The 66,560-nt window shown below is 40.8% G+C and overlaps 1 protein-coding gene and 1 long non-coding RNA gene across 3 annotated transcripts; one reads left to right on the top strand and one right to left on the bottom strand.

Annotated features, from left to right (window-relative positions):
* Positions 1-9,592: 9,592 nt before the first annotated feature.
* Positions 9,593-60,863, top strand: LOC106043140 (uncharacterized). Its single transcript, XR_010832692.1, has 4 exons — positions 9,593-9,748; positions 17,994-18,083; positions 34,042-34,176; positions 59,100-60,863. It is a non-coding gene; the product is annotated as an uncharacterized lncRNA (long non-coding RNA).
* Positions 38,766-43,135, bottom strand: PPP1R3C (protein phosphatase 1 regulatory subunit 3C). Of its 2 annotated transcripts, none has more exons than XM_048069163.2 (2): positions 42,979-43,135; positions 38,766-41,335 (listed from the first exon to the last, which is right to left on the bottom strand). In XM_048069163.2, the coding sequence occupies exons 1-2, from the start codon at positions 42,990-42,992 to the stop codon at positions 40,390-40,392; spliced, it is 960 nt and encodes a 319-aa protein (XP_047925120.1). In that variant the 5' UTR covers positions 42,993-43,135; the 3' UTR covers positions 38,766-40,389. The 2 variants fall into 2 exon arrangements, with proteins under 2 accessions (XP_047925120.1, XP_013047679.1); XM_013192225.3 differs by having other exon boundaries at positions 42,858-42,991.
* Positions 60,864-66,560: the final 5,697 nt, after the last annotated feature.

Genomic DNA, 66,560 nt, shown 5'->3' with positions numbered 1-66,560 from the left:
TTATGTAAAATATAACAAGGGAACAGGTATCGTAAGGGTTATCGTAGTTAGCTATTTCCTGGAGTAGGTGCGTTCCTAACTGTAGAATAGGTATTTGATGCAAAAGTAATTTGTTCTACAAATCTACATGTAGGAAAGAACTCTGAGGTCAAGGAAGAGGGAGAGATTGCATCTCTGAAGAGATGTTAGAGTAGTTGCTCATTAAATCTGGAAGGGTGGGAGAAGTTCATGTAAACTGAACAGTCCCTAACATAGGTTAGGTACTGGAATCTTCTATAATACTAACACAAAATAGTACCTGTAGGTGTTAGGTTATATGCCTTAATGGTTTTGTTGCATCTTTTAGGACCTAAGTTCTACCACAGCAATACTTCATTTACCATTTTTCTTGTTTGCATCATTATTTATGATTTGATATTTGTAGTGAGTGATGAACAAATTTTCTGATGCACTAGTTTCTTCCAGTGAAAGTTGTCCTAGATTATATAGATATAAGACTTTAGACAGGTTTAATTTAAGGGCTTCTTGCTTATATGGTGCTTTGACTCCAGAGCATGGTTTCTTACTAACCAGGAGAAGTGCACCTGTTCTCACCGAATCCTTTGTAGCTTTGCACTAGCATCTCTGACTGCTATCACACCATAATTAATAACAGTCCAGGCTCAGTTGGTATCCGTAGGTATTATTGGAAGAGAAGTATTTGTAACTGTGTGCAAGTTCTTCAAACCATCTTGTCAATTAACAAGCTTACCTAATGTTTGTTTAGAGTCTGCTCTAGTTAAGTAGTCCAGAATATTAATTCAATAGTGGTACAATGGAGAGCAGGCACTGAAAGTGTTCTGTCTTCTGGACAATTAATGCAGCTGGATATAAAGTAGTCAAAGCACAGTCGTTATGAAGACAGTGTGGCTTAAACATGTGGGTATTGGTTTTAGGTCGTCTTCTAGTGATTTTAGGTCACCTCACAGCTTATTTTCAAGGACTATGGTGGCAGCATGTAAACTGTTTGGAAGTTTAAATAGCTGGCCTTGATTATTAGCAGGAAGGATGGGTCGATAGGGTAGTCCCATATGCCAGTGTGAGCAGAGAACACAATATTGTCATTTCACTTACCTACTTAATAAGGGATCTTTTCCCAAGTCTTTCTGGATACCAAGGTGGGGGAGTATCCTGCTCAGGTTTTGAAATTAGCTTACAGGACATATTTGGTGATAATAAATGCACCATATTCATTTTCAAGCATTTCACTTCTTTAACAGGAAAAATTATTATGGAAGATGAATGTTACCTATGTATAATAGAGATTACTTTATTAATGCATGAGAAAGAAAGCACAGAATCTCAAATTCATCTCAGATTCTCACAAGAGGAAATAGAAATAGTTGGGACAACCCAGTTAGCTTTCCATTTTAAATAAGCAATTGCTATTTCTCCTCTTCCTAAATGATTTATATCAAGCCATCATAAAAATAAGAGTACATTCACCATTTTGTTTTATCACTTTTCAGTGTTCTGTTTAGCATATTAAATTTTTGGTCAGGTTAATTTTTGCAGCTCTGTGTTTTTCCTAGAAAAGTCATTTTACACCTCTTAAGACACATCATTTCTTTGTAGCCACCTACTGACTTTGAGGGAACTGTGGAGGACTTTTTTGATTTCTCTAGTAAGAACAGAGAGAAAGGTAGCTGGCAAGAAAAAGAGTGTTATTTTGAAATACATAACAAAGTAAAAGCAAGAAGGGGAGGGAGGGTGTTGCGTGATTTCTTGCTTTTTTTTTAATTTTTTTTTATTCCCCAGTTTGTTTTCATGTACCAGTTGATGACTTCACTCCCCCATTGAATGGGGGATGGTAAAGGTAAAAGTACAAAATGGAAGCAAAAATTACTATTATGGTATTTTTCTAGGAAGTAAAAAGACTAAATGTAAAGACAAAGAGAGAAATGGGGTGGATTAGAGCAATGCAGAAACAAGAAAAAATCTTGGGAGCCAAAGAAAAATGCGGCCACTAGTGGAAGAGAAAACCAACCTTCTCATATAATAGCTCTGTAGAAATACTTCTTAGTCACAGAAATCTACTTTTATTCCCTTCTTAATTAATGAGATTTAATTTTTCTAATGATTTAACTGTTTGATTACTCCCTTAGAGAGTATTAAGAATTGAAATTATTTTAATTCAATTACCGTATCAAGTAAGAAATCTAAAATTTGAGTAAACCAGTATATTTCTATGTGCACAACTGTATCGTGCCTTACAGAATTGTCTGGTTACAGTGAAATCAATAATATGTTCTGCCTCACAGCTCTTTCAAAATTCTAATTTTTGTGATAATTTTTTACATTGAAAGAAAAGCTTTCCCAAACACCAAAAGCACTTGATATTCATGCAGACTGAGGCTTTTCAAGTAATAACATTAATTTGTGTCTGTTGCTTATAAAGAACCTAATTGCATTTTGGTTTGGGTGGTGGTATTCTAGGGTTTAGAATTTATTCAACATCATATTTTTGTATATTGATTTAAAAGCATGAAGCTATTATCTGAGATTGCACATTCTGGAAGGTGAAAACTCTTTCCAGTAGTGCTACTGGAGATTACTGTAAGTCTGTGAAAATGATTCCAAGTTAATAATTACTTTGCTCTGTTAGTTGCCAGATAGGGGCTGCAATCCCCTGGGGTATTATGGCAAAGCTGTATTTGAATTTCTGAGGGGATGTTTGCTTTTGTTCTCTTGGTCATCTCATAACCCATGCTCACGAAGTTCATACTGGTATGGGTTCCACATGCCTACAGATTTTTAAAATGTATTTCTTACACTAAAATATCTAATACCCATTAATTCTTCCTTTCAAACAGTGAATTCATTTTCTTCAACAGTCTATTTTCTTGGCCAAGAACTCAGGCATAGGACTAAAATCTCAATGAAATGAGTTTAGAAGATAGTTTTATTTTCCTGTGCCTGCTTTTAAAACTAAACATCATCCTAACCAAAGCTCTTCAGGCTGTATCAACTCATCTATGCTGAGGGCTGTGTATTCAGTTCCTCATTCCCTGTTTTTTTTTTGTGTAATCTGCTGTTGGCACTGGTATGTAACCAAATATGAGAGATGCAATAGGAGCAAGTTTTTATATTAAACTAATATTTTTGGACTTTTTTTTAGCTTTATTTGATTTTTCCCTCCCTGTGTGCTAGCTGTATGTATGTGCTTATTTCCTTTGTAACTGCAACAGACACACTTCGTACACTGCAGTTATGAATCTGACAGTGACATTGCTTGTGTCACGTTTCATATCTTCTTCTTAAAAAGAAGAAATTAATGTGATTTTCACTTCCTCATCACTGGGGCACCAATTGATGAACCATTTTTTTATTTCTTACGGTGAAAAGGTACTCTCAGTTTCTTTTGCCCTTTTCTTAATTTATTTGTTGCTAACTTTATTAGCAGAGCTTATTAATTATATGACATAAGCACAGATGCTATGCTTAATCATGCATTCGATTGAAATTTTCATACTTGTAGGTGTACCATGAGGAAGAAATTACTACCTTCATGCAGCATAACCAATCCCTGGCTAATTTCTTCTGTCATTACTTACAGCAACGATCTGTGTTCTTTTCGCAGTAATGCTGCCTTTGACTATCTTCGAGATCTACTGTCATTCATAATACAACAGAGATGTAATTGTAACAAGATAAAGATATAGAAGCTTTCATTTTGAAATTCCCTAGATTACAGAATATTCCCTTTAGGTTATTTGTGACATATTTAAATTTTATCTCTCTTTTTTTTTTTTTTTCTAGAGCTCAGGTTTAGCTTTATACTTTCTTAAGACACAGGGTAATTTAAGAGCCATTTTAGAACTTATACGTGAGTTATGTGACTAGCTCTCGTCAGTCCTTATCCTAGCTACATGCAATGTCAATCCTCTGTTTGCAGTACATCTTCATAAATCAGAATGATTCTCATAGTAATGAAGAGCACGTAGCTAAAGCTGCCAGAAAAGGACAATGAGTTGTTGTGTGTCAGGGGTGCAGCTCAGTCTTGTAAATGTCTTTGCACCTTGTTTGTTTGTTTACAAAGAACAGTTCAGGGTAGTGGCAGGGTTAAGAATAGAAAGTCACTATTCTTCATCTCTCGTTTCTGAGACCTAAGAGAAAAAGTTATGTGGGATAACTCCACAAGTTCCGGATCAGTCATTAAGTCAAATAAAATCAAACTATAATTTGATCTCCCTTTTTCTTGTGATTAGTTTATTTGAGTTACCTTAGGGGTGTTTGCTTTTTTTTTCCTACTAATCTTGTTGTAGCCCATGTTTACCTATTTTCTGCTGGTGATTGGTTTCACATGCTTTTAGATTTTCAGGATTCAGGTATAAATGGAATGGTCAAGCCTTGTTTATGAGACGAGAAAGAAAGCTAGCCTTGTCTTGGGCCATATGAAAACCCACCCTATTGGATAACATTTAGAAGGCTAAAGAGTTAACAATATTTCTCAAGTCTGTCTAAATGGACCGATCTTTAACCAAGCCTGATTTCAGTGCTCTGGGAGACCTCTGTGTTTGCTCAGCCAGTGTCACAGCCTGTTGCTGTAACAGAGCCTGCCGTGTGGGAGCTGGCGGTGTGCTTCGCTTGGCAGCACCATGCCAGTGGTGCAGAGAGCTGGCTGCAGCCCTTCGCTTGAGATCTTTTCATGCTTCTCAGTTTTTCACTGTGGAATCATTAGCACTTGTTAATGTCAGCCACTCAGTGAAGGCTACACACCAGCTGAAGCACTCTGAATATGTTGCCTGTATTCTGTTTGATTTCCTGTCCTTGTTCAACTAAGTTTTGCTAGAAATTGGTAAGTGGAGGTGAGCAAAGAAGTTTAAAATGTAGGCTGTTACCAAATTGACAGGATTAGTAGGTCAAATGCAAGTCATTTCTTTTGAAGAAAGATATTTTTTCCCACCTATTATCTGCCTTTTTTAGGTTTTGCTTGTTCATGCTCTTTAGTGTGTTGACATGTGGCTGTCCTAAAAATGTCATAAATGCAAAGCCCTGATGTGCTAAATTTCTGCAATTAGCACTCTTTAATTAGGTGCATGTGGGTATCTCTGTGATGACCTCGCTCAATTTGCACCCTGGTGTCTTTTCAACTCAGGGATCAAAGGAGAAAAATGTGAAGCAGGAGATTCTTGAGTTTTGGACGAATCAGATACTACTGCCAAGTTGCTGATAACTTTTTAAGCTTCATAAATCAAGGCTGGTTTGGAAATGTGCAGTGTAGTTATCATGATTTCATTTGTCTTAATTATAGCAGATGATAAGAAAACAACATCTGTAGCAATTTCTTAGAGCTTTTTGTTAGTCAGTAATAAGTAGCAGAGATTTTTTCCCATAGTTTATCAAACCTAAAAGCAGTGGTATAAAAAGAATTGGAGAAGTATAGCTTAGATTACAGCTTCTTTACAGTTATTGAGTATTACTAGTGCAAAGCATCTAAATAAAGACGTCTTGTATTATCATATGCTGATATATGTTGGGCATTATATCTAGTACCCCTGAGTAACAGACTCTCCAGTTTCCCTCAGTTGCTTATCATAGAATCATAGAATCACAGAATATCCCAAGTTGGAAGGGACCCATAACAATCATCAAGTCCAACTCCTGGCACCACACAGGTCTACGCAAAAATTCAGACTGTGTGACTAAGTGCACAGTCCAAACACTTCTTAAACTCCAACAGGCGTGGTGCAGAGACTATGTCCCTGGGGAGCCTGTTCCAGTGCACAACAACCCTCTCAGTGAAGAACCTTTTCCTGATATCCAGCCTGAACCTCCCCTGCCACAGCTTGACACCATTCCTGCGGGTCCTATCACTGGTCACTAAAGAGAATAGATCGGCACTTGCCCCTCCACTCCCCCTCGTGAGGAAGCTGTAGGCCGCGATGAGGTCCCCCCTCAGCCTCCTCTTCTCCAGGCTGAACAGGCCCAGTGCCCTCAGCCGCTCCTCGTATGTCTTCCCCTCTAGGCCCTTCACTATCTTCGTAGCCCTCCCCTGGACACTCTCCAACAGTTTCGCATGTCCTTTTTGTGCTGTGGTGCCCAGAACTGCACACAGTGCTTGAGGTGAGGCCGCACCAGCGCAGAGTAGAGTGGGACGATCACGTCCCTCGACTGACTAGCTTATAGGTGGCTTGCAAAGAAAGAACCACAGAAAACAGAAACACACCTTGGTCACTTGCATATAACGAAGAAAAGTTAATTTATTTTTGTGCATTGAAGATTTTTTTGGGGGGGGGTTGTGTTTTTTTGGTGGTTTTGTGTGTGGATGTGCTTTCTGTGTGTGTCTGTGCATTGATTTTTTGTTTGTTCTTTTTTTTTTTGGTAGTGGTGCTGTTCCCAGACTGACCACAAGCAGAGCACGGGATTGCTTTGGCTGAAGGGATTTAAAAAACAAGAGGTAACTCCAGGGCAGTGTTCTAGTTTGTAACCAATCCTTACCTTTGGTATTAGATCTAGCCATGAGTGTAATGCCTATTTCACTAATGACTTAGTTTTATAGCATCTGTCCAAATTTGTTCAGCAAGATAAAGTATATCAGAAATTACATTTGATAAAGTAGCCATAAATTTTATCTCCAGGGTTTTGCATACTTATGACTATTCAAAATTATAGCAATTCTCCCCCATAGCTTCAGAATCTACCTGAGGTTTTGTGTGATCCAAAACTACTGATGAAATTGAATGGGTAACTTCAGCTCATAAATATTTTCCCTCCACGGCTTGATTTACAAAGCAAGGGTGGTGTTGTGCCTTTCTATCCTTTTTATTCAGCACTCAGGTTGTCATGACATTTGCTGGTGATGGGGAAATTGGCATTCAAGTCTCCCAAGGGCAGAACTTGAATTTGGGTCACCTGTAGCCCAGGGGCTCCTAAATCCATGGTTTACATCAGGCTGAGTAAGCCCGGGCCTCTCATGTTTGAAGGTGAGGGCACTGAAGCAGTCGTAGACAGGTCTGTTCTCTCACCACTGTGAATGGTGCATGAGGTCTAGCTCTTAACTTCAGCGGTTGCTCTTGTTAAGCATGCCCAGATGGAATACAGGCTTCCTTCCTGATTCAGAATGAAGCCAGGCAGTGTCCCTTCATCTTGGAGGAGTAAAACAATCTCTACTGCACTTTTACCTGTATTCGATCTCAATCTTTGTTTTATAAAGATGTTTTGGTTTGGTGGCTACACTAAAATATTAACCATACTCAAGGGTCCTGTTTGAAACCATCCTTCCTGCTTGCAAAGACAGGCATGACCTCAGCAGAGGACAGGAGAGGACTGGAAATGGGAAAACATTCTGCAACATGTGATAACTGTAATAACTAAAGTAACATCGTTGTTCATTTCTCTGTGTGAAATTCTCCTGGGCAATGTGCAAAAATAACAAAAACAACAAGCCAGAAAGGCCTTGCTGGATGATGATAATGAAAATATTGCAAAAGCCATCATGATAAATTGTTCCAGTAATTACATAGCTCCAACTTCTTTTTTTTATTATTATTATTATTTTATTATTGTACTCAGAAAATGACATATGTTTTATTGTAATATCAACACAATATTCTTCTGTCTGTGGTTAGCTACTTATATAGCATCATAAACCTCATGCAACAAGGCCTTGTCTGGCCTCTGACCCATTCAAGAGATGATTTTCTCCAAGGAAACTGTCTTCTCTCTAGGGAGGACTGGTATAGAGTCAAGAGCTGACCCCGCAATCTGGACAGCCCCTAAGTGGAGCAAGCAGGGAACCTTCAGCATCCTCAACACACTTTTCTTTCCCATCAGGTATGGGGTTTATTTCATGATGACGGTTTATATGCAAACAGGAGACTTTATCACCAGTACTTTACTGCTACTTTTCAATATTTCAGTCAGCCTTCCATCCATTGTATAGCAATTCTATATGAACAAATTCAATTTAAGGCATCCCAGAATTTCTGCTTCTATAGCATATGGAGAGATTTGTAAATGTAATTTTTAGTGGGTGTTTGCAGGAGCTGTACCAACCAGTGGATGCTTATGAATGTTTTCTGGGCCATTTCTTCCACAAAACTCTACTCTGGCTTGCAGCTAATTACAGAAATAATCTTAACTCTTCTGTTTGGTATATATTTATTGCATATTTTATTAGTAGAAAAACCTTTGTCCTTCAAGTGCTCAAGGAGGACATTCCTATGAAATTTTGGAATCATCTTCATCACAGAACAACTAAGAATTTTGCACAAAAGCATATAAAAGATGGAACCCAAGATGAGTTTCCAGACTCCTGATTCTCCGTTCTGATTATTAGCTGCTTTTTTTCATGCATATAAACGAAATAGAGACAGGCAGCTTTGAAGAATACTGTGTTGGAGGGAAAAAAGAAAAAAAAAAAAAAGATTTTTGGAGTCTTTGTGAAACTTTGCATTTTTAACAGGCTTTCTTAGCTGAAAATAGTCCGTTTTGGTTATAAAGCAGTTTTGCAGAGATAGGTGTTGAGAACGCCGTGCTGTTTGCATTATGAAGCAGAGAGTTCTTATTCAATGAGAAACTCCCACTGATTTCAGCAGCCTTTGGATGAGTCCCATATTTGCCAACTTGTAAAAATGCTGTCAATATAGAATTTAAGTTTTGACTGAAGAAATTTCAGTTTGACAACCCAATTGGCAAAGACTTTAATACAACTATTTATGCACTTGCTAATTTACAAAATATATTCCCCAAACTCAACAACTTGATCGTTCATTCTTTATTTATGAAGGTCATAACTTTCTGTATAGAATTGTAATCTGCATGATGACAAGGTGTTTTCAATGCTCTAATTTCTAGTACTTAATCTATCACTTAGTCTGTCCCTCTAGTTTTATTTTTTTCCTTTCTTTATAGGAGATTAGGTGTTTGCCAGTCATTCTCTAGACTATTCAATAACTTTGACCAAGCCAAGAAATGGTGTTCTTAGGTTGACATGGAGTTCATTTGGGAAGCTTGCTCAGGTCATGTATATTGTCAGCACCAATAAATGTGAGTCACAGCACTAGCTGAAAGCCAGCTATTTAAACAAGCAGAGCCATCCTCCATCCTAAAGGTGCCGGTTCACACTAGGTAAGAATCTGTCTCAGTCTTTTACCTCCACTTTAGCTCCTCACTCTGAAGTAAAGGTGTATTTTCTCAGAGCAAAGGGGGTGGGGGGGAATCTGTGCTTAAAAGCTCCTGAAAGAATTTAATCTGCAGCAATTTACCCACTGCGGCATTTATAATGCAAGACTTAAAATATTTTCTCTTCCATTATCTAAGACCAGATCACCGACTAATTACCTCACCTCTGAACTATAATTAATGTATTTTTGAAACACTGTAGAAATTCCACTTAACTCTGGGATTTGTGCACTGCAGGAACCAGACTGCTGACAAAATGTCCGAGAAGGTCACTGCAGGGCACGTTTGCATCTCTGACACCCGTATATAAAGATGGATTTATGCCCTCTGCCTGCTGTGCAGGTGGCCGGGTCCATCAGCAGGAGCCTTCTCCTGGCAGAGGGCTGTGCCTTCGGTCACCACCCCACGGGCGGCTCCTTTGGCAGTGCTGCTGCACCCTCAGCATCTTCCCGCGATGCTCTGCGCCGGGTGGAGCGGGGTGGCTCGCCCAGCCCTTCACTGGTCTGGGATGGAGCCAAAACTGGGTCTGAGCCGTGCCTGAAGGAAGAACCTCTTGTGCTGGGCATATCAACCTGTCCTCAGGGTAAGGATGACCCCAGAGCAGCGTGCCAGGGTGACTTGGCAGTAGCAGGGTGTGCTTCAGGCAAATAGAAATGCTATTTTAGGCCTCACTTGAACAAGTGTCCAGGGGTAATATTCTCCCTGTCACAGTTTACTGCAGAAGTTTCTCTTAAAGGGTTGTATGGCAGTTTAAAAAGAGGTGGAGAATGAAGTGAAACAAGCCGGTTTTTACCTAAAATGTCTTAATCAGTGAGTTTAGACTTGCATTAGGCCTTGCTGACAGCGACAACCCTGAGCCGACCATGAGCAAAGCATACTTCTCTGACAGCAGTCACAAGCAGTTTGTACTCTTGTACTTGGAAGCACTGGGCTTCCTGAGCAAGTACAAGTGAAAGAAGAAAATGGCCATGTGAAATAGATTTTTCTTTCTCTGTGCATTCACAAGTCCAAGTTTAAGTTGTATTTAGTGGGTAAACATCTAAAGATATAAAGGTAATATCCTTTGCCATCTTGCAATACTTCACTAACTAGTATCTTTCAAAGAACTGTTCAATTTTAATGAAAATAATGAATTTCGTTGGAGGTGAGCTCTCGCATTCAAACTGAAGTTCCTGATTTGCTGAAAGAAATCATTTCCCTTGCAGTCTTTATGTAATGTCCAAATTATAAGCTCATGTTTTATGAATGGACTACTTAGGCTCGCTGCAGAATTCTATAGAAGGAATATAGGTCTGGATGAAAATAACAAATATTAATTATTGATAAAAGTCTATAGACTTTTTGTTATAATTTCTTTGGTGTTCTAATTTCTATTAAGTTCTGGCTTGTCTGCATTTTGTGAGATTTTTCCATAAACACATAATTTGTTTTCACATTTATTTGATTTTTCCTTTTTTTGTTGTTGTTTGTTAGTTTTTTTTGGTTTTGTTTGTTCGTTTTTTGTTTGTTTGTTTGTTTCTGTTCATAGGCAAACACATTGGAGAGTAAATGTTAGCAATTTGACAGGAAATAAAGGTTTTTCTGTGATGACAGCACTTGTGTGAAGCTCAGGAGATCTGTATTCAGCCTCTGGCTCTGCACCAGGCGTTTTGTGCAATTCTGGGTTGCAGCAGCAGGCACCCAGGCACAGCCCTGCGGGCATGGGCAGCAGTGTGTGTTGTGAAATGTGGCTTTGGGTGGGGCTCGGTGGCTCCTTGCTGCTGCTTTTGGTTTTAGCATGACCAGCTTATTCCCCGAGCTACATAGCTTGTGTTTGACATTGCTTCTGTGAACATCAGTATAGTCCATTGCAGCTCTGATGTGAAAGCCAATAGCCTTTGCCTGGGAATTATGCTATGTTGTCATTTTCCTCAAATGTGGCCTGGCTGCAACAAGATTGGAAATTACTGATCCTACAGTAAATCAGATAATCTCTGTAGGCTTTGGTTTCTCCATATGAAAAAGTGGGAGCAATGCAGGGTTTTAATAAAAGCTCTGAATACTTGAGGACCCCAGCTATTGGAGAGCCGGAGAAGGTGCTGTGCTGCTTGCAGAGTAGGCAGGTAACCTCACTGGAATTAACCTTCCTTAAATCCTTTACCTCTAGATGTAAATTACAATTCATTTTACGAATTTGTATGTATCTGAAAGGAATGATAATATGCTGAGTAGGATGAAGATGATTCTGGACTGAGAGCAAATATAGCTGAGTTTTCAGCCAGGGTGAAAGTGCCTTGACGCCAGAATAAGCATACTCTGGTATTTCTTTGTCCTTTTGAAAAACTGGCTACACACACATAACTGCCAACTTCTGTTGGCTAAGTTAACATGTTTCTTACAAATACAGATTTAACGGAGTCCGTGATTACAATAGACTTTCTTTCTGTTTATATGGTAGTTTCATTTCTCTCTGCATCTAGCTCAACCTACTCGCAATTATATCTTCAGAGATTGTGAAACAAGCTTTGTGTCTCTGGGCATGCTTTGTGGTTTCTTAAAATAGTGTAGCAATTACCTCGTATTTTCTCCTCCTTTTCCTTTGGAGAGGGGGAATGAGAGAGAGGTTGTGGTGGAGTTTAGCTGCCCAGCAGGATGAAACCACCACACCAGCATATTCTGCTTGCAGTAATCAACACAGTCACTTTTTCCATCCTGATAATATCAGTGCCCAGTCCTTGCCCATTACCTATGAAAAAACTCTTACTAACTTCACTGTACTTAAAATGAATCCAAACCATGGTAACGTGGTAACAAGGAAGATGTATATCATTACCTGCTGTGAGTATTTTCCTGGCATTTGTTAGATTTTTCTTTTTATCAGTTATAAAGACTGCAGAGATTTCCAAAATTAGGATACAATTTAGCATAACATGTTTTAGTCTCCAAATCTCATTTATCTTTCTTAACTATTCCAGAAAGCTTTGTTTGTAGTTTTACTTTTTCAGGTATGTTTTAAATGATATTATCTGAACTGAATTCCCCTGAAAATCAGGATGCATTCTTGTAGCTTACACTCATCTTTTAAATTCAAGACAAATAAGTCAGGAAGTGAGAGTGAATTAATATACCGGCCAAAGAAAAGAATTAAAATCCTCTGGATTGAAAACACTTCCTTCCATGGTAAGCGCTGCCTTGCCCTGTTTTATTATAGAGGGTAGTACAAGCAAGCACTTTGTTTGAATAGTAGAAAAGTGCCAAAGTCTCTATATTTGATGAAGGTTTTCTGCTGTAAGCCAGTTTTATCTCAGGAGACCATTTTGTTTTTTTATGGGAAGCTTTTGTGGAGAGTAAATAAGATAATGTCTTGAATCTGCAGTAGTCAGCATAATAATGCTGAAAAATTTCTAGCCAGCATCAGCCTTCGTTAGTCTTGTGTCAAGGCAGGGAGCTGGGTTGCCAGGAGTGTCATTCCTTTTTACCAAGTTGCCGTTTGTCTGCCACTACTTTCGTCTTGCAGCAGCCTTTATTTCTCTTCAGCAACCTTAATAATAACCAACCTTACAGCTGGTAAGGTGTGGCCAAGTTGGCACAGTCTGGCATCCCACTTGCTGCAGCCCTGGTGCTTCGGCGAGGATCATTAGCAACACCAAAATTCCCTGCTTGTAGTTACAAGAGCAAAATTCCCCAAAGAGCATTTAGCAGAACAAGAAAACAATGCTGGCTGAGGCAGCAGAGGGCAGGTGGAGTTGGGGCGGGATGTTTGTGGAGGAAAATCCTGAAGCTGTTTCAACAGGGGAAGGCTGAGGCCGGGGAAGGGTCTGGCTCCTGGGAGCAGCTCCTGCTCAGGAGGAGCTCACGTGGACTTTCTCTTCCGGCCTTTTGCACCAAATTTCTGTGCCTCCCATAGCCTGGTTGGCTAGGGGAAGGAAAGAGGCACCGTGACTTTCAGAACCAGGAGTGATGTGCAAGCAGGTTGGCTTGGGTTTCTCCACCTGATGAAATCCTCCAGCTCCCGAAGCAGCTGGACACCAGGAGAACAGGCAAGGAGGAGCTGAAGTAATGACCAGGCTGCCCAGCATATGGGTCATCCAGCTGGGAGGAGAAAATTTCCTTCACAATTTGAAGTATTTTCCCTATGGGTGTTTCTGCAGCTTCTCAAACTGCCCAGAGCCATCGGCCCTTCTCTGCAGGTTATATATAAATAACCTGTATATATAAATAACCTGTATATATAAAGGAGCCAGTGAAAGAGTCCAGGTAGCAGAAACCAGCCATAGGAAGGACATTTTGACACCAATATTTTCCTGTGCCTGAAATGGCTGAATATTTGCCCCAGGTCTGTCTTTCCCTTTCCTTCCGCAATATCCATTTACCTCACATTAAAGCACACAAAATATCTAGTCCAGATAACATAAGCCTCATCAAAATGTTATCTTTTCAACATGGTAAATTAACCCCAGTCAGAGCGGCACTATGCAGGATCAGGATTTTGGCCTCTAAAACAAAAAAAACTCATACAGTTTTCTCATTCCTAACACTTCAGGCAGAATTGGGTAGGCATTGGCACTTGGGTGGCAAACAGCTGCTTATGTTCATTGAACCGGGAGGACCAAAAGCTCTGATCAAACTCAGTCAGCACTGGGATTCTGGCTGGCATCCTTCAGAATGGAGCCACACGGAGGTGGCTGCGTTTGGAACGGTCTCGGCATTCTCAGCTTCTGTTTTTTGTATTCGCAGTGCTGCAGATCCTCTCCGTGTATGAGTTTGCATCACAGCTGCCTACCTACAGCGTGGTCTAGAGATTCTGTGTACCTCTGCAATATAAATATTCACTGGCAAAGCATAAGTGAAAATTTATTATGTAGCGTAACTACTCGGGGCTGGCATCAGGTCCAGTGTGGGTGGGCGAGACCTGTGCGAGTGCAGCACGTGGAGTGGATGTACACAACTTGGGGCAGCACTGTGGCTGTTTGCAGGTGAGCCTGGGTTTTCTGTACCCAGTGTGTATTGACTCATGTTCCGGCCTTCTGGAAAATTTCGGCCTCCTGACCTCATGGCTCTTAGCAAAATGATTTTAATATATCATCTGTGAGGATTATGCATTTTTATACAGTTGCTATGAACGTTTTAAACAACATACATGTATTTTGCTATCCAAAATCTGTCTTTTTTGTTTCATTGCTCTTTGAGATTGGAAAAATTAAAAAAGTTCTCATGGAACTGGAAGGATTAGACAGCTTTCTGTCCGTTAATGAGTCCTAGGATATTTCCATAGTTAATAGCTAGTAGCTATGAAGACAAAATGAAAGCCACAATGTGATTTCATCTTTGGCAATATTGTTTTAAAGAAGTTTAAATACTTGTTTAGAGGCAAAATAAAATGCTTGCTCTGAGAGGCAGGAGAGGAAGGGAAGATATCTGGTTCGTGACACAGTTCTAGTTCATTAAACTGCAGAGTGTTTACATTGTTGTTTGTTAAATGTAGAAATAGCACATCTCTGTCAGCTGATAGCAACATCTGGGAAAATGTGTTGAAATACACAAAAAAGAACCCCAAAAAATGGCTTCTTATGGTGTAGTGGGGATGTCCTGTATATTTCTGAAAGACTTTAATGGCAGAATGTATTTTAAAATTAAAAATAATAATAATTAATAATAATAATTGCATAAGAGCTTTCATGTTGCTCATACGTGGCATGAAATTTCGGCTAGAGTAGTATAACCAGGAAAGTAATCTCTGCTTTCCTGCTGCAGTAATGTTGGTGCTGCAGAGGCCACAAACAAAGGCTTGTGGCTTTACTACTGTTTCCTCAGATGCCTACGTTAGTTGTTTAAGTGTCACATTACAAAATCACAGTTCACACATGCTACTGAGCAGGGCAGATGGAATTGAAACTGTGTATTTGCTGATGTGCTTTGGCAGTTTGGACCATTTTGCTGAAAGCAGAGGCTCCTCAGCACACTGGAAGTCTGCGTTGTGGCATCGCCAGACTTCCAGCAGAGGCTGAAATCTGCTTCAGGGAGCCCAGTAACGTTTTGTTGATGCACAGGGGCCCTGTACAAGTCCCCAAGCTAGAAGGGAGGGTTAGTCCTTTAAACCCTGGAAATGAAGTGAGCACTTATTTATCGTGAACAGAAACAGAGTTAAACCTCCAATCTTTATACTGCATAAGAAACAGAGAAGAGCTATCCACTGCTGGCTGTCCTCCGCAGTTAATGATAATTGGATTTAAATGTGGTAAAACTGCTAATAGGATAGCAGAAGAAATGTGTGTCATATATAAGGTATATAGATGAGCAGATGACTGATATTAGCACTGGCAGCAAGTAACCCCTTAAAATTTTGGTGTTGAAGAGAAACTGACAAGGGCTTTCATTTTTGAAAGGCCTACCTGAGGCAGTATTTTCCAAAAACGAAACACAAACCAGCAGCAGCATACCTCAGAGTTATCCAAGGTGGGCTGAGAGGGGGGAGGAAATGTGCAGGACTTCAGCAACACGCAGCAAAGTTGCTCATTTTCCTGAAGCAGAAGGAGCAGCCTTCACAAGTTTAGGAAACCCTCCTATAGCTGAAGGAAATGGTTGTCCTGGGCTTCCAAACAAACCCTTCTCAAATCCATGTCCTGGACCTAGCTAAACTGAGAAAAATGGACAGAAAAGAAAAGATTTACCTAGTGTTTGTGTTCACCCTGCTGGCCATAAACAAAGGTGTGTAAGGTACATATTCAGGCTCCCCCTTGACAAAGGTTGACTTAAGCAGGCATTTGAAGCTCAGTATGAACTAAAATCCTCTGTGGCAGAGCAATACCTGTCTACATTTGGGCGATGTATTACTGTCAGCATAAGCTGCATACCTAAGCAATTGCACTGTTGTATGGGGAAGGAACGAGAAACAGGGGAGATGAAAATACCACTGTTTTTCCATTCCAGCTCCAGTAAGCAAATCTAACCATTTTTGCAACCTTTATAGCTTTAAACTCATCATAAGAGAGCAGAAACAATGGTAATCAAAGCCTGATTTTAGTAACAAATGCAGACTAAATGAGAAAGTATTTGGCTTTTGATTGTTCAATCCCATCCTGAGGTCTCCAACTTGGTCCATCACACAGTTATTAATTAACATCACACTAGAGTAAATATCTTTATTTAGTAAAAAAAAAAAAAAAAAAAAAGAGAGAGATTAGGCAATCCCATTTTAGGTCAGCAATCTAGACTTATCATTAGGGTAAACTTCTGGCTAAAGTTCTGTGAATTTTTTTTAAACTTAAAAGGGACTCAAAGAGGACAGAAACGTGTGGTGAATCAGATCCAAGAACCATATTTCATCATGCTCAAGGCAGACGTTATCAAAAGGACCGTTTGTATTGGCTCTCCTTCAAAAGTAGCCTGCTACTGATGCTCAAATCAGGTTACTTCCACGGAGAACTCCTACTTTATTCTGGATGTGGCTTCAAAGTTTGTAATCACGCAAGTTAAAAGACAACTGTTAAATTTTAACTAACATTTAAGTTTCTTTCTGCTATATTAAACTCAGATAACCGGTGATTGGTAAATATATACTTTTACTCTGCCTTTTGTGTGCAGCTTTTTTAGTGTTTGTTTGTTTGTTTGTTTTTAAAAAAAATGAATTATTTCATCTTTGGATTATAAGAATTTTTCCTCCATTGCTAGCTAAGCATTATGCTGCTGCATTTTAGGGAATCAGCAAACTTTTGAAATTTGCAATTTTTTTTTAATACTTTCTTGTCATTTTCTAATTTCCCATAAATACGAGGAATGAAAAATGAAGAGAAATGTCCTTTTTCACAAGCTGTGAGCTACTCCTTCAGCACTGTGTCAGGCAGGCAGCCCACCATGGGGCAGCCTGCATGATCTCCATTGTGTGGCTGGTGCAGACTTCTGCCAGTCACCCAACCCAGATTTAAAAAAAGAAATGGCACTGGTTGTTTGCACTTTTACGAAATAAACCTTGCAAGTGAATTACATAAACAAAGCACCAGTCCCGGCAAATCATGCTGGTATTTAATTTATCTTTAGTGGTTACTTAGAAGTTTGCTTACGTGAGCGAGGGAACTGTGCCTTGTTTGCACTCTCATGCTAGGTTTTCTGCAGCCTCCCCAGCAACATTTCCTTGGGGGCTGGGAGTTTGGGGTGGGGGAGAGGAGGTCTGAGACTTTCATTGCAGTTGTAACAGTGAGAAATGTTCTTTATATTCATTTCCTTTTTGTTGTTGTTGTTGATATTTTTGGTTTACTGTTAAAGAAAGTTGAGTGAAAGGTTCAGGGGAGGCTGGTAAGACACACTGGCCATTTCTGGGCTGTGATTCTGGCAAATTGAAAGGTCTGTTCCAGGCTGCTCCAAAGAGTTAGCGATGCAGGGGTTGGTTTCTGTGGATATCCATCCCTGTGGGGAGATGGATCTGCCCTGGAGCCCCAGGGTCCACCTGGGTGCAGGTTTCTGGCCATGTCGATCAGGTGGAAGGGTGGCATTGGGTATGGTACAAACATCACCTCCTGTGTTTCTAACGGGGAGTAATGTGCCAGAGGGAACAAATTATGTTTTATTCCTTTCAGGAGAGACATCTCAGCTCAAGTCTAAAATTCTCCTGATGGGGGGGGGGGGAGGAAGCTCAAATGTACCCGGTGGGTTTAGCAAACATAATTTTCCTTCTATTCTTTTTGGAATAATTTAGCACATATTTGATGTGGCTCTCTAAAGCTGAGAATCCTATTTCCCTGATATCTCTAGTCTTCCTTCCTAAGCAGTAATTTTCTGAAACATGGCACTTTGTCTGATCTGTCACTGATTGAATATTAGTTATTCTAAAAATGTCCTCTTTGTGTCTAAAGGGATTTGGCCTGTCTGCCTGACTGTGAAAACCAGTCCCCTGCCTTCAGCCTGCTGCATGCCAGCATTGAGCCCAGACCATCACCACCCAGGTATGTCACAGAAGACGCTGACAAACTGCAGTGCCCTCACTTCTTAAAGCTGCTAGAGTCAAAGGGAGGAATGATGAGGATATTTGTCTATACAAAAAAGTAGGGCATGCAGCAGACTGTGCACTGCCACCTGCGTGGCAGCAGCATGATATAGCTGGAAAAAAGAGAGACCGCACAGACCTAAAAAAGCCTATCGATGTGCAATCTACAAAACAAATATTTGACCCAAAGCAGGCCTTTCAAGGCACTCTGTCCATGTGCAACCTGCTACATGCACCGACTGCTGTCCCAGTGACATAGTAAACTAGAAAATGTGCTGTTCAGATGCACACCGTCGTGTTTTGGGCTAGCTTAAAATTCAAAAGATCTTGGTAAACTGCAGTCCTGTGACCATGATAACTAGTCATCCTCTGTAGTCAGAACGGGTGGGGAAGCATGCATATTTTTGTGAACTTACAATTCTTACTGAAGTTTGGCATCATAGTTATAGTTGTACTTTATGAGATGAAAAAATTTCTACTTTCTTAAAACTTTTTAAAACCACAACCTAAAGGTTGTATAAGACTTTTTTTTTCCTGTGAGGAGCCGGCACCCCAAGGAGAAATATGGGTTTTACAGGGCTCTCCTGTGATAAAGTTTCATTTTCAAAAGTATTTTTGTATCTTCAAAGACAAATTTATGGAGTTAAAATACATCAGCTGGTCTTCTCACTCTAGATTTTCCTATGTGTTGACAATATTATGCAAATATATATATATTTGTATCTCTTCCAGTTTTCTGAGGTTAAAAGAATGTAATGAAAAGCATAACTAAAAGATGCACCAAGATACTTAAGTTCACCAGAACACAGGCCTCTTTCAGCAATGTGCATTTATAAAATGTAGACAAGAAGAGATCATTATTAAGAAAGAAATCTAAACACATTACAGCTTAGACCAGAGGCTTTCCTGAATTATTTCCTAGTTAAGTAACATGGTCTTGTTTAGAATGGCATCTAATTTCATTTCAAAATTGGCACTGGTGGAGAATCCACCCTAGCAAACTGTTCCAGCAATTCAGACTGTCAAAACTTTGCAGTTTATTTAAATAATTTTAGTACCAGCTGCTAGATCTTGTCACAAAGGTAAGTTTATGGTCCTTCTATTCTCATATTTATGATCTCCGTGTAGGTACTGGCAGACCACAGTCATCACAGGATCACAGGCAGGTGGAGGTGTTGGGGACCTCTAGTGATTGTCTCATCCAAGCCCTTGCTCAAAGCAGAGCCACCAAGAGCAGCTTGCCCAGGACTGTGTCCAGTCCAGTTTTGAACGTCTCAGAGGATGGAAACTCCAAAACTTCTCTGGGCCACCTGTTCCAGCATTTCATTACCCCATGGTGGAAAACTTCTGTGGTGTGTAGGGTGGGTTTTTGTTTGTTTTTATGTTTAAAAGGAATTTTATGTGTTTCAGGTTTTGCCCCTTACTTCTTACCCTGTTAGTGTCCTATCACCACAGAAAAGAGTCTGGCTCATTCTTCTCTACTCCTCCTGACCACCATCAGGTATTTATAAACACTGATACAATATTCAGTTAATTACCCCCCTGTGGTCCCAAATTCTTTTTGGAATCCATTTCTTCCCTATTAAGGGCTACAGTCTGGCTGCTTCCATTTTGGACAAATTTATTCCCATTTTCAAATGTACATTAATATTAATCATTCAGCTTGTCAGCTCATACAGATTAATTTGTAGTGGTAGGTAGGCCGATTTATAGTTTGCCAGTCTTGATTGTAAATTTTCATACGTGACTGTAAATTGGTTGTGTATTTGAGATTTGCTGAAGTACTTCCCATGGAGGTCCACAATGAATTCGCTTTTGCTTTTGCTCTGAAGTCAGCATTGCTATGCAGTGTAACAAGGGAGAAAAATAGGCATGGAAAAGAGGCAGACAGGAGGTGACACTGGTTGAATGACCCAATTTGGTCAGATTTGGAAGTTCATAGCAATTTGCAGTTGTTTATTGTTTTCATTTGTTACTTCTCTCTCTAAGACTGAAATAAGAGTAGATTTTACTTGCAAGATCTGGCAAAGGCATGGTTACTACTTATTAATAGAGCCTTGTTATTCAAAGGAGAGATTAAGATAGAAATTAATTGACAGTCTACCCACAGTTGCACTTTATAATTCATAATGTAGTGTGTGAACAGGAACAGCCTATTCTATAAACCCGCTCGGGTTCCGTAGATCTATAGATCTTGAATAGTCAGGCCAGTGACTCAAGGCAATCCTGCTAAAAGACGCTGTAGTCGTGGTTCTCAAAAGCCCACTAAAGTCACGACCAAAGAAGTATGACTCACTGAAGTGTGAGCACTGTGCCCTTCATCCATGCACTGGGCCTTCACCTGGCTGCTTTCCTGTTAGCGTGAAGGGCCTTGTATCCCGGGAAAACTTTGGGCATCTCATCCGCACTGTGAACTGCTAATAGGCAACCTAAGGTTGTTGAACTCTGCCTGAACCTTACTTATTTTTACTTCTGCAGAGAGGACATGAATTATCTTTCTGACACCGTATCTGAGTAAGTAGATGCACTCTGTGTGATCACATTACTTCTATTGCAGGAGGCAGCTGTAGATAGACTTCAGTGCTTCCTCTCAGTATGTATGTGTCTGTTCCTATATATATTGCTGCATGGCATGGATATGCTTTCAAAGGCCATCACGGTCATGTGGGAACAGGATCATGTCACTTGAGAATAAGTGTTTAGGAGTGAATTACTCTCAAGCAGAGAGCAGAGACCCCGCAGGAATTCACAGCTGAGCAAAGCTTGCAAGTCCTAAAAAAAATCCATGGTTTGCATATGGACTTTTATGCTACTTGCAGTAACAACAAAAAGTTTATGGGGTCCCAAAAATGTCCAATATTTTGATTCAGACATAAACAAAAGGCAGATTTTACAGATAAGAGACTCATTCAGACACAGGTAGTGGGTTGATAACTGTTTCCAGCCATTCTCCGCGCTTGAATGAGTTTCTGATCACAGTTCCCCAGGGTTAGGGGCTTTGCTTCCTCAGTGTTTCCGGCATGCCAAGGAGGATCCATTGCCAACTAGGAAGCCTGCTCACTGGGATTTGGGGCTGGTTGTTTGGTATTGAAGTTCTGTAGCTGGTGCATTGTCTTGTGATTTTATTCCACAGCAGAATTTGATGGGAAGGGGAAACTCTTTCCCTGTCCTGAAAGCAGCAGCACGTGATTTGTTTCCGTGTTGGCAACTATATCTTCAAAAATCAGGGAACTGAAACCTTCCTGGAAGTCAGTATAAAGGCCTAATGCAAAGCACTGCAATGCTACTCATTTCGTCAGCTGTCAGGGAAGTCCTTGTCGTCAGCTGTGACGTGCTTCAATTAGAAACTCTGCTTAGGAAGAGACGTGCTCTTTAGACTGCAGGGCTGGTTCCCACCACTTACAAGGACTTCTCTTGTTGCTAGGTTTTAAGCAGGCATGCAAGGAGTAACATAAATTATTGCTTTATATGCTATTACTGGAAGGAAGGCAACTCAGAAGATAAGAAAGGTATTGTGATAACAGAAAAGGACATTTCAGGATCTGAAACATAAGGATCTGACCTGGAACAGGGGCAGCAGATACATGGTCTCATCATTGCCACTGAGCAAAGTCCTAGGTGCGCTTGGGAGATGCTCAGTATTCTGCACTGCATCTTCCCCATTTCCTTCCTCAAAGCTTGCAGAACCACTGACACATAATTCTCCTAGGTAACCTCTCTAATGACGTTCAGTAACAGGGATAAAATGAAAGAAGAGCAGAGGGGAAATGTAGAGCACCCAGAATCACTGGAGTGATAGTAATTGAACAAGAGCAGGTGCAAGAGCCGCTTCTAAAAAAGCAACAATTGATCTCCAAAACACAGAAGGGTTTTGTTCAGGCCTGAAGTATTTCTGTGTGTCTTATCTCCCTTAGTAGCTGCTAGCTTTTTCCTCCACAGGTTCTTTTGTGATGTCCCAGGGAGGAGATTTCAATGCTATTGTCAGTGCTAGCCATTTCTCTAGGTGCCGCGCAGTAGTCAGTCCTCACACAGTCAACACAGTAAAAGCTGGTTCTCAGACGTGCTTCCTCTGTACTTGCACTTTTTTTTCTCTGCTGTTCATGAGAGATTTGCTGATATTAATCCCATTTTAAGAAAAGAATCTGAACAAGTCTATGTGTAAAAAATCCAGAAATCTCCATGTTTTCTGATGGCCTTGAGACTCAACTCATTTAGTTCTTCTAGAGGCTACAGCAAAAGAAAATGAACTCTGAAAGAAAGCGAAATGAAGCTTTATTTATTTGGTCATGGTTCAGCTCTACCCATAGCACAATGGAGCCCTTCTCTCCAGGGCTGACTAATATCCACATAATAGCAAGCAGTCTTGCAGAGAGCTGTGCAGTAGCACAGTGGCACCAGCAAGTCTTGGCAGGGTTTACTAATAAGCAAAGGGAGAGAAATATGAGAAATGCAGCTTGTGGCAAAAGAAGCTGCAAGAGATCAAACGGAAACAAGATGAAGATTAAATTAATATAGTCAGAAACATTTGAAAATTGCGTGGGTGTTATCAAAAGGAGAAACAGCTTTAAAAAGGAACACAAGAAAATGAAAAGGCAGCACACAAAAAAAACAGTGAGTTAGCAAAGGGTGGACTGAATTAGCTGTGTACACAAAGCCTCTGCCAGAGGAGGAAAAGAGCAGAATGCAATGTTCTTTCTGGTCAGATTCAGTCTAGAATGGTATTGCAGCAGCACGCACAGATAAATAAATTTGGACTAGATTCAGTGGCTGCAAAGAGAATACAAGGTGATGAGCTGTAATTTAATTTAGCGCTGAGACTCGATAAGCTCAGCAACTTTCTCTGTAGGATCCAGTAACTGCTGTCTGCAGAAAATGGCACAAAGTGAATCTCAGTAATCTGAAGCACACACAGTTCATCTGGCTTTGAGAAATGGTCAGTAACTGATACCAGACTGGGAATCATGCTGACCGCGAGGTGTTTTATTTATAGTCAAATAATTCTATTTACAATGCTTGAATTGTAATTAAAGATGCACTTTTTTCACGACTCCAGAAAATCTCACAACTAATTTCATAGTCGTTTTGTTAGAGGAAATTGGGCAAACAGTTTTCAGTTTTTACGAAAGTCGTGGAACAAACTACCCTCAGAAATAATGATCAATGTACTAAGAAGGGGACTTGGGAAAAATATCTGCACATTTCACCAGTAAAACCTGAAGCAAAGCTATGATCTACAGTCACTTTTTCATTACTAATGTGATAAGTGTAAGAATTAAAATGCCGAAAGTAATATATTTTCAGGGAAAAAAAAATCCACCAGGCTGAAAGAGACAAGAAAAGATTTGCTAGGCTAATTTTAGCAATCCTGGATTACTTATTAAGAGCCAGGCACTCTGGACATGGCTGAGCAGGGCATGTTCTCTATTGCAGCTCTGTGAAACCCTAACCCTCTACCATACAGCCAGTGGTAACAGATGCTTCTAAGCGAATTTGCAATATGGCTGTTGACTTTTTGGCTGTAGAAACTAAAATGCTCATGTTACCTGGAAGAATCCTACCCACCACAACTTGACAGGAATTATATATACTTTCAAATAATTACAGGATGCTTTATGAATGTATAGTTAACCTGAGAATAAAGAAGGGTCTGCTTTTCGTGTAGTGAAACCAATGCGCCTGCAAACAGTGTGTTTACACATAGATGACACAGTTGAACAGAAGAGACAGGTGACATTTCAACATAATTTTACCGTACTAGTGTTGAATTGAACAGTTTGCAAGTGCCACGCACATACAGCAGCAAATTCCATATTTCTCTGTTTTGACAGATATTCATGTGTACATAAGGGCATGTAAGCTATTGCTGTCAGAGTATCTGTGTTTTTAGTAAGGCATTTAAAAAGCAGACTTGAAAGAAAAACAAACTAAAGTGCTCTTAAATTTTCTGCCCTGAACAATTGTTAAGTATGGACCATTTCAGCCAGCTTACCAGTCTATGCACAGGGATGTCTCCTATCACAAAATTCAGAAAGATCCAGAATTACACAAAGCAACAATATGTTAAAGTAGAGGGAGATGCAAAATGAGTTCTGTATTTCAAAATCCTCAAGAGGAAGGTATTAAGCAAATGCGCACACTAAAAAATCACTAATTTTTGAATGATTATAAATACTTAGACCAGACAGACCATAAACAGAGCCTTAGTGGATATGCTCTCTTTATATAAATCCCTCTTAACTTAGAAAATAGTGATAGACTGAGACAGCCATACACAACAAACAAAAACAAAACAGTTTTGAGAAAACTGCTATACAAACTCACTCTCTTCATACAGCTTTCAGTTTTTGTTCCTAAGGCTACTCGAAAGAGTTACCTGCTATGTTGTTTTGTTTAGTTTTACACATCTATTTAGTCTGAGGTCTAATGCTGGAAACTTTGCTGAGGCCCAGATACTACTACCGCTGGAAGCATGCAGGTAGGTCCTTTCAGCCGTGCACCGATTCACACAACGGGATCCCGCAGGCAAGTGCGAGTCCAGCCGCAGGAGCAGGGCTTCCCTGTCTGCAGCAGGGGCCATGCACTGTCATGGGCTTGGCACATTGGGCTGCCATCGTCATGAGGTGTTGCTGCAACATAAACCAAACTACATATTTATAGAAGTAAACAGTATTTGAAGTGTCCATGCTTTGAAAGCACTTTGCCACTAAGACTATTGTTCTGTGATTATCTCAGTTTGAACTGCTGAAAATTAACCCAGCAACAAATGTATGCATTTTGTGGCTGGATCTGTGTCCTGCTCCGGTTCACCCTCCAGTCACATAGGCAGAAGGAGGGCCTAAGAAAAGGGAATAAGCATAGGCAAAGGAGGAGGGCAGGGGAAATTTTTGGTGGCGCTTTGAGCTTCTGAAAAAAAGTTGTACTAGAAATTATTTCTCTAAAGTTTTTTGAAATTTGATGTTGGTCTCTGGCCATGCAAGTCTCATTTTCTGGTCAGCACCCCTGGAAATGTGTACCATACATGGACTTTAATTACACCCTGTCTATTTGTGACCAGTTTCAAAGTCAGGGTATGGGGAATAAGGGAGTACCTGAGTTTTACCATCTGCACCCAAGCCACTAGCAGTAATGGCACAGCATTTCTCAGTTATGAGGCCATGTTCCCCAAAAAACAGTATTATTTATCTAACATTTCCCATCCTGCAGCATAAAGTGGGAACCAAGTTGACCAAAAACCATGCTAATGAGAAGTTACTTGCCAAGGTGCCATACCACATTAAGATGGCAGAGCATTTGATACGCTTGCATTACTGTACTTTTTTTTTTTTTCCCCGAGTTTGAGCCAAATTTCTTGAAATGAAAGCAATTTCATAGAGAATGACAAGGCACAGTAAGAGGAACAGCAGCTGAGGGCTGTCAGTGCACAAACACCATTATGGTAGCTAGTTTTAGTTACACAGATTGTGGGAAAGGGCAGCTCTTCTGGAAATGTTTTTAAACTTTTGTGATGGGGGCAGTGTGACTGAGCTACAATGAGATCTGCATTTTCTTCCTGATATTCTGATATCCAAATTAAGTTGAACTGTCCTTGGTCGTGTTCTGTGCCTTAGTATTATAATAGTTTAACAACATTCCTAGCAAATTTACTTTGTTAACGAAAATAAACCCAAACTCCTGAGAACATGTTGGGCTTGGTGATTTGCTGAATCTGTGTTTTTATCAGAATGTTTATTTTGGTGCTTTGCCCATCTGCTAGACTGCTCTTAATACTTTTTAACTTCGTTGCTCATTTGTTACTGTTCTGCACATAAATCAATGATGGCATCGTATCATTTTGCCTGTGACTTTTTCTAAATATATCTGGTCTATATGGGATAAGTTCAAGCCAGTGGGTGGAATAATGAATTCTTGAGAGAACTACCCAGAGAGATGTTTCTCAAAAAATAATGAAGCTAGCACAGGGTCATACAGAAGTGCTTCACGGAATGCTGCTATCTCACAGGCCATTTCTTGATTTTCCTCTCTAGAAAACAAATCTTTCTTATGACGTAGCACTTGCTCTTCATGTGAATTCACTCCATTAATAAAAGCAAAAAAAAGCAGAACACCAAAAATGTGCATCTGGTGTTCAAAGGATAGGAGGGTGGACTTCCATATAGAGAGGTTAAGGATATGTTGGGCAATTTTTCAGAAGGGGAGAGAACATAAGGGAGATCTAGAGCTCCCACAGTGTCTACAATGGATTTCAAAATTGATTCTGCTTTGCCACAGAAGCTTGCTATCTCCATTTATGTGTTGCCATCTCTTGCAAAAAAAAAAAAAACAATCTTTGGCAGGCTTTTGGTCTGTGACCTCTACCAATGACTCATTCCCCTCATTCCCAGCTTGAGTCTGCTAAACTGACAGCCCCAGCGTGTCAGCTATGCAATGATATCTTGTGTTGGTGAGAAGATTACGTAGGATGGATGGGTTAGATGTAGCTGTGCTTGCTGCAGTGAAGAAAGATTGTAGCCTAGGCCATTAGTGTAGGCTCTTTCTTCTGTTTGTGGTCTTCCAAGGAGCGTTGTCTCAAGAAACATGGGAAAACTTGGAACTCTGTCTGCAGAAATTTGGCTTTTTTTCTTTTTCTTTTCTCTTTTTTTTTTTTTTTTCCTTACCTGTCTATGGTTTGCAGGTTGAAATCAAATTGTAGTATTAAGCACAAAAGATACCTCCTAGCTCTAAAAACGTGAGATTGAAATCTGACTTGGGTATGTGGAGTCTTTTCCTCATGGAAATGAAGCTGAGGACAGTGCTTTTAGTGCAGTTCAGCAAGAAAAACCTCCCACTGAGACAGCTGCTGGGCTGGGGGTAGGGAAAGATGCCTAAGACTGACACTTCTGTCATTTCTCTTGGCTCTTAGATTTAGTTGTTGATGCTTGGTTTTGTTTTGTTTTGTTGTTTGTAAAGACTCTTCTGGCATTTGTGAGAGACTAGATGTGACTGTCAGATCCCAGAGGCACCCAGAGTACAAAGGGCAGACTGCAAGGCCTCAGGCCCATCATTTTCTGAAGATTTAAGGCTAAAAATTCATGTGTCTTCTGACCCTGCAAAAAGTTTAAATTTTGGTTTCTCCTCATGCTCTTCATACCTCAGCTTCCAAGCCCACAGTCTGAACTTGCATATTTTGGGCACCCACGGTTTTTGTATTGTAAAGGGGCTTTGCAGAAGACCTGTCCCCTGCTTTCCTCCTTTCTGTGAACTCCCTGCAGCCTCACCTAGCCATGGTGCCTAATGGTCTCACCTGCTGTGTTCTACTGTGTAGGCCCAAGTAAGGCTGGGACTCGGGCTGACCTCTGGAAAGGTCTGGAGGGCAAGCTAGATGGTCAGAAATGTCCCCAAAGTGCTCTATGCACCAACTGCCCCATAACTTCAGAGCAGCCCACTGCTGCTCAAAGCAGCTCCTCACCTACCTGAGTTGTTATGCTGGAGCCAAATCCAGAAGGCACAAAGCTGACTTAGTCTACGTCTATCTTCCTTCAGCCTCCCTGAAAATCTCAGGGAAAGTAAGTGGAGTACAGCCATCTGCCTGAGATATAATTTCTTCCTCCTAACCTGATGTTCTTCTAAGCTTACTGTTCAATTATTCAAGATAAAGATGAGGTGGGATAACCTAGATAAAACAAAAGAATCATTATATAAAACATATGTAAATTAGGCTATAAGAACATACTGAGTGTGTTCACCTTTGCCATCAGCTCTCTAAACAGAAGAGGAATAGCTTTTAAAAAAGTAGGAAAAGTTGTGTCTGAGGTGAGCATAAAATGTTTTCTATTACGAGCTCCCTAATAGAGGCAACAGACAAAGGTAGGGCCTGAATAATCCACAGCTTGGGTAAGTGTATGTACCTTTCAAATGATGTTCCATTCTTAAATTAAAAAGAAAGCATTGTTCATTGAAAATGAAGCTGGAACATCGCTTAATAATGAAGTGTAGGGCTGTTGAGGGATCTCCTTGGAAACTTGATAGTTGTCTTCACGGTACTGCCTGATGAAGTGATTTTATGAATATACATTTTGCTACATCAGCATCACCAAAATCAGAATAACACGACTATGCATTATTCCTAATTAGGGAAAATATTTTTGTGGCATCTTGACTACATTTAGAACAAGGTATTTATAAATAGAGTTTGGACAAGTGTAGAGTATATTTCTAGACATTGTTAAATGCTCACTGAAACTATACATACTCACAAAATATCTTTTTACATAGAAGAACTGTTTAAGATCTGTTTAAGAGCTCTGTAGAGCCTTTTAAAGAAATTAGCTGCTTTTTTTTTTTTTGAATATGCAAATACTGTTTGCATTTCAGAGAGGGAATCTGCAATTTTCTCCATGAAAATCAATTTCCTCTGAGTACATACAAGTTATCTATGAATCCCCTTTATCTCTTTAGCTGCTACCTCAAGTATTATCGGGGCATCCGCTAATCTTATTATGAATTCACCTTTCTTTTGGAAATGAAGGGAGGACCAGAGGTCAAATGACAGATCCCTCTTTGAAATCCAGTGGAATATCCAGTATTTAACAACAATGGGAATCATGAAAGGAGATATGTAGGTTTTAATTCAGGCTTTAACTAAAAGAATCAAAAGGGGAAAAAACAAAAGTATAACAAGGCATTTGGCAGTGCTGCGGTGAGTGAATTTTTCAAAGTACGATTAAGTAAATTGCAAAATAAGTTATTGAGTGGAGCAAGGCTTGACATACACTTTCACATTGGCTGACCTGAATGGTTTCCATAACCATGTAGATTTTATGGAGGTAGTTTTGAAATGCTTTATTTCCCCTTCGGAAGAGCACAAGCAGTCTCAATTTTGAATTTAGGAAAAAAAAAAACATTATTTCATGATGGAGATTCAGCTACAGGCTTAGGAGCCTACTGTTTGTTCTCACATGTGACATGATCACTGCAGTCATTCTTCTCTCCTCTTTCTCTGTTCAGCATTCAGATGGTCTCTTAAGTTTACATTAAAAAATTCAGTGCTTTTCTTCTGACATGCCTTCAAAATATTGTCAGCATTAGAGAAAATATTTGCAGAATGTAGCATCTTTATACTAAGTAAACAAATAATGAACTGCAATTCTGTAAAATTAGAACTTCCATAAAAATACTGCCTTTATTAGCTACTGCAAATGCTGTTCAGGGTATTACACAAAACATATTTAGGAGATAAGGAAAGATTATCCACTTGGCCTTATAAAGCACTGAGAGGACAGCATGTCATTGCTGTAAAATACTTGATAGGCAAAATATGTTAAGCATTTTGTTCTTTAAACAGGCCACAAATTGAAATGAGTTTCTTGGTTTCATGGTGGCCCTTTACTGATTTGTCCCATACAAAATACTGCATAATCAGTAGGCTTTGCTGTGAAAGGTAGACGAGCAGGGGAAGGTATGGACAGACAGGGTCAGCGTGCTGGCAAGGCTGCAGGCTCCCAGGCACAGCAGACCAGGCTTCTGTGTGTGTGTCAGTTCAGTGATGTTCCACCCTCAGTCGCATAAACAGCTACACGCATCCATACCATTTCAAAAGTAATTAGAAGTAGTTAAATCTTGGAAGAAATGTCTTTGACTGTAGTTTACACGGCTAATTACTGTAATTTATAACAAACGTTAAATAAGCTAATCACACAATTAACTGCTGGTTCCTTTTACAATACTGGTATCCAGTGCTGTTTTGCTCTTGTTTTAATGGATGTGGCAGTGTAATCCTGCAGTGGATTCACTGAATACATCCAATCTGTTTTGTTCAGACAGCAGATTTTAACTCTGCAGTTAGACTGACATCAGCACGGCACAGCTCTGTGATACCTTCTTGGCCATCTGCCTCCATCTCCTTCAGAGCAAGTAATAAGCCAGAAACACATGAGAACTGGCAGTGATTAAAAAGACAGAACAACTGGAGAATAAGGTTTAATTGCTAGTGCTTCAGTTGTGCCAGGATAATACTATGAGCACTGACTCATCAGAATCAACTGATTTCTGACTACAGTGCTGTGTTTTTTGAGAAACAGGAGAAGAATATTTGAAAGGGTAGGCAAATGTGAAATTGCTCATAGCATTTAGGTACCATCCTGCCCTTCTACAGTGCTTTGATTTGCAGTCTGTAAGTATAATGGGACAGCGTATTTCAGGCTACCACGGAAAACCTTTAGGATCTCTCTATTACACGATGGCCTGTGATTGTGCAGCCTGGAGCTGATGACTCAGGTGCAATGACTTCCAGTGTGAAATTGCTAATGAGGTGTTTTGCTGAATCACCTTCAACTCCATCCCCACTGACTTTCCTACTGCTGAAGTGTAATTAGTGCTGACTCACAGTAGCACATACAGCCTGTGAATTTCAGGCAGGATATAAGGTGAGAACGGAGCCTTTGCAAGTATGGGAATTTGGGAAGTGTGAGAGAAAATATTGCGTGAAGCCCAGGAATGGAGGTAAGCAAGGTGGCAGAACTGCTGTTGTCTGATGTGGCAATAAAAGGAAGGGCCTATCTGAGAAAAACGCAAACTATTTGCAGCGTGTTTGGAGTAGGGTGGGAAATCCAGCTCTTTTGTCCAGGCATGAAAATCAAAAGTAGATCCTCCTACTCCAGAAGCAGTCTCTGCACTGAAAATATATTTGCTAATTATGTTTGAAATACTCAGCTGGCCTGCAAAAATCAGGAAAAGGAGTGAAAAGGTTTAGGTCAGCCAAACATTTGTTTTAGATCGGCCAACCCTTCACACCTCTATCTTCTGCTCCACTTCTTGCTACAGTAAATTCAAATCTGATTTTCAGCTCTGGCCTTTGCTGAATGAAAAGAGTAAAAATCCTGTGAAAATAGAGAGGGATAAAAATGCATCTATTTCTCAGTTACATTTCCAAAACAGCAAAATAAGCTGGAGGTTTTCAGTGTTCATCTCCCTATCAGTGGTCCATCTGTCAAACTGAAGAGTAAAATAGATGTTTAAGAGGAAGCAGATGCTGGCAGCACAACTATTTCAGCATCTCCTTAGAGCAGAGGAACGTTTTCTTTAACAGACTGGGCTGCAGCTGCAGCACAGCCCTCACTGACCCAGCCATCCCCTAACCCGTGTCTGGTGCTTGGCAGCCAGCGTGGGAAGTAAGGAACTCGTGGCAAGCATTAAGGACCGGATGGTGGAAAGCATCCAGGGACTCCAGTCCACGTTATTTTATTTTTCCCTTTTGTACTGCTTGCCAGTTTGGGAGGCCGTCACACACGTCCCCAATTTATTGAAGGACGGAGACACTTAATTTGAGCCATTATACAAAGAGAAATCCACGCTGTCTGGGGAAACAATATTTCCGTAGGCTTATGGTGTTGAAAAGGAGTGCCCATTGGAGAACAACAGCTTAGCAGAGATGCTTGAACATAATGGCCAGAGTCACTCCTGCAGGACTGGCAGTAGTTCAGGAGGAATCACCCTACAGCAGCAATGTCAAACCAAGCCTATTGTGTAGTCACAAAACCAGCAAGCTCACAGTAATATCAAAGATTAGTTGCAGGAGGCTGGAATTAAAAAAAAAAAAAAATCAATTGAAAAAATGCATTGCAAACAACTTTGCAGAGCTGTCTCTATAAAGGAGCACAAACAAACACACAAAATACTGCAGAGGCTCCCATATTGTTATGCACAAACTTGTGACCCAGAGCAGGAAAGGCAAGAAGTTGCTCTGACAAAAATTAAAACCATGGATGAAAATATGACCATTACTGTCTCAAGATTATTTTAAACCTGTGACAAATGTCTCTGTGGCACCTAAATGACAGGTTCCATGCTTGTGAATTACACTGCTCTATTTATCAAAAGAGCAGTATAAAAACAAGGGGAAAATATTAGGAACTAATTCTGGTTTTCAGTCTTGCAGGAAAGGTGGTAGCCCTGCTGTCTGAGCAGATCTTCAGGAGTATGATGGGAGAGTATTTCTGTAAGTACAGCTTTAATAACTGTGCCTTGAGGGTTTAAAAAATATCTTGTAAACAAGAAGTGGAGAAACAATAGAATGGTGTCTGAAAAACTTCCCTTAGACACTTCTGAAAGTGACTGCTGAAGCAGTTAATAATGTTGCATTCAGGGTGGAGAAAATGCACTTCCCATTCTCTTCATAGTTTTTAAGTTTCTTAACTTTGTGCATCAGGATTATCTAGTGAGAACCTGTTACTGGACTTTCTTTGACCAAACCACTTTGACTGCTAAGAACTGCCATTATCAGTCAAGCTATAATCCAGTCCAAAACAAAAACTTTTTCTGCTCATCTCCTGAGATAACATTTCGGCAGGTTTCTGTTCCAAATAACACAGCCTCCCTGTCCTCCAGTCGGTCCTGAAGCTCTTGGGGGGACATCACTTCCCTCCCCTTGGGTTGCCACCGTCCCACAGTGGCTCTGTGGCCTGGGCGCCTGCCTGGAGCCAGTAGGAGCATGATGTGAGCTCTAATATCTGACTAGTAAGGTTTGATTGCTGAAACAGGCTTAGTCTCTCCTTTTCCCCCTCTCTCTCTCTCTGAATCATGACTGAAGTGCAGGGAGGAGAAATCCAGCACAGCCTCCACATTCAGTTAGCTGCTTGAGGCTATGACTACACAGCACCTGAAAGTGCACTTGCCCGGAGTGTACGTCTGTGGCATTTGTGTGACATTTTATATTTAAGTAGTAGCATATTTTTCACTGGTTAGAATAAAATGCAATGGTATTTATGTAACTGATCTTGAAAATAAGAGGGTATAATATTTGACATTTGTGGTCCACTGAAAATATCAAAATACTGTTTTCTCTAACGAAAAATTCTACCTAGTAATTCTAGCTAGAGCTTGACTAAGTCAAGTTCTTTAGTCAAGTTGCTCATGGATTTTGAAACAGAGGCTGAGTCTCCACTCATGGTCTGCAGAGACTGCGTTACCCCATCACTCTCTTCCAGCTGAGTAGGCCCTGCAGTTATCTAGAAACACCTTGCACCTCCATCGGTTCTCTCTTCCTCTAATAACATCTGTGCTGCACTCAGCACAGCCCCAGGGGGTTCCTAAAACCTCTTGTCTGCTAACATTCAAGCTGTCATGGAAAGCATGGGAATCAGGGGCCGTGTTTCTTTGTCTGTTGTTGGGGGAGCAGATTGCTAACCAGCTGTGGTGGCCCCAGTCATCAGCCAGTGGTATCAGCCACACACTCCTTCTTCCCTCCTCTGCCTGGGAATTTAATTAAACTCCTCCTAAATTAATATCTTGACATCTCACAGCACCTGCAAAGAATCTCACAAGTGAATATTGCTCTGCCAGTCTCTTGACTTATATAAGAGAAGATGTAAATTGAGGATTTTTTCTAGAGGGAATGTAAGCCTTTATTTACCTTCTTTCTTTTCTACAAAGAAACAGGCAGATGCTCCTGGGACATCTCTGAGATACCCAAAATTCATAAATATCCAGTATTTTCTCTACTGTTTTCTTCAGCAATGCCTTGGACTCTTGGTTTCACTTGAGCCAATGTAAAAATTGGACAACTGGTCCCGGTACCTCTAGGATTCTGAGATAAGGGCCTGTGAAAACTCCCTTTTATTTTTCTCAGCAGAGGAGAGGTTTGATTTTGGAGGAGAATGAATGTCATTCAGTTATTCAGCAAATAATGGCCATATGTGCCATACAATCAGAATTTGCTAGTCCCATTTTCTCAGCTGCTGCTAATGCAGCACTCAGCAGTATCCCACCACTCCCACTATCCCACCACTCCCAGGCCGACATAAGGCCCATACAAGATTGACTTCAGCAATAACGCCTATCCCTTAAACATCATTTTCATTTCCTGCTGGAGGGATTGTTTTTTTGGGTTTTGTCCTGAAAACCTATGAGTTCTCCTAACTCTTCCTATCTTATTTTCTGGGAAGAGCGTTTCCACCTGCAGAGCGTACCTGTGTAATGGGATTTTATACTGCCCTGGTGTCCTTCCTGAAGAAGATGACCATGGACCTCTGAAAGTCCAACGATTTGGACACCAATATTCTTCCAGAAGACAGCACCAGGTAGGAAACATTATAGCCTGGTATATCTTACAGCCATAGCCTGATAGAAAAAAACAAAACAAAACATAGTAATAGGAAGAATGGCTTGGGAGTTAATGTTCTGTGGCTTCCCCATGCAGAGTGAAGGGTGAATGGTTTTGCTGGTGCAGCTGCTGAGGCTGTAGTTACAGACAGGGGGCCACGTGCTGATCTTGACTCTGCATGTCTGAGGGCAAAAAGGAGGGTGTTCTAAGGAACAATGAAGTTGGGCAGAATACTTGACGAGCTCTTCTGTCACTCACCTTTGCTGAACCTGGATGGAGTGTTTGAAGGGTATCAGTATCTGACGTATGATTGTCAACTGAACACAAAATTACCTTTAGTTGTATGCATCCAATTCTGCAGCTCCTTCATGTTTCTACACTGTGTAGTCTTAGCATCTTATGGGTGGGGGGAGATCAGTCAGTGGCTGTCACTGTAAGGAGCAGTGATAGGCTGAGCTATTTTCCTGGGGCCAGTGGGTTCACTTGAGGGCTCAGAGTAAAGTTGAAGAGGTCTGTGCAGTAACACAGTATCCTTGACCTGACCTGACTGATGCAGGTAGTTGTTCTTGACATCACAATTTCCTGGACTTGACTTCATGCTTAACTGTAGCTGTGTCTGTGATTCAGGGAAGGGCTTACCTATGGCAGGAGATGTGCTGCGTGAAAGTTTTTGTTCTACACTCTCTGCAAGAGAGGGAAATTGTTGTATTGGTCATGTTGCCACCTAGTTGAGAGGACTGTGACACCAGTGTCATGTTGCTGCAGTACAAGGTGCAAAATGCTGCAAGGCTGACAGCATCTGAAATACTACAATGGCCTGAAACATGAAGAGATGGTAGGGGTGTTTCTCCATTAATCCCTTGGAAGCAAATAATTTAGTTTTTCAAGGGTTGCAATTCTTCTTTTGCAGTAAACTCTAGACCAACTTTGCTCTTGCAGACTTCTACTTTCTGGTGTACTATGTTTGTGTAAGTACTCGTTCCTTTCCACTGAATCAGTTCTGGCTGCTAACATCTTGTAACCCTAACCTTCATGACAGTTAACTCCTGTCAGAAAGTCCAGGCTTGAACTGTTGAGAAACCTCACACTTTCTCCTTCTCTCAAAGGAAGCTAAGGATGTAACACATGTACAAGTAGCCTGCTCTACTTTCAGTACGCTGCAATGCCTCCAGTGTTTTACAAAGTTATCAGGAACCAAGTTAGACCCCAGCACTGTGTTCATGCTTTGCCTGAGCAGATTTACCTGTGGCATTTTCTACCTTACAGTTCAAAAGATGCACTCAGTCAGATCAGCAGTGGGCCACCCACAGTGAACACTGCACAAGTAGCAGTCAGTCTGCCTTTTATGTATGAAATTTGTCCCTGAAACAGAAAATACCATTCTTTCTTCAGAAGATACGAAATCTACCCATCTTAGTGACTGGTCCAGAAAGGAGAGTCAGAAGTGGTTTGTGACATAGGGTGGAGAAGCACAAAAATATGGATGTTTTTAATGGAGGGAATTACATGCATAAATTGTTCAGTGAACTGCATCACTGATTCAATCTGCCCAGCTGTCACAAGCTTCAAGGACAGTCTGTCAAGCACTACAGAAATGATGCATATGTTCCCAGGCCTTGTTGTATGAGATGCACGAAGTCACTTGAGCAACGAAAGATGGGTACTGAGCTGTGCTGTTTTCACTGGTGAAACTGAAGACCATGCAGCCAGGCTTTCACCAGAGCTGGTTGAAAGTGTTATTTCTGCCCTAAGGAAGATCCAAAGGCCAGATAGGTACCTTTCCAAACAAGGATGAAAAGCTGAAATATCCATTTTTCATTAAGTGAAGAATTACATAGCCTAGAGGAGGGAAAGCTGTTACTTCTTCTGAAGCACTTACAGACTATTGCAGAAAGACAGCAATAGTTTCTTCTTGTTGTGTATGCAGAATACAAGTAATTAGGAACTAATTTTAATTAGGCTAATACCTCAGGAGCCTCTTTTAAGGTAAGAAGAGGAAAGAATAAATAGAAAGATGTGAAGCCTCCATCACTGAAGGACTGTAAGAGCAGATGAAGCAAATCCCAGTCAGGAATGGCTGCAGTATGGCTGATCCTTGAAACAGGCAGAGAGGCATCTCAAGAGAGGATTTAGGGCAGTCTTACCTCATTTTTATTTTGGCCTTACTGAAACTTTTCACTCATTACTACGTGTCGCATTTTAAAGCTTATAAGTGTCTGAGAGGGATGGCAGTTGTTGCTTTGTATATATGTAATTACCATAAAATTTACCATATTACCATTAATTTACCAAATTTATCATATAAATTATGGTAACTTATTTAGATATAGATATCATTAAAGAAAAAGACATTCACTAATTGCCTGTGAAAATTATAATTATGTTCTCAGGAAATGCTGAGATGCTGATCTTTGAGGGTGACAGGTCTTCATTAATATGAAACACTGGCAAATTTCAAATTAATTTTTCCATGGTAAGACTAGGCCAAGATTCACAAAAAGAAGTACTGTTATTTAGAACAACTTGAAACACTTATGTTCAAAGAATAAAATCTCTTAAATACTGTGCCACCCATATATTATAACTGAAAGTCAGACACCTCAGACCTCCTTAGCTAACGGAGGGAATCCAGTCATTCACCGTCACCTTAGTGGTGAAAATGTAAATCGATGATGCAGCTGGGAAAATGACTTCTGAAGAGAACAAGATGATGCAATAGGTCTGCAAGCTCTGTTTCAGGGACTACACCTGCTTTCTATCTTTAGTTTTTGCATACAGTCTCTCTCAAAGAGCATCCTCCAAGATGCGTGTTTGAATTCCCTAGGCTAAGCCAATTTTCCAAGGATGACTTTGCTTTTCTCTGCTTCTGACAAACACATTTCTAAAATTAATATATTTTAGTGAATACACCTTAATGTTGCTAACATGTTCCTGCAGGGCCTATTACCTTTCTGGTCAATGTGAGTGTTAGTGATATGTACGAGCTCTGTTTTAAATGAGGAAGAAGTGAAACTGCACTGCTTTAGTACGGAGTGGAGAAACAGGGAGTTCTTTGCTCTCTTGTCTGGGGCAGGGCTTTGGAGCTGCTTTGCTTCTCTTTTGCGGCTAAGCATTGCCTCTCCACTGGGCAAATATGATCTTGCAAAGCAACTTTGCAAAGCAGCAGGCTTATAGCTAAACCTTGTTTAAAGGAAGTTGTTTTCTCGTATTATAAGGTGATTTATGTCTCAGTCAAGAGAAGGACAAGTAGGCGTTTTCTGTTGAGATGGCTGGTCATGAAACTTGGCAGGAGGAGAAAAAATGTTACTTTTCCTCATAGTGGAAGGCTTTTGCTCCACCCAGTAACCTTGCATCTGTTTTGCTTCAGTGAAGTCTGACATTGAGACCAAGGAGCCTTTAAGCCACTCGTTACAAATCCCTCTTGAGCTTACTTTTCTAGAGCAGGGAGCTGATGGTGCAGTGTGTATCATGGCCCAAGTGCTCCTAAACATAAAGACACTGAGTTATTTACTAAGTACTATATTGCTTTTTCAGTAGAGTTTGAGGTTGGTAGACAGAGCTGGGGAAAGGACAGTTCTGCATCCAGTGCAGGCTTTGCAATGTAGAAGCTTGAAGTTCATTCCCCACTTCAGAAACGTTGTCAGAGCCTTGCTGCCTTTCATCTTTCTGGAATTGCTTTTCATAATTAAAACTAGATTTCTTGCTGACATTGTCTATAACAGATTGAACTAGACTGGATCTTGTCACTGAATTTCCTTATTGTGTTGGGAAATCCCATGTAAAGCATCTGGTGCGTGACCAGCATTGGTTAGCCTGTCCTTGCTCTATGCTAGGAGCAGTAGCAGTGTGCCAAACCCCTCTGTCCTCTGGGGACTTGGGGCCCAACACGCTTTTCTCTATTCTAAATAATTGCAAGGCAAGGTCCACACAGCAGTGTCAAAGGTGGACTGGCTCACATGCAGACATGTTATTTTCCAGCACGTTTTTTGGTACTGATAGCAATTGATCTGGTTCCCAAGCACTAGCAGAGAAAAAAGGCAAAATGTCCCATGCCCCCAAATAGCAGCATAGCTGCAGGGACAGCATAGTGAGCTAAGTATCAGGTGAATGCAAGCCAGAAGACATCAAGTGCTGCTCTCTAGATGCATCTGTGTATGCATTGTGTATGCTATAGTTCAGCAGTAAGTCTGGCCATCAGATTGAGCCAGACTCCTGCCAGACAAACTCACCCACAGCACAGGAGAATCCTGCATGGGATTTGCCAAACCAACCTATTCTGTTTAAATTTGGTGGGATGCAGTTGTTTCATTTTTTTATTTTTTTTTTTAACTTACAACTCATAAGTTGTATCAACTTATCATATCATCTATTGATGATATCTTATTTAGTGAAGAGATGAGATTTATCTTCAGGATAACATCAGATGTTGCCCTGAGATACCATACCAGAGCCAGCTTTAGCAATAGCTGGTGGCACAGAACAAACCTGCTGTACCTTAGATCAGAAATGCAGGTGTTTAAAGAAGTTAATGAACTTAGCAGATTGAGTTGACTCATTAAGAACCAGGTATATCAAAATACAATTTATTCTTAAAATGGCTAGTTTACATGTAACAGCATGGGTTACATAGGGAAAAAGTGCAGTTAGTGAAAGAAGCTTATTTCACCTTAGTATACATCTTTTCATTGCATTGCAAGTAGCTTCAGACTCAGGATATTATACTGCTTAGCAATGGGAAAAAAACGTGACTTGTATTTTCATGTTAATGCTACTTCAGTACAGTTAAAAGGTGTGCTGGTATTCACACCTGCTGAGCATGTACTGGACAATTTCCTACACAAGTCTTGTATGAAACACAAACCATCTTTACAGTTTGACAATTCAGAAAGCTAAATTACAAGCATACAGATACAAAATATACAGCAGTTTTAAAAAAAAGCTTCAAAAATGAGGTACAATAAAACAGAGCAGTTTTCTATTTATGTGCAAGCCTATATTCATTCTAGAAAACTAGCAGCAACCCTGCTCTTTTAAAGAAATTAGCTTTCACAAAGTGCAGCTAATTCACTGTCTTCAATATGAAGGACCTTGCCTATGTTACACACTTTTGAAAAGTTATCTCTAACTTTGCAATAGGGAGCAGGATACCCAACCATCAGGTGCTATGAAATCAGATCAGGCAATGAGTCAAATCATCTAATGCTGCTACGGACTAGGAAGTTTGCAAATCACTTGGTCTGTTCTGTGAACTAACCCTGGTTTCAGCCTTGATTTTTGGCATGTACAGTGGCTTTTTTTAAAAGGCACATTTTTCTTATAACATTAGAAGGTAAACCCTCTGCTTGATAGCTGAGTAGGATGATGAAGGTAGAAGTCAAGGTTAGATTTCATCTCAAATGCAGGATATTTATTATTCACAAGGCCAATGAGGACAGAGATGTCTTCCCTAAGTAGCAGTTACTTCCGCCACTTGCTTTGTGTCACTTTGTGTTCTCCTTTTTATCCTGTAGAACTCTCCCTGGTATTTAGAAGACCAGTTTTGAAAAGTCAACATCAAAATGCTGTTCATCTCCAAGTTATGCAGCACATCTTACCTCTTCCCCTTCTCCCACTTTTCTGTTATCCTCTATAAGTTTCCTAACCCGTGCTGAAGCCACAAATCCTAGCCATGCATTCCTACCTGCCACTGCTACAAGCATGTTGAAGGTCATAGCGAGCCTCTGTCCTGACAGCATCACCTCTTCTCTACTGCACTCCTAACATGTGCAAAATGGTTTGTAGTGTTCTGTTCATGTAACATCCCTGTGTACCCACACACTCATGCACATACACACAGCTGCTACAGCTTGCTAAGATACTGTCACCTTCCATACTTCCTCACAAGAGTCTCTTGCCTAGTGACTCAGGAGAGACAACAGCAGAAAGCAAGCAGCATATACTTAAGCATGCTATTTCTAGAGTAGGTAGCATACACATGGGTTTCATCTTGTTCATCTTTCTTTCCAAGGATAAGTTTTGGCAAAGAACTTCAGTAACATAATATGGTATGACAAATCCCACAAACAACTGAATTTGGATTTGTACAGACAGCCAACAAAACCTGCCAAGTGGTTTTGTCATGTAGTATGTGAACCAGAAAGCTAACACTGTTCTGTCGCCAAACGGAAGAACGCTTCCTAGCTGGTGTCTATCACCAATATGGTGATGAATTTTCAATCCCACCCAAACTCTGCCACTGGGGAAAGAGACCACTGGACAGCCTCGGGCTGCCAAGTTGATCAGGCTCTCTCTCTTGACCTCTCCTTTGAGTCTGAATATCTATACAGTCTTTCTTGGCAGATGGTATCTGAACTCCATCAGACTTCCATTCTGCATGGAGAATCTTGTAATTCTGCCCCTCGTTATTGTCCCAGTAGGTATGTTCTCCACTTTGGTAAGAAATGCAAAACTCAATCTTCTCTTGAGAGGAAATGGCAGGAGGCAAGTCAATGGTAAACGAGAAGGTATCATTTTCAGAATCACCATAAACATTGTTCATGTATACACACTCAATGTCCGTGTAAGTCTTCCACGTATCAAAGGTAATTCGAACCTGAACCTTTTTTTCAAAGCTCACATTTTTTACTTTCACAGTGCCCGACAGCACCTTCTCTTGTAGGGTGCAGTTCTCCAGGCAGACCAAGTTCTTCTGCAGGCGGTTCCTGAAGTCCAGGTAGTCAGCTGAGGGCCGAGGGAAACCCAGAATCAAGTTTTTCTCCTCATGTAGCTTTAGGCCAGATGTTATGTTTTCAAGGCCCATGAGGTCAAACTGAAGGTCCCAGCCAGGGTGCTCCTGGAACTCGGAGAAGGTGTGTATTGCCGTCAGGGACAGGCCCTTCGAGTCGGCAAACACAACTCGCTTCTTGGCTCGGGCTGCCGAGTGGTTCCAGTCTGTCTTCTGTGCTTCGGAGTCACGTTTCACATGCAGGCATGGTCTGAGAGGTTTGAATCTGTTAACAAAGTTGTTTCTTTGACAGTCCTCAAGGGGGCTGAGAAAACTCTTCAGTGGTGGTGAATGGGCTAAGCAAATTCTCATGGCCACATCCACAGGCATGATGGAGCTTGGCAAGGGTCTCGGATCCAAGATCTGTATCATTCTGAAATAAGCAGGAAGTGCATTATTATTTGTTACATCAGGGAAATGCTTATGAATGCATATTTGTTTCATCTGCTGTCTTAATTATTCATGGCCTGCTCTTTGCACAGCTTTAAATAATGCAGCCTAAATTAAAATTGACAGTTCAAGATAAGGAAATAGAATAAGAATATTCAGTCATTTCTTGCTAGTTCTAAGCTCTTCTGATTCAAACGTAATCTCATTTGTTTCTTCCAAACCTCTGAAAACTGAATTTTAGTGACAGGTAATTAAACATATTTTCTTGAAAATACACAAAAGAACATTCTAGTATCAGAAGAACAGATCTAGCTGCAGTGAAGTGCTCATCCACTTTAAATTTAGTTTCCCTTTTAGAGACTCTGAGCTAGGTCTTAAAATTCCAGCAAGCTGGATCAGCTGCTTCATCTCTGAGCACAGAAAGCACTATATTAAGCAAGTTACCTATTCCATCAGAGTATCGACTGGGATGCTGCATATCATGATGCAGAACCATCACCCTACGGCTTAGAACAATCATAAATGCATTTGTTAGGCAATGTGGTTTTGGTTAATTCAGGTGCACAAAAATGGCAAAGCACCTTCAGAAATATTTTCTATGAGCTACTAACCCAGGTCTAATTAAGAAAGCTAGTTTTCACCGTTAACATTGACTGCTGAGGAAATGGGGAAAAGAATATAGGGAGAGGAGAACTTTATTTATTCACCTCTGTGTGCTCCAAGAACTGTCTTAAAAACATCCTTTATAATCCCTCAAGTCCATGCCTAAACCCTACTGTAAGCATTCTATAAGAATATTACAGCTTTACTTGTAAAGATTTATTCCTAAACCTCTCTCCCAGATGTTGAAAAATCACAATTACTTTGCAAAAACATGGCCCATTCAAAGCCATTTGGCATGAATATTTATGGAAGTGGGGTTCAACTGCAGTACTGATAAAGGATTGATAAAGATCTCTCCTGATAAAGATGCAGTCCTTGCTGGAAACATGGGTTTTTGTTGAGTCATGGGAAGCAAAGGCATTTGCTTTGTCACTTAAATGGCTTTCTCCTTCCCAGTGTTCTCACTGGGGTTCCAAGGCACTGCCAAAAAAAGCAGAATCTGCACTGACCTCTTCATTCTTCTCCTTGCTATTTTTTTTTTTTGCTATTGTGGCAGTATTTACCATAATAGGTAGGGGAGTACCAGCATCAAATTTATCGAGATCTGTTTTGCTTTTAGGAGGAACAGGTCTATTTTCTCCCCATAATTTTCACCACCAGCTCCTTGGGTAAATGCTCCTAAGGTTTTTCAGCATGTAAAAAAAAAAAGCACAGCTGAGAAGCCAGGCTGCAAGAAGAGGCAAAGATGATCCCCGAGCTCAAGAGGACGGGGGCTCAGCGGCATTGACGTGCAAAAGCAGCGGTGCTTGTGCAGTGGGAGTCCTCTAAAACCGGAGGGGCGCAGCGCAAGTTTTGAGGTTTCATTCCCCGCAGGGACGAAGCTCGACGTTCCTTCCACCCACCTCTTTGCTCGCCTCCTCCCGCGGGGCCGCAGGCACACGCCGAGAGCACACCCGAGCGCAAGCAGGCGAGGGGGGCGCGCACACACGCGACGTGTGCGGGGAGGGGGCGGGCGGCGCTTACCTGCTGCAGTGCATGGGGCAGCGCGGCCGCCGGCTGCTCTGGAGCCCGCTCCGCGCCGCGCCGCCGCCTTTATGGGGCGCTGGGGCGGCGGGCGGCCCGGGGGCGGCCCGCGGCGGGGCCGTGCGTGCCGGCGGGCCCGCGGCGGGGGGGCGGCTGCCGCCGCTACACGTGGCCGCGCCGTGCGGGCGGGCAGCGCCCCGCAGTGCCGCCCCCGCCGGCCTCCTCTGGTAGTCGTGTGCCGGCCCTGCGGGCCGGGGTGTTAACGTGCCGGCACCTCCTGCTAAATCCAGAGCCCCGGAGTCGTTTCCAAAACTACAGCGCTTGAAATAACTTAGATATTCTGCCCCCCCCTCCCCAAAGGGCTCGGTGCCCTGCTGCCTAGCCTATTTATGGCCGAAGGCACCGGTTGTATTCATGGTTCTGGTGTCTCGCTGCAGCGTTTCCAACAGGCAGCCAAGCAGAGCCCTCCGCGCCCCAAATCTGCCAGCCTGACCCAGGCTGCCCTGAGGCCGCCTGGCCCTCTCCTCATCCTCCAGAAAGGAGAGGCAGGAGATAGGGCCTCCCTGGAGCAGCTGGGAGGCAGGCAGCCATTTCAGAGCGGGCTCGCTGAAACACTGGCCCTTTCCACCAGCTTTTTCCTTTTTGCTGCGTGGGCGAAGTGGGTATTGTTTCATCAATGTGGAGCTTCTTCCCATCACTATCAAAAGATATGTTGCCAGGGCCTGAAATCTGTCGTCCTAGACTATAACTGCCCTCGTCCTCAGTGGAAAAAGTACTGTAGGACATTTCATTTGAATGGTGCTGCTGGCTGCTCACCTCCCACACAGGGTGGTCTGCTCAGTCTGAAGGTGCTAGAGGCTCTGCTGTACTTCCCACGATGTAGTTATTATCTATTTCTGGAGCAAATGGACAAAAAGTGGCAGAACCCAGCCTCCTCAGCGCTGCCCGTAGCGGAGCCACCACTGCTCGCACCATGCCTCCCAGAAGGCCCACCACGGCACCCACCAGGCCAACAAGGACGTGCAGACAGCCCATCGGCAGCGGCACGTTGCCTTCTGCACGCTTCCTCCTAGAGGCTTCCTCCTCCCAGAGGAGGCTGGCCTTCGAGTCACTGTTCTCCAGAAACCGTGCCCCGGCCGCTGACTGGTTCAGCGAGCCTTCTGTGGCTTTACGGTTTCACTATCACCTTCCTGCTGGCCTGCTCTCTCCCCAGGTCAACTGATGACGTGCAGTCACACAGTACAATGTGATACTGAGTCTGTGAGCTGTAATTTTTAGAGCTCGTAGTTTTTACTGGTAGGCGAGACCATGCACAAATGAATAGCAGGAAGTACTATGTCCTACGTGAAGCAATGGGGGCTTACAGTGATGCACAGATGATTCAGGGTTTTTCTGGCTCATCCAGTTTTTTTTTTTTTGTTGTTTTTTTTTCTTGTTTGTGAATGAAGAGCTCTGCTGCTCTGCTAAGAGTTTATTAGGAGGCTGTGTAAGCACAGGCCAAGGCATGGTGGGAGGTGACAATGACGCCTCCATTTTGGATTCGAGCTGCACAGAAGCAGTCTAAAATACATCCTTGAAAGTGCTGGAGGGGGAAGACTTATGTTGACTGAAGTGTGGCACACAGGCCTGTACACTGTCTCTGTATGTATAATGAGAGCATTCACAGGACAGTAGGACTTCAGTTTCTTTGCTTGGACCCTTGGTGACTGAAATTCCTGCCTTTCGTGCCAGTACGTGACACTAAGCATCACACAGATGAAGCCTGAAGCACTAACTGGCAATGCAGACAAGGGTTTGGAAAGGTCCCGGTCTTTTCCTTGATGCCAGCTATTCAGGATGACCTTCCCTGGTCCTCTGCTTCTCCAGTCACACTCCTTCCTCTCCACCTTCCTTATCTCGTGGTCACTGCCAGCTCCCTCTCAAAGGCAGATGATACTTTCTCATCATTTGCTTACAGAAAGTGCTAGAAAACTGTGTTCTTCAAGATCTGCTAGTTGCAAGGTATTTTTTCTTTGAGCTACAAATAATTTCAGCCCCTAGCAACAGTAAGCAGGGCCCGGGATCCCCGATGGGCCCAAAGGGGCACATGGCTGGTGCTTACCAAACATCCTGTATGCACCCATTTTAAAACATGGGTGAGCAACTCTGGAGAAGTTTCATGAGCCTGTGCTACTGAAGTCTTTGTCCTTGGCGCTCCCCCCGTAGTGCTGCTGAGCCCTGTGGCTGCCCTACCTGCAGCATGCCCAACAGCTGGGATGCGTGCTCTCTATGTGCAGCCATTAAATGAGACTTAGACAATATTTTTATTCCACACTGATCCGTGCTTGATGCCTGCACACAAGGAGGTGCCCTGAGGCTTCGCTGCACGCATTTCTACTACTGTGGAGTAGCTGGCTGCATTGTTTGCTGCCATAAACCAGTTTGTTCCTGTTGGGCTGAAACATCTCTTTTGTCTTGCTTAGAAAACATTATGGAAGATTATGTAAGGTTATATGCTTGGCAAAAAAAAAAAAAAAAAACAGTAGTGAGATACAGAGCTTTTCATGGACAGATCATTGCCCAAGTTAGTAAATACAGGCTGAAACCAGCAGCTCAGTGGCTGCTTGGTAACCCGAGGCCCGTTCATGGCCACAGCACGGTGCCCCAGTTTCCGGTTGCCAAGACAAGCAGAGAGGGTTGTGCAGAGCCAGGGCCGCTCTTTCCTCACCCGAGAAGAGATATGTCTGTACCGAGGCAAACTGATGGGGTTACCCGAGGTAGCAGAACAGTTTGCACTGTCAGTGATGGTCCTCTATCTGTGCTTTTTATAGAGGACTCGGGTTTCCAGTTATTTTGGTTCAGTGGCTCTCCTGTCATCAGCAGCTTAAAAATGTAGATTTGACTATCTGTCTGTCTTGCCTTTCAAATAGGGCTGCTAAAACAAGAGCACCAGAGAGGGGGAAAAAAATAATCTTTGTCTTACTGTGCATTGGACAGCACTTTGTGTCCTATCAACTCTCCTGACATTTGTAGGTGCACATGGAAGCAAAGGGAGAAATACAGTGCCAGGAGAGGCAAGGGTGATTATAGGCAGCCCTGTCAGGAGGGGCTGCACCTCAGCTGATTGAGTAACAAGGAAAACAAAGTTGACCACATATACCAGTTCTTTCCCTTTTTCTGAAAATGCTGCATTTTAAATGTAAAAACCTAACTGCAACAAATTAACTGTAGTAAATGGTCTCTGTAGTAAATTGTCGCTGTAATTTCAGAAAACTTTCAAGGTATCTTCTTACAAATAGTTTCTAGTCTGCATTATCCCTAAGCAAGGTAGCACACAGGCTGGCTCTTTAGTGAGTTTCTTCCTTCACAGAGATTGCTCCATGACAAGCCTGCAATCGGGTTCAAGCTGTTCTACTCAAGGAGCAATCTACAGCATTAGCTCCTCTGTGAATGCTTGTAAATGTGGACAATCCTGCAGGTCTCACTGTTCTTCACCTGTCTGAACCAGCCAACTTCTTTCAATCAGCAGTTTTCAGAGCAGATAATAAGTGACTGTGGGTTTCTGTCAGCTGTCAGACAGACCAGGGTGTGCTTGGTCATTTGTTGGTTCCGGTCATTTTATGGCTGAGGAGAATAAAAGCGTTGCTTTTCTCAATCTGTGTCCCAAAGCTGAGTAATTAAACAAGTTTTTGTGGTTTTACTCTTTGGCTTTATTATTTTTAGGTTGCTGTTGCTGTGCTTCTCTTTTGTCCTCCCCCACAACTTCAGGAGGGAAGAAATGAGATATGTTGCGGGTATGGAAAGAGTTGAATGGCCTTTGGCGTTTAATTGAAGCATTTTTAAGCAAAGATAAGCAACCATTTCCTGAGAGCAAAGTTAACTCGCAGCCACATTTATAGAATAAAGTCCAGAGAGAAAAAAAAAATTATAAATCTCCATTTCACTTGCATAGTAATGTATCCCTTGAAAAACTGCTGCTGTTTGCAGGGTGGGAGAGTAATACTAGCTCAGTGCAATAATAGTATACAATTTAACAGGGAACTTTTTGATTTCATTTTGGACCCGAGACTAAAATCAACTACTAGTCCAAGGTAAAATACTGCGGTTTCTAGAAAACAGGAAATATCCATCTTTTTTTGGCTAGCACATATTTGGTTCCCACAGCATCACTCAACACATGTTAATGAAGCAGGGCTTTAATAAAAGCATATCTGATAGTACAGTCACAGTCCATCAGCTCAGCTGACAGTGCTGTCACATAAGGCTTAATGCCAGCCATTTCTTTTCTTGGATTGAGCTCTTATGTTCAATATTACCTCTCTGCTGCTAAGACTAATCTTTGTAAGTGTGTAGTATTTATGAGGTTGGGCGGCAGGTTTCTATGACCATCATTATGACGCAAATAATTATTCAGGTATGCATGAAAGCTATGGAAGTCCAAACTGAGTTGAACCTGTAGACCTTTAAAAACATAAAATTAGTGATTTGTTGGATGAAATACAGTCCACAGAAGCCTTATGTAGTCTTAACAGGAACTTATTTTCTTTACTTGCTTCTCAGAGCACTTCAATGTACTTTGTTTATTCCTTATGGCTGCAAATGTGGACCAAGAAAACTCTCCTCGGAAACTCCGTTATCATCTTAGGGATTTATTTAGCACTGGCACAGTCTGTATGAAGAATAAATAAGTTTTTCATCTTCTTAGGATTTTTATTACTCCTTTCCTTATAGCTCAAATCACAGAAAGTCTAGAAAAAATATTCCTTTGGCCACAAAGCTTCTCTTTATCCTGATTCTCTTTATCCTACTAAACTTTGGAAGAATTCTAAAGCATCTTTTATCGATATCAGTCAGGATGAAATTGCTGATGTTTTTTAATATGCTGATTTTGGAATGAGCTTTTAGTTTTGAAAAGAAAAAAAAAAAAAGGTAAAAAAAATAAAATGAACATAAACTGTTGGGGATGGGAATAGCAAGTTTCCAAAACTGTTTTACTTTTCCAGATATTTCATTATTAGACATTTGAAAACTCAGACTTTGACAGGACAATAAATCAGTTTCTTAATCATTTGCAATTTGTTTGTAGAAACCAGGCTGCCTTGCAGACTCGCATGGCAGAACATATCCATCCCCTAGAAAAAGGGTCAAGTGGCCTGCAGCCAAACTCACTGAGAAATTATGCAAAGATGGATGAATTTTATATTTTCCTACAGCAACTATATGAATAATCATTCTCACTGGGGTATGATGTAGGCCTAAATCTTCAAGCATTGGCAGGGGCTCTGGGATTGGTTCTTTTTAGGTCAATAGCAATAGTTCTTGCCAGTATCGGGTCAGAACCCTGTAAGGTTGTATTTAAATTCCTAAAAACTGGAGGCTTTGAACTGAAATGGAAGCTAGACATTGATGTAAAATGTTTAATCTTTTTAAGACTGATTAATGACATATTAGTTGATGGTAGACTTGCCATTTATTTGGAAATGTGTAGTTCAAGTCAAGTGCATTGTTTTCTGAAACAACTGACATAGAAAAGCAAGACAATATATCATAGGCTGCTTAAAAGTTTTGTGTAATGTGATTATATTAAATTCAGAATATTTCAAGGAAGACTCCCTTAAAAAGTTTTTATACAAAATGCTGTCTGTTGAAAGTGTAATTGCTTTGGTTGCATGTGGTAAGCAAGAAATTAAATAAAGGCAATACCATGTTAGTTATAAATTGCTGGTACTTAGAGTAAAAAGGGAAAGGAAAATTGAAAGAAGAACATGACTGTACATATTTATTCTTGGAATAATCTAAACTTCCAGTGAAGGATTGACAAGAGTACAAAAAACAAAACACATATGTTTTATGGATGTTCATAAATAATTTTTTTTTTAAATCTGCCTTATGAATATAGACCAGCTTTTGAGAATGTGAAGTCTGTCCTAGATGTTTGAAAGAAATGCAGTATTTCAGTATTTTTGGAAACAACTTTTCTTTTCTTTTTATTTGTAACCACACATCCAAAAAGGTTGAACCTTGAGATTCCGTGGCCAAACATTTCATAAATATAAATCATTTTTCTGAGTATAAGTAATCAGTGTTTATTCTTTTCCTACTGGGCCAAGTGGAGGAAATACCTCTGTTGATCTTTAGTCTTTTCCAAAATAACAGTAAGTGAAGTTCTGCTTTGTATAATTTAGTTTGTTTGTGATTCTGTGTGACCAAACAAACGTTGGCTGTATAGACACTTCTGTCAGTTATGCGGGACAAATTTTGCTCTTTGCGGTCTTTCAAGCAAAAAGGTGATCTCTTTTACCCGACTATGAAAAATTCCTCACAGCCCTGCAGGAACCATATGTTTTTTCAATATGATTACCATTCTCATAAGCCTTATGTTGCATGCTTATGAAAACCTTCATCCTGAATAAGCATTGCTGTATCTGATGGCAGCCCAGCTGACATCTGCAACATGTTCATGAAGAGTGTTTAGAAACCTTTGAATAATGCTCCTTTTTTATTCAGCCACCAAAGAGACACGATCCATTTCTGTATTTTAGGTTCTCGTACAAGGTACTTTTTGTCTGCTGTATCACAAGGGAAGAACAGTGCTTGAAAATTAATACAGTGACATTCTGTGTTGAGTTTTTCTTGGATTTGGTCTGTTGGGGGAAAAAGCTCCCCTATAGCATAGGTCTAAGGGATAAATGAACCCTTTCTCTCTTTCAGTTTTAGTGAGACATCTAATCACTCCAGCCTTAAAATAGGAGTTTCCTAGGATCTGACCTAGTTATTCTATCATTTTTTTTAGGATGCATAACATACATGTGTGTGTGTGTATTTATATATACATATTTCCTCAGTTTCACAAGGGTCAGATTTCATGTAGAGATTAATTTCATTTCTAGATTTGATGGAAAGAATGAAGCCTCTCAAATCCAAGGGCTGTAACAGCATCAGTCTTGTTTCATTCTGCAACAGGAGGGGAAGTAGTTAGGACCTCTGAGTGTAGAAAGATCTGCGGCCTAAATAACATATCTGCAATAAATTGGTTTCCTTGGGTTATTCTTGGATGCCGCTTCTTGGAACACAGAGAGCTTACTGTCAAAATGTGCTTGCTCCATATACGCAATAATGCTTACAGAAAGTTTTGCAATCTTTAATATGTCTTTAATCAGTGAGAAAAATCTTGCATATTTCTCTGGAGAATTACAGTCATAGGATAACTGGGGCTGGAAGGAATCTCTGGAGGTCATCTGTTCCACTCTCCTCCTCAAAACAGAACTAGCTTCGAAGCGAGATCTGGCTGCTCAGGTTGCTTGTCTAGCTGAGCTCAGGTTGCTCGTCCAGCTGTCCTCCAAGGATGGAGAGTCCACAGCTTTTCTAGACAACCTCTGCAAGTGCTTAACCACTCTTGTAATATTTTTCCATTTATAACTGGAATTCCTTTGCTGCAACACCTGACTGCTGCCTCTTTTCCTTTCGCTGCATACCTTGGGGAAAGGTCTGGCTCCCTCTTCTTTACCATCCCTCTTTCAGTAGTGGAAGGCTGCACTCTGATCTGCTGTTACTCAGCCTTTTCTTCTGCAAGCTAAGGAAACTTGGCTCCCTCAGCCTCCCCTGGTGCAGCATGTTCCAGTCCCCTAACCCTCTTGGTGACCCTCCACTGGTTTCACCCCCATTAGTCCATGAGGGACTAATTTACCGAGGGACTCAAAACTAGGCACAATACTCCAGATGCAACCTCATAAGTACCCAATGGAGGGGAATAATCACTTCCCTTAGCCTTCATTTCAGGATTTCAAACAAGACTCATGGTGTTCTCTCAGGAGAACACAAGCAGAACTTTTTTGTTTGCTGTGGCAAAGACTCTGTACAGGTTGGTACATAGATATTTGTGCAATTACTTCAGTGCTCTTTGGTTTGTTTAGAAAATAGCAGTTATCTGTATTTTGGCATACAATAAGTTACATTTTATTTGTGGTTTGGGGGACGTTTTTGGAAATCATTCTCTCATATATGATTTCAGTCATCTATGGAAAGAATGGAAGATGGAATGGAAACATACTTGTAATTGTTCTCTCAGGCCTTTAATGTAGACCTTTTTCTAAACTTCTCGTAGACTTTTAACATCTGCCACCATTTCCAAATGACACCCGTTCACACATGTCTATAAAACTTTTGTTCAGTCCTTCCAAATGCTGATATACAAGCCATTTACGTTGCTTGCTGCAGCAATCATGGATAGGCCAACGCCACACTTTTTGGAGGTTTTTTATCTGACACTATATTTTAAGATCCTTTTCATCTTTATTTCCCTTTGTGTTGCTGCTTCCATCTTCATATCCCTTCTCCTAATTCCCTTTGGTTTTGTTCCCTCTCATGCTTTCAATTTACATTTCACCTTCTCATCCCTTCTGGCTCCAAGTCTTTATTGAACTGGTTCACCACATTTCCACTTTCTCTCCCATAAACTTTTACCCAAAGCCTGTTAGCTTAGCAAAAGCCACTAAGATTTTCATTACTACTTTAACTCACCTCATTTAAGCATTCTGGGAACCTTTGAGTTTTCCTATCTGAAGCCCTTTCTGAACCACACTGCTCCTAAAGCACACCAACAAAAATTTGCTTCAGACCACTTAAGGTTGCTCAAATACTAATCTAACCCACACACATCCTTCCTGGTTATTTCTTTTAGCTACTTTGTGTTAACCTGGCAACTGGATGGACTTTGCTCGTTGAGCAAAACGCCATGCATTAAGTTCATCCAGCTTGCACTCTACTGCAAAAGCAGAGAGCTCACCTCAGTGATGCTGACATACATTTGCTAGTTCTACTTTAGGGTATAAGAAGCTATTTGGGCGCTTTCCTCTGAAGGAGAAAGCACTGGGTATTTGAAGGTGAAAAGGAATTCTGTTTTTATTCACGTGTTAGTAAACAGGAAAAGAAAAAAAAAAACCTCTCAACTCGAGGTAGTTAGAAATTTTTCTTCGTTACAAAATCAGACTGTTCAGAAGAAAAAGTATTCATCAGACTGCTTCTACTAGGGAATCCATCCTCAAGAGTGAGAGAGGACACAGAATAATACTTGGTATGGGCGTGGCATGGCAATCATGTCATTCTCCTGGGTTATAGAAAACCCATCCTAAAGTTTCCGATCCTTTTTACATATTCTTACATAAATGTATTTCTCTTCAGTATATTTGTATATGCAAAGTGGCATAGCTGTAACAGAGAGGCTGAGAGAGACCAATTCCAGAAGAGGCATTTTGCATTCTATGGGTAGAGCAAGAACAGGCTATCCCTCAGCCAGCAAGTGTCTAGCCACATAAACTGGCTGTTACGGGAGAGGAAGTTTTGAATCTGTCCTTTGGGAGCAAGGAAGGGAGTGGAAGCAAAATATTAAAAAATAAAGCTCAATAAATCTGTTTCCATCCACTCCAGAATGCTAACTTTTTTTAAACTCTGTCCCCCAAGAGAAAGGGAAAGTCACTCCATTTGTAGCTTCTTTCTCATGGTAGTCATAAAGATAGTGAGCATGACAGAAAATAAATTATAGCTCTCTATAAGAAGGGTAGCGTGGATGTATCAATTTTACTACTACCAGCATGCACTACACATTTGGTTTCTCCATAGCCATATTCATAATTCATACTGTCTGTATTTGACTATCCCATGAAGAAGGTGTTTAAGGAGAAACTTCTCTGCTAGTCATAACAGAGCAATGGTGAAAGCAGGATGGGGTGTTGGTCAATGGAATGTCTTTGTTTTAGAAAAGGCACCTTATCAGGGCCATTAGCTCCAAAATCAGGTTATGAATGCCCTGCAGATATACCAGAAAGTAAAATAGTATGCCTGGCCCTTTTTATGCAACACATCATAGGTACAGATAGAGGAAGAGAAGTGATGATTCATTATCTGTTCATCCAGAAACCAAGATGCTGATTCATATGCTACGTCCTAAAATTTCTCAAGTCTAAACATATTCTTGACTACTGAAAAATCTCTTTAAAAAGTGTTGTGCACAGGGGTGTGCCTGTGCCTTCTGTTACTGATCTCGTTCTAAATCAAAAGGTCTACATCATCGTTAGACTCATTGTTACGTAGTGTCTTTTCTAGTCTGCCTTACTTCTAGTCTCCTTTGTTATGTTTTACAGGTTATATAGATTAGTTTTTCACTTTTTCTTTTCAAATGGCATGTAGAACTTTAAAAATACATAATATGATCTATAGCATATTATAGTTTTGTAAACCACATTCCAGACTCTTGCTTGTGCCATTTATTATATTATTATTGTTAATGTTATAGCCATATACAAAAATGAAGGCAGACCAATTCCTTTTGTAGGTAAATATTTTTCTGTCTAACGCAGGGAACCTCCTGAACTCAAACTTTTTGCATTGGTTTGTTGCACAGCACAACCTTCTTTCTACCATTTTTATCAAAATAAGGTATTAATCTCTACGGTATTTAAAAGGTATAAAACTATTAGAGTTGGATACAATGCTGATTAAAAACAGCTAAGCCTAATGAAATTACAAATTTTCTGAAAAACTTGAAACATACTCCAGTGTAAGCACATCAAACCACTGTGAAGTGATGATTAACTTGTTACTTATTAGTATCAAAAGTCCCTGCCAGGATTCTCTGACATTTCTTTGACAGGTTCTCAGCTAAGTCAACAGAGAGAACTCCTGTTGCTTTCTTGGGTCCTCAACGTCCTCAGTTCTTAGGATCATTTCCTTTCTTTTTCCATCTGAATTTGAAAGACAGAGTAATTATTATAATTCTTAACATCTTTTTCCCTGAACAACCAATGTTACCACAGTCAGTGTGTAACCCTTACAACACAAGTAGTAAGAAGGGAAGAAGGGTGAAAATTTCCCCTGCAAACTCCTAATACCTTTTTCTACCCCTTTTTTTTTTTTTTTTGGATGAGGCAAGAAGATACTTAGAAATCCATTCAGTGGGAAGTACTCTGAATTTTGAGACAAATCTTCTCTCACTGTGCATCATCCCCGTAGCCCCAATAGTTTGCACAAATTTAATGAAGAACAAGGTTCCTTTGAATACATAGGTTTCTGTTCCCTAGTGCATTACAGTTCTTCTGTGCCAGTGTAACTCAATTGACTTGAATGGTGTTAAACAACACCAGCCTGTTGCAATGCTGAAAAGAAACACCTTAAAAAAAAAAAAAAAAAAGCCTATGATAGTTTGAAGAACTGTCACCTAGTATTTATTTCATCATGTCTGTATTGTTTGTGGAAGAAAAAGTGGTTCCTTAGACCAAGTGAGCATCTACATTGCCTGTGGATTGATACTGGTAGTAAGTTTCACAGCTGAATTACAATGTTTTCATGCCTTATCAAAAGCACCACGGCAGTCAAGGTTCTGAAACATGGAACTAGAGGAAGATTTTCTAACAGGAAGAAGGAAAAGAGACTTAGAGATACACTACTGCATACACACCAACAACATACAGCCAAACTCCTGTAGAATTCTTTGAGCCACTGCTATGTTGTACAATATTTTAACTGTTGAGTCAGCATACCTTTAGCATGGTGAGACTACCGAAACGTATTGTAACTCCATTGCTGATACATAGCATCATACCTAAAACTCGTTTTCTTCCTTTTTAAGTTATATGAGCAGATGAGCTCAATTAGGCATTGAAACTTCATTCTTGCAGGTAATTGACTACTCATCCACCTTAAATTTGTCTTTGGTAGTCCGGCTTGGATGGCAGGTGGTAGAATGAATGATGCCAAAATTGTATGTAAGAATTTAGAGTGCGTAAGAGAGATGTAAGCGTACATTCTGAGAAAATGCTTCCTTTGCTTTTTTAATCTGAAAAATGGGGCACTTTTGAATAGGAATGTCTAGAATTATCTATTAAATTGGTTCTAACTTGGAATAGAGGCAAAGAGCAGGAGGAAATGGTGATGAAAAAAAGACATGCCAGAGTAGGAGATATGTTGAGTCAGAGACTCCATATCTCAGAGGCTGCATTCTGTCTCTGAGCAGTGTCCCAGAATGGCTGCTGATGTGGCACCTCACTATGGTGTCCTCCACCTTCCTCAGAAGGGAACTGGAAGAGAGCACCACCGGTTCACATTGGTCATTTTCTCCCGTCACATATTTTGTAATTTAAATGCAACAAGTGCCAAGAAAGAACTACAGAAAAATCTTTATTTAGACATGTTGTCTAAATATGGAGGAAAATTTTACATCTTCAGAAACTGTTTTCACTACAGCTCAGTGTTTTGTAGTCACACTTGGCTTTACCCAAACATCACTACTCTGGCATAAATTCCCCCTTGAGTTGTTTTTAAAAAATGTAATTGTCCTTGAGCAGTGCTAAGCACAAGGATCCTAATTCAGAGGTGATGTTAGCTACTCCCCTAGCTACTCCCCTTCCTTCACTCCATTGGCTTCGCCTTGTGCCTGAAGTGATGTAACACAAATGTTGGGAAAAGGTGAGAGTTAAAATGGTGCGTGATATTTTAAGAGTAACATTTTCCTGCCATCCCATTCCTTCTTCTACTGCTCTTTTTTTTTGTCCCTGCAGTTAGAGGAGCTCTGCCAGTCCCCCAGCACGCCTAGCTTCTGTGTGTGCCAGCACAACAAATGCTCCTCAGTGGAGGAGCAACTCAGTACAACAGGGGATGCAGCCTGCCATCCCTGACCTGTTGATGTGAGGGGAAGGATTCAGATTCATCCTTACTTCTTCTCACCTGTAGCTAACAGAGAGCCAAGAACTGATCAGTGATTCTTCCTAAATTATTTTAGGTCACATCAAAGAGGTTTGCTACGACCACGGCAGGAGTTCAGATGAATTTTTTTGCCCTGAAAAAAAAATAAAAGTGGTCATGTTCTTGATTGCAGCTGAGAGGCAGCTTAAAAAGTTATCAGCCTGTCAGCTCCTAAGCAGTGCCTGACTGTAACTGTGCTATTAGACTCACCATATGTTAACATGTCACGTGCAAAAACAAGGTTTGCATGTCAATGGGTCTGCTGTGAGCAAGCTCCAATTCAGCAGCTCGAATGCACAGTTGTGAACATATCTTTTAAAGTGAAGGGTCTAAATCAAACTCAGAAACAACTTTAAAATGGGAGGGCATTATTTTCCTATAGATAAATGAGTGAAATGTAGTAAAACACAAATAATAAAGGAAAAGAACATACAAATAATGCCAGGTATGAGTCCCTGCAGGTCACTGTAGTCTTGCTTTGAGTTCATTGTGAATTTAGCCTCCAGTGTCAATACCAATTTCAAGTCTGTCTCAATTGTGGGGCCCCAGACACAGCACAACCTGCCTAACCTAAGCTGCAAGCATAAAAACCAGTTCCCCATCTCTCTTATTTTTCCTTGTAATCACTTGGCAGTTTAAATAGATGATGGAAAAATTGCTAGTTAGTAAACTGTTCAGAGATCCCTGAATTGAAAGGCAAGATGTGAAATGAATACCAGTTAAGAAATTATGGAAAGTCTTTCCCTTCACTGTGATCAAGACCAGGAAGAGGTATTATTGTCTTTTCACAAACATAGTTTTTTGTTGTTGTTGTTTTTCTTTTTACAAACATAGTTTTTCCTATAAGAGAATCAACACAAATTTTCTTATTAAGCAGCCACAAAGTGCAGATAATTGTCACGCCTGTTAAAATATTCCCCCCTGCCTCTTGAAATGTTGTGTGTTGCTTTTTTCTTTTTTTTTTCTTTTTTTTAAATATTCACTGATTTTTGTTTTTCAAGACAGGGTGAATGTAGTTAACGTTTATACTAATGTTTTCAACCGCTAACTTAAGTGTTCCAATGCTTAGCAAAACATCAAGATACGAAATAATTCTGCGCACAGTATTACCAAATATTTTCTTAACCATATTTCTAGGGTGGGTATTATCAAAATGAGCACCATATTAGCCTGAAAAATCAAGGTCTTTCACTGATTTTAAATTTCTGTTTGGAAATTTGTTGACACAATGCACATCGTGTCTGTGCTAGTTTCTCTTCGCACAACTTCTTTTTCTCTGAACAGTGGGCAGGAGGCAGGGTTTCCAAATGGCACAGACCGTGTTCCAAGATGTATCAGAGTGCCTGGCATCAGTAGTAAAAAAAGCAGCTGAATTTCCCAGTACTTACAATAACCACACCACATGTCTAGATGCTTTACATAACTCCTCCCAATATAGGCACAGAGGTGCTATATCAAGCTTTTACACAATGCAAGTTTGGAAGCTCTGTCTGGGGAGTATGAAGTCACCTAAGCCTTCGCATTTGTGTTGGGATCAGCTGGAGCAGAAACATGAGTTTAAAAGAGGACACTGGCACTTAGCCAAAAAAAAAAAAAAAATATTAACTGGCAATAAATCCTCCCTCTAAAGTACTTGGACAAAGTTTAACTTAGACATTAAAAAAGTCAGTAACCAGGCAATTTCAAAATACAAACACAATCTTGGATTCCCTGGTTTTCAGTAAAGAAGAAATATATTTCTGAAGTGGTTCAGTAACTAAAGGATATATCTGGTTCTTTAGGCTTCTCTGTCCTACAGGTTGAGTTTCAGTTGTGTCCCAAGCTGACTTCTATGCATACAAACAGATCTCTAGCTTGAGATCATAACGTGATGAGCTTGGCCTGTGTTGGAGCATAGTTTGGAGCGTGAGCATTTCTCATGCTCAAACAATAATAGTGAGTGAGGCCACAACTAGGCCGTAACTGCTTGGGTGGCTGTAGCATTCAGGCCTGTAGCAGGCCTGCTTTTACTGAACTCCTCTTTCATTCATGAGTTAACTCTTCTACTGTATAGACCGTATTGATACCTCTAGAGGTGAATTACCTCTATGTAACAAAAAAAGACAAAATAGCTGTCTATATGCTGTTTTGAAAGAGCTGGCGCAGCAGTGCCAGGCTCCCTCACAAGCTGCTTGCAGGCCGCAGCCTTGGTGGCCTCAGTGCTGTGAGGGACCAGCTCGCGCCACCCCTTTGCCTGGGCTTGCAAGTTTGCATCGTGCTGACAAGAGTGGCCCCAGGGCAGCCCTTCGTGCTTACTTTAGGTTTAGGTAGTATGGTTTCCCATAGCTTTCCTCAGCAATGCAAGTGGCATGAACACTTGTATAATTACTTCCTATCCTCTGTAAGGTGAACTTTTTTTTTCTGAGACCAGTTGCCCCTTCTGTGTCACCTGAGTAACTACCAAATAAGAATAGCTTAGAAAAGAATGATTTTATTCAGTTCCAAGCTTATTTTTATATAAACTATTTTGGCTATATTGGAGGGTTCCTAAAACTTTCTGATGATTTCTTACTGTGATCATTCTCTCTTGGAGAAAACGATAGCGTGAGGCCCAGCATGTATCAGTTGTCCTGATAAGAAAAGTCTGCACTATGGTCACTCAAACATTTGATAAAGCAACCAGTCATCTTTCAGATCACTTAATCTAGCTCGAGAATGGTAAACACATAATCCTAATAGAATTATTGGATCTTATTTATAGTCAAAAATGCCTGAGCAGAAAAGAAACTCACAAAGCATTTGTGTACCCCTTCCATGTATGCTGCTATAATTTCCAGAGCTTTGCACCACTTTGAGTACACAGCTGATACTAGGGGCTTTGCTAGTTGTGTCAAACTACAACAAACTATAAAAATGTTTAGTCTGTCTGCAGTTAAAGATCCCTAGAAACCAGCATGTTTTCCATAGATTTTTTTTCAATGAATATAATGGGGTTTGGCTGAGAACAAGTGCAAACAATGCCAACTTCTGTCACGTGCTTATCTGCTGCATAGGATTGCTGTTTACAAGCTAAGAGGGCCACAAAAATGGCTAGGTCTTATGTCCTTGTATGTACTGCAGGGCCTATTCTGATCCACACTGAAGAGTTTCCATACGTGGACAGTGTCAAGAAAGCTTTGCTGCATCATCTATCCAGGCAACAACGAAAAGATCATTGTTGAGATTATTGAGATTTAGATAGGAAAATCTACCATGAGAAAGATATTTCACTATTATGTGCCTATAGAGCATTTATTTTGTGTGCATTGATAGCATTTCAGATGTCTTTAAGGTTTTAAGATCTTATTAGTCATGATCTCCACAACCAATATACTTTCTCACTCAGCTGTTCCTTTTCCTGTTTTGAAATTGTTTGGGTGATGAGGTAGACCTAGAAGGTAAAGTACTGGGCAAGTACGGAAGAGTGAGGTAGAAGACTCCTTCAGCCAGTACCTTGAGACCTCATGTTGAAGACCAAAGATCCTGGCCAGATGAAGCAAAGAACTGAGAAGGAAAGGGAGAAGGAAGACTATTCGCTCTCCTGGAGGGACTCCAGAGTGATGGAACCTGAGATATATTTAGTTTTATCCCCAAGTTACCTTGCTGTTGAACTGACATTCTGTGTAACTTAATCTTAACAGCAATGGTTGACATTTAAGTAGCTCTGTAAAATAAAAAGGGCCTATTTTGTATTTTTGTAGAAACATATTCAGTCACCTCTAAAATCCAAAATGGATAACTTTGAAATATATTTCCTGACTATCTAAAACAATTTAGGATTTAGAATTACATTGAAAAGGATTACATTTAGGATTACACTGAAAAGCGTTGTCATTTAAAGAGGAATTTATCAGGTGTTAGGCACTGGGTGTACTGGCCAAGTGCACAGAGGGTACATACCATGCAAAATAATCATAGTCTCAGGTGAAATACAAGCACTACTATTTACTATTTTTAGGCTGGGTTATTTCACTGTGTGACCATGATGTTGAGAGTGACCATAATGTAACATTTCAACAATCAAGTTCAGTACAAGAAAAAGTCAATGGTTTTCCAGAATGAATGGAAAAATGATTTTCCATGCATCAATAAAGATATAAATTACTGTGATAAGGCAATATATAAGGTTTTGAGATAACCTATCCAAAAGAAACTTCGCAGTTTCTATGAGGAATTACAGAAATAAATGCATCAAAAAAATAATCCTAGAACAAACTGTTCGAATAAAGGTGTCAAAATTTTCCCTCTCTTGCTAGAATCAAGAAAATCAAAAAATCCAGAAAAAGGTTGTATCTCTACCTAAATGAATAGTATGTTGCCATTTGTTTACATTACTTAACCGTGACAGGAAGCAACAATACATAATTTGCTAATATTATCCCATCCTTCTAATGTATAATATTGGCTATAAACAAAGACTACCAATATACATTAACTCTTCCTTCAATGAGGAAAACAATTTTAAAGTTGATTTAAGCATTTGTGTACGTGTGGCCCAAGTTGCCCAAGACATTTTACTTTTAAGATGTTTCATAGCTAGGTTTTGGTGGGCAGCTGAAAGAGGAGTATTCCATTTGTCTACATGACAATTCCATGAACCTGCATGTAAAATGTAATCCAAATGAAAAGAAAAAAAAATACAACATTTGAACAGTTAGAACTTTCGTAAGGTATCATCATTTGTAGCTGATATAAGAACTTCAGTGAATCAGTGAACTTCCTTGTGCTAAATACTCACTGAATCTTTGTATAGGAATATACTCTAGTGTAAAACCCAGCAAACCCTTTGCATTCCATCAGTGAAACTGTTGGAAGATTTTTCTCTTGTACATGCTTAACCAGGTTAGGCATACAAAAAAAAGAGACCTAAGCTTCAGAGTCTCAGAATTAAGCTAAATTTATGACTTGTATTTCAGTCTGTAAATTAGTTTGCTTTTAAGAAAATTCAAGCATAGAATTATTTGACCCATCCAGGTCAAAAAGTTCCTAGGTTTCATTAGGACCAATTGTAAACTACATTGAAGTTATAACCAGCTGTTGTGTTGCATTACTTTGCTTTGATCTGAGAGGTCTGATAAATAGATTCTGTCCTCAATTTACTCATGTGACAAACACATGAAATGGCAGTGAGGATTAGTCCCTTAAATACAGCGTTACTGCCCACTCGGCATTCATGTAGGAACACAAATACCTTTACTGGGTTATAGAATCATATGGCCTGGGTTGGAAGGGACCTCAAGGATCATCTAGTTCCAACCCCCCTGCCATAGGCAGGTATGCCACCCACTAGATCAGGTTGCTCAGGGCCTCATCTAACCTGGTCTTGAACACCTCCAGGATGGGGCATCCACAACCTCTCTAGGCAACCTGTTCTAGTGCTTCATCACCCTCTGAGTGAAAAAAATCCTTCTAAACTCTAATCTAAATCTCCCCTCTTTTAGTTTAAAACCATTCCCCCTTGTCCTGTCATTATCTATCCAAGTAAAGAGTCTTTCTCCATCCTTTTTATAAGGCCCCTTTAAGCATTGAAAGGCTGTGATGAGGTCACCCTGGAGCCTTCTCTTCTGTAGGCCGAACAGCCCCAGCTCTCTCAGCCTGTCTTCATAGGTGCTCCAGCCCTCTGATCATCTTTGAGGCCCTCCACTGGACCAGCTCTAACAGCTCCATATCCTTCTTGTGCTGGGGGCCCCAGACCTGGACGCAGTGCTCCAAGTGGGGCCTCATGAGGGATGACTAGAGGGGGACAATCACCTCCCTCAACCTGTTGGCCATTCTTCTTTTAATGCAGCCCAGGATGCAGCTGGCCTTCGTTGCAGGGCTGGTCTCAATGAGTTCTTCTCCTAGTCTGTACTCATGTCTGGGATTGTCCTGGCCCAGGTGCATCACCCTGCATTTAGACTTGTTGAACCTCATTAGGTTCATGTGGGCCCACTTCTCAAGACTGCCAAGGTCCCTTTGGATGGCATCACTTCCTTCCTTCTATCCTATCAACCACACCACTCAGCTTGCTGTCATCTGCAAATTTGCTGAGAGTGCACTCGATTCCATGTCTATGTCGGTGATGAAGATAATAAACAGTAACAGTCCAAGGACAGACCCCTGAGGTACACCAATTATCACCAGCCTCCATTTGGACATAGATCCATTGATCACCACTCTCTGGGTGCAACCTTCAAGCCAATTCCTTATCCACTGAATAGCCCACCCATCAAATCCATCTCTCTCCAATTTGGAGACCAAGATGTCATGTGAGACCATGTCAAAGGCCTTGCAAAAGTCCAGGTAGATAACATTGATCGCTCTTCCTTTGTCAACTGATGCAGTCACTCCATCATAGAAGGCCACCACATTGGTCAGGCACGATTTACCCTTGGTGAAGCCATGCTGGCTGTCTTGGATCACCTCTTTGTCTTGCATATGCCTTGACATTGCTTCCAGGAGGATCTTTTCCATAATCTTGCCAGGCACAGAGGTGAGGCTCAGTGGTCTGTAGTTCCCTGGGTCCTCCTTTCTACTCTTTTTTAAAAAGGGGAGTGATGTTTCCCTTTTTCCAGTCACCAGGGACTTCACCTGACTGACAGGACTTTTCAAATATGATGGAGAGAGGTTTGGCAACTACATCTGCCAATTCCTTCAGGACCCTGGGATGCATGTCATCAGGCTCCATAGACTTGCACGTGTTTAGTTTCATCAGGTGATCTTGATCCTGCTCTTCACTTACAGTGGGTGGGACTTTGCTCCCCCAGCGTCCGTCTACAGGTTCAAGGAAATGAAAGACTTGGGAAGCCTGACTGGTAGTGAAGACTGAGGCAAAGAAGTTGTTGAGTACCTCAGCCTTCTCTATGTCTGTTGTTACCAGTTCACCCTTCTCATCCACCAGAGGGGGTACAATCTCCCTGGACTTTCTTTCCTGAGCAATGGAAGAACAGAATCCCTTCGGGTTGTTCTTTGCATCCCTTACCAAGCTCAGTTCCATCCATGTCTTGGCTTTCCTTATTCCATCTCTGCACATACGGACCACATCCCTGTACTCTTCCCAGGCCATGTGTCCCTGTTTCCACTGCCTGTGCATTTCCTTCTTGTGACTCAGTTTGACCAGAAGGTCCTTGCTCAGCCATCCCAGCTGTATGCCCTCCCTTCCTGCTTTTTTACGCAGGGGGATGGAGAGTTCTTATGCTCTAAGGAAAACATCCTTAAAGAGTCTCCAGCTCTGCTCAGCTCCTTTGTCCCTAAGGACAGTGTTCTGGGGGATCTCAGCTACTACATCTTTAAATAGCTTGAAGTTTGCTCTTCGGAAGTTCAGGGTCTTGACTTTGCTCTTTGCCAGGCCTGTATTCCTCGAGATCACAAACTCAACCAAGGCATAGTCACTGCAGCCCAGACTGCCTCCAATCTTGACCTCTTTAATGAGCTCTTCCATGTTGGTGAGAACCAACTCAAGTAATGCTTCTCCTCCGGTTGGTTTGTCTGGTACCTGGACCAAAGTTATCCTCAGCGCACTCTAGGAATCTTCTGGATTGCTTACAGCCTCCTGTGTAGCTTTCCCAGCAGACATCCAGGTAGTTGAAGTCCCCCATCAGGATGAGAGCATGCAAGCACGAGACTTCTTGTAGTTGAAGCAAGAATTCCTCATACACAGGCTCCCCTTGATCTGGCGGCCTGTAGTAGACCCCAACCACAAGCTGTCGTGATGCAGATTTTAAACCTTGCATATAGGAATGTAAGAATTGTTTTAATGGATCAGAAAACTTTTTCCTCCAAGAATATCTGTTTACCCTTCTTGAGAAATTATTACTGGCTACAGTAAATAGTAAGTTGTTGGAAAAATCATCCCAAAGGAGAAGCTTCTAGTTGTCACGTGCTGGTTTAGCTCCATGATAAACAATGCTTAGCACACTAACTGTGTTCACTTCACATAGTCCTCCTGTTTTTTTTTTTTTAAATGGATTTTTTTTTTTTACTGACAATTTATGATCATTGGAGTTTGAGTCCCATAATCTTTTGAACTTACTTCCTAGTTACTGTCACTCAGTTATAATCTGCATAATATATACTTCACAGTCTTTTTTCATATCTGATTTTAATGACTGTAACCACATTCCTTCTTTTCATCACAATTCCTCTTCTGAATCAGTGCCATGCCAAGTTTTCAGTAGAAACCTTCCATTAAAAATGTTGAAATTCATTGGATTTGATCATTATCACTTCATGATGAAACTACAGTTACTTCTTGAACCAAGTAACTGTGTTGCTTCAGCTTAAGTCAAGAATAGAATAGCTTTTTTTTTTTTTTTTTTTTTTTTTTAAGATTACGGAACTAGCTGTTCCAAGAAGCCATCATTTGAATTCTTGAGAAATTGTTTCTCATAGATTTGTCCTGAAATAACATTTTGCCAATCTACGTGCAAGTAGTTGGAGCAGCACACTACCACTTTTTAAAGAATGATTAGACTTAGTTGCTTCTTTGCTTTTCTTCACACTGCATGCTCTGCATGGTATTTACATTACATACTATAGGCAAGAAATTTAGGTATCCAAATTAAAGGTATAAGCTTCTTATACGATCAGTGGAAAGAGGTAAAGTGCTTCAAAGGGCAATTAAGAGCCCATCAGTTAGAATCCAGCCTGCCTTGTTAATTGCATAGAGAACCTGGGCACTTCTGTTAAATGCCGGGATAAATTGTGAAAATGTTTGAATGTGCCCAAAGCCTTTTTTTTTTTTTTTTTTTTTCCAGTTGGGACAGGAAATAAATATGAAATTCTGTTCAAATATTGTCACTTGACCTGCAATTTAAATGCATGGAAATTCTCTCATTACTTCTAGCTCCTCTGAATTTTTTCTCCCACTAAAATGAATTTTTCAAGAGAATTACTGTTTCCCATCTCAGTCATTTCTAGACAAACTCTAAGCAAAGATACTTAGGTATCCAAGTTTATTTTTGCTTTTGGTTATCTTCAGAAAAGCTGAATATGGCATGGTTGGATAGACATTCTAGTTTGCCTGTATTTCCTTTTAGCTTTTTCCTATTATCATACCTCAGAGATATAAATGGATATGTTTTGCTAGCATCCCTAGTCAATGCCTATCTTTGGCTCTACTCCTCTACTGCTGCTTGTGGCTTTCTTCCTAACAACAAATAACAATTCTCCAGGCCTCTGCCATGTTCCCATGCTGGCAGTCCACGTACTTTGGTTTTGTACGTGCAGAGTCTGTGCTTTTATAAAAGCTCTCTGTCTTCCCAGACATGTTTGAGGCACTACAGAAAAACAAACAAAAGCTCCCTTTAAGCCCTCCATGTATGTGTCTGCCTAGTAGCCTCTGATGGGAAAATTGGAATAATTTTAAAGATGTCACAAGAATCCAATTTGGGATTAAAGGCTCTTTTTTTTTTTTTTTCTTTTTAGATATATATATATATTTTAAGTAATCCAGTTTCCATGAATTCCAACATGCTTTTCTGTGCTTTTGGTGTCAGGAACACAAGCTTCTCCCTACCGCTAACAAGAATCTTCCCTAAATGTATCATGTGAACTGTCATCTTCACAGCAGGTCACCGCGTTGCTGAACAGTTCTCATGGTTGCTGCATACACAGATACAGCATTTCAATGACTACGTCGCCTACCATTACAGCTTGTCAGCACTGCAGTTGTAGCCCCATCTCCTGGAGAGACCACTTAGCTATGTATTTGATCATCTCTGTGATGCTCATTCTCAATATCTCCAAGTTTCCTTTCATTTTATTGTGTTTTTTTTTCCCCCCTTTGTTTTTTCCAGAACAATATTTTATATTTTCCACTTTACCTCCACCTGCTGGTAAAACGAAGCTGGCCCATACAAAACCAGTAACTACAGAGATGGACTGGCAGGGGAAAGGAACTAGCTCCTGCTTGTTTAAGACGAGTAGCCAAAATACCTGGTAGATAGGATGCAAAGGGGAAGGAGAAAGTTAAGTTCCTTTAAAGCAGTGGTTGTGCCTACATCCACTGTTGTACAGCTGTACTGCTTTCATTTTGTGGTATGCTCTTATTGTTAAGTTGATCACTCTATTTTTAAAAACTAGTTTGCCCTGACAAAGTCTCTGTTCATAGTTTTAAAAATATAGTAAGTAAACAGCAGGCCACTTCTCTTCAAAATTATCTATTTTCTTTATTTCTTTATAGGCGTGTTTTATAATTTCCTGATGTACAGCATTAATGACTGTTGAATTTGGGTTTTGGTTTGGTTGTTTTGCCAAGTCTCACCCAGAAATACTTCAAAAGGAGTAGATTTTGGAATTCTTCGGCAATAAGTTAAATGTCTGACCACTTGAAGTGTCCTACTAATTTTACTTTGCATCCCAAAGAAAGGCAAACCGCTAAGGAAATGGTTAGGAAGCGCTGAGAAGTCCTCGCGGAGCCAAGGGCTGGGAGGTGAGGGCCGGGCCAGCCCTGGGCCTACGAGGAGGCCTAACCAGGCCGCGTGTACCCAACCTCCCCTTTTCTTTCTTGCCCTCTGGCGACCAACCAAGCATGCTTCTAAATAAATTGCTCAAGGACCCGCAAAAATACTCTAATGTCTCTATTAGAGCAGGCCATGCCACTGAAATAAATGTGAGGCAGAGGTAAAGCTACTGGTACCTCACAAATTACAGCCCCAAAATGGCAGTCACGGGTCTGTGAGGTGCTAATGGCGAGCCTCTTGGGTGGTGCTGGTAACAGTAGGGTCACAGCCCCTGCTTTCTCTAGAAAAAGCCCAACAGAAGACCAAAAGACACTGCTGAATTTTACAGATTATTATCTCATAAAAGAAATAAAACAAAACAAAAGATTTTACGTAATGTGAATCTGAAAAGTCAGGGTGACGGATTCA

This window comes from Anser cygnoides, chromosome 7, assembly GCF_040182565.1.
Source record: "Anser cygnoides isolate HZ-2024a breed goose chromosome 7, Taihu_goose_T2T_genome, whole genome shotgun sequence".
Lineage (NCBI taxonomy): Eukaryota > Metazoa > Chordata > Aves > Anseriformes > Anatidae > Anser > Anser cygnoides.
Note: the sequence above shows the minus strand (reverse complement) of the source record. Positions and strands in the feature narration are given on the sequence as shown.